Source organism: Salvia miltiorrhiza, unplaced genomic scaffold, assembly GCF_028751815.1.
Source record: "Salvia miltiorrhiza cultivar Shanhuang (shh) unplaced genomic scaffold, IMPLAD_Smil_shh original_scaffold_419_1, whole genome shotgun sequence".
NCBI lineage: Eukaryota > Viridiplantae > Streptophyta > Magnoliopsida > Lamiales > Lamiaceae > Salvia > Salvia miltiorrhiza.
Window position 1 is genome coordinate 29,427 of NW_026651545.1, and position 60,948 is coordinate 90,374.

The 60,948-nt window shown below is 34.9% G+C and overlaps 7 protein-coding genes, 2 long non-coding RNA genes and 2 pseudogenes across 11 annotated transcripts; 7 read left to right on the forward strand and 4 right to left on the reverse strand.

Moving 5' to 3' along the window:
- Nucleotides 1-4,827: 4,827 nt before the first annotated feature.
- LOC131004548 (uncharacterized) lies at nt 4,828-8,626 on the forward strand. Its single transcript, XM_057931257.1, has 3 exons — nt 4,828-4,889; nt 5,641-8,493; nt 8,588-8,626. Exons 2-3 carry the CDS (start codon nt 5,848-5,850, stop codon nt 8,624-8,626), a joined length of 2,685 nt encoding a protein of 894 aa, XP_057787240.1. The 5' UTR covers nt 4,828-4,889; nt 5,641-5,847.
- Nucleotides 8,627-9,307: 681 nt separating this feature from the next.
- Nucleotides 9,308-11,367, forward strand: LOC131004565 (uncharacterized). Its single transcript, XR_009095059.1, has 3 exons — nt 9,308-9,598; nt 10,863-10,936; nt 11,152-11,367. It is a non-coding gene; the product is annotated as an uncharacterized LOC131004565 (long non-coding RNA).
- Nucleotides 11,368-16,910: 5,543 nt separating this feature from the next.
- Nucleotides 16,911-17,844, forward strand: LOC131004563 (uncharacterized). The gene is made up of 2 exons (XR_009095058.1): nt 16,911-16,976; nt 17,728-17,844. It is a non-coding gene; the product is annotated as an uncharacterized LOC131004563 (long non-coding RNA).
- A 2,214-nt stretch (nt 17,845-20,058) lies between these two features.
- On the forward strand, nt 20,059-22,343 carry LOC131004519 (pentatricopeptide repeat-containing protein At1g62680, mitochondrial-like; annotated as a pseudogene).
- A 213-nt stretch (nt 22,344-22,556) lies between these two features.
- Nucleotides 22,557-24,138, forward strand: LOC131004550 (pentatricopeptide repeat-containing protein At1g62680, mitochondrial-like; annotated as a pseudogene).
- A 6,137-nt stretch (nt 24,139-30,275) lies between these two features.
- On the reverse strand, nt 30,276-31,546 carry LOC131004520 (STOREKEEPER protein-like). Its single transcript, XM_057931224.1, has one exon. The coding sequence runs from the start codon at nt 31,483-31,485 to the stop codon at nt 30,433-30,435; it is 1,053 nt and encodes a 350-aa protein (XP_057787207.1). The 5' UTR covers nt 31,486-31,546; the 3' UTR covers nt 30,276-30,432.
- A 3,958-nt stretch (nt 31,547-35,504) lies between these two features.
- LOC131004517 (formin-like protein 3) lies at nt 35,505-41,151 on the reverse strand. 3 transcript variants are annotated; one of them, XM_057931219.1, is made up of 8 exons: nt 40,873-41,150; nt 40,418-40,708; nt 38,936-39,629; nt 38,175-38,859; nt 37,893-38,098; nt 37,532-37,767; nt 36,327-37,211; nt 35,505-35,815 (listed from the first exon to the last, which is right to left on the reverse strand). In XM_057931219.1, the coding sequence occupies exons 2-7, from the start codon at nt 40,544-40,546 to the stop codon at nt 36,339-36,341; spliced, it is 2,823 nt and encodes a 940-aa protein (XP_057787202.1). In that variant the 5' UTR covers nt 40,547-40,708; nt 40,873-41,150; the 3' UTR covers nt 35,505-35,815; nt 36,327-36,338. The 3 variants fall into 3 exon arrangements, with proteins under 3 accessions (XP_057787202.1, XP_057787204.1, XP_057787205.1); XM_057931221.1 differs by having other exon boundaries at nt 38,175-38,850; nt 40,418-41,151; XM_057931222.1 differs by having other exon boundaries at nt 40,436-41,149.
- A 4,283-nt stretch (nt 41,152-45,434) lies between these two features.
- Nucleotides 45,435-49,077, reverse strand: LOC131004524 (uncharacterized). Its single transcript, XM_057931227.1, has 5 exons — nt 49,020-49,077; nt 48,828-48,927; nt 47,316-47,366; nt 46,216-46,292; nt 45,435-45,667 (listed from the first exon to the last, which is right to left on the reverse strand). The coding sequence occupies exons 1-5, from the start codon at nt 49,022-49,024 to the stop codon at nt 45,550-45,552; spliced, it is 351 nt and encodes a 116-aa protein (XP_057787210.1). The 5' UTR covers nt 49,025-49,077; the 3' UTR covers nt 45,435-45,549.
- Nucleotides 49,078-50,290: 1,213 nt separating this feature from the next.
- Nucleotides 50,291-51,359, reverse strand: LOC131004525 (agamous-like MADS-box protein AGL104). The gene is made up of 4 exons (XM_057931228.1): nt 51,117-51,359; nt 50,687-50,740; nt 50,562-50,580; nt 50,291-50,416 (listed from the first exon to the last, which is right to left on the reverse strand). Exons 1-4 carry the CDS (start codon nt 51,299-51,301, stop codon nt 50,351-50,353), a joined length of 324 nt encoding a protein of 107 aa, XP_057787211.1. The 5' UTR covers nt 51,302-51,359; the 3' UTR covers nt 50,291-50,350.
- Nucleotides 51,360-52,986: 1,627 nt separating this feature from the next.
- On the forward strand, nt 52,987-53,676 carry LOC131004551 (uncharacterized). Its single transcript, XM_057931259.1, has one exon. It carries the CDS (start codon nt 52,987-52,989, stop codon nt 53,674-53,676), a length of 690 nt encoding a protein of 229 aa, XP_057787242.1.
- Nucleotides 53,677-57,356: 3,680 nt separating this feature from the next.
- On the forward strand, nt 57,357-58,410 carry LOC131004522 (leucine-rich repeat extensin-like protein 3). Its single transcript, XM_057931226.1, has one exon. It carries the CDS (start codon nt 57,745-57,747, stop codon nt 58,210-58,212), a length of 468 nt encoding a protein of 155 aa, XP_057787209.1. The 5' UTR covers nt 57,357-57,744; the 3' UTR covers nt 58,213-58,410.
- The last annotated feature ends 2,538 nt before the right edge of the window (nt 58,411-60,948 follow it).

Here is a 60,948-nt window from a genome sequence, read left to right on the forward strand (position 1 = left end):
CCCATTGGTTTGGGGGTTAGGCTAGTAGATTATGTAAGAGATTGATTATTATGCTTAATATATGTCTTGATTATTTCCTTGTTATTATCTTTTCAAGCCCTAGCTTTAATTCTTGTATGGATTGTTGGCCACTTTCTCTGCATTTCTAATTTGTGATTTGAATCGGGAGAGGATAATCACAATAGATTAGGAGCTTGAAACATATTGACTCAATAAACCGGGAGGTTGAGAGTTGGGTGAGAGTATACCGATCATTTGTGCTCTTGGGAGTTATAGGTTAGAAGTTGACCGGGGACGGCAACTATGACCCGTAATCTACCGTTTTAGTCGTCCGGGAGGGGGCTAGAACTAGTGGGGAGATCACTCTAGATAAATAGGAATATCAAGACTAATATTGAGCTAATTTGAAGTCCATTGCTAATCCATCGATGCCTAATCCCTAAACCACCTTCATCACTTAATTAATCCACTTTGTTTGATTGTTCTTATTTTGTCTTTGAATTTGTTAGTTAATCAAATCATTCACCTCCTTGTTTAGTTTAAATAGCTCTAGCATAATGACTTAAGGTAATCACTAGAATTTGACTACTAATCCTTGTGGAATACGACCTTGCTTCCCTATATTGCAACTACACCGTGCACTTGCGGCGTAGCGAAAATAATAGCGAACACGCCTAAACGAGGTCGCCCCCCTAGGAGAAACGTTAACAATGATGGAAATCGCGATGAAATACCTGAAGGGCGGCGAAACGACAGGGAACCTACCCCACCCCCTCCACCCCCTGCTAGAAGGACTGAAGAACTGTTTCTTCGACAGAATCCGCCCACATTTACTGGGACAGGCGACCCAGCCGAGGCCGAAGCTTGGATACGTACCTTGGAGCGTATCTTCACCTTCCTACACTGCACAGAAGAGGAGCGACTCTCGTGTATGTCTTTCCAACTAGCCGGATCGGCTGACTTTTGGTGGGAAGCCCGCCGAAAGACTCTGACTCCCGAACAATGGGCAGCATACACTTGGGAAGACTTTAAGACGGGATTATATGATAAGTATATTCCCAAGAGCTACAGAAAGAAGAAGGAGGCTGAGTTCTATAGCCTGAAACAAGGGAAGAAGACGGTGACAGAGTATGACAGAGAGTTCTGCGATCTATCGCGTTATGCTCCGCAACAGGTGGATACTGATGAGAAAATGGCGGAGAAATTTTGTGCCGGTCTGAGGCACGAGATTCGGATGACTCTAGCTAGTCATGGTGGACTCTCATACACTGAGTCTTTGAACAGGGCACTGGACATCGAAGCTGCGATGCCAGTAGAAAGGTTGGCTCCGCCACAGACCTCAGCGCCAGCCAACCCACCTGCACGCCCTCAGAACTTTAAAGGGAAGCGCAACTGGAACGACCATAGAGGAAATGAAAACCAGACTAACAAGAGGCCATGGCAAGGAAATGCGCCGTTGGGACAATATCAGCAACAAGGACAAGGGAAGCAACAGGGTCCTGCCCCGGCTGGAGGCAGCCAAAGACAAAATGAAGTTCCCCTTTGTCCAAAATGCCACAAACCACATCGTGGTGTCTGTAAGGCTGGAACTGACAGTTGCTACACGTGTGGCCAGAAGGGCCACTACGTCGCCGCCGGAACTCGACAGAGCTGAAGCTCAGTCACCAGAGTGGACTTTACTCGCAAGAGCTGACTACTTATCCAGAGCTGACTTCCAGCTCTGCCATGACTGCCAGAGTCAGCACGGTTCCAGAGTTAGCAAATATTCGCCAGAGATGCCGTTACTTGCAGAGCACGTTGCCAGTTGGACTTTCCTTTGATTTCACAAAGCTTATCTTTAAAAGTCCAGTTTTGCAAGGCCTTTTTTATCAGCATTAGGGTTGAAAGAAAGTCTATATATAGGGCTCAATGTTCTTCATGAAAAATTAATCCTTTAGCCTTCGTTCCAAGATTAGCTTAGACCTTAGGCAATCAAATCATTCTTAGTTTAATTCTCGTTTTAGATAGTTCTTTAGTTTCGAGCTTTAGTTAGTTCTTAGTTAGCATTTAATTCAAGTTTTAGTTAGTTCTTCGTACGAGTTGTAATCAAGTGACAGATTTGCTTCTCGGCGATTTCGGTATTTATTTTATTTACATTTATTTACTTGTTTCTACTTTAATTATGTTTTGCTTTCAATTATGCAATTTCGAAGATTTTAATTAAAATTATTTAAATTCAACTCGCCTAGTTAATTCCTTTACTTTATGCGTTTAATTCTGCCCAGGGTTAATAATTTATTTATGCTTAAGTATTTATGTTAGTTTATTTCGCCTAGTTAAGTTTTAAGATTAAGTTTTAAGTTTAAGTTTAAATTACAAGAACTAGTTAATAATTCTTTTTCGCCTAGATAATTCTTAAGTTTAAGTTTCTAGTTAAGTTGAAATTCCAAAGCTTTAGTTAATTTTACTGTTTTCAATCCGATCTTTACTACTTTCTCGTGATACAATTTAGTGCCCTTTAAGATCTTCCTTGAGAGACGACATTGGGTTAACTTACCATCGCTAGGATGTCCTTGTCCTATTCCAAGTCAATCTAGCGGTGTTTAGGTTGAGTCATTAGGGACGCAGCCCTGTCCTTGTCCTATTGCAAGCTAATTGGTTGCGTTAATTAGGGGATCATTTCTCCTAGAATTAAAACGTCTCCTGCATTTTCTTTTCGGTGCTCTCGCTGCTCGATGACAAAATTTTACAGAAGCGGCGGTCCGGATAAATCATATACTTTTTCAAAATTTGGTTTTTTCCCATGACAAAAAAAACCTGAACAGAAATCCATAAATTGAACAACTTATTGCATATTTCCCCCGCGTCCGTTTTCCGGCGATCTCCGATGGAGGTCCGATCCAACGTGGCTGCCACCTAACCATAATTTTCCACCTCACCCTAACACCTAATGTTCCACCTCACCTCAACCCAAAACCCTCACAGCAGCCCTAAGCATCGAAAATTCTCCATCTTCTTGCCACGGCCTCGGCGAATTTGAGGATGTGCTTGGTGATCCTGCAGGTGAGGCCGCGGAAGAGAGTCTCCGGAATGGTGGGGTGGGCCGGGAAGACGAAATCCAAGAGATTCCGCTCGGCCGGAAACTGGTCCTTGGCGAAGGTGGTGAATTCGGATGAGATCGTGTAGGCGTACTTGTAATCGGATGCCAAATTGGCCAGCGAATTCGACAACGACGTCACGCGATCCACGACGTCCAGGAACCACGCCGCGTCTTCCTCTCTCAGGCGTCTCCATTTCACGTGGCTCTCCATCGAATCGTAGCCGTCCATTTTCTCCTCCACGAGCATCAGGAATTTCTCCATGACGATGGGCGCGGCGTCGCCGCCCGACTCCAGCGACGAGATGTAGCGGTCAAAAAATCATGAAACGACGTCGTTTAATTGCCGGCGATGACACGCTGGAATTCCGATTGCCACCTCGGATTCAATTTCGCCGGAAAACGGACGCGGGGAAAATATGCAATAAGTTGTTCAATTTATGGATTTCTGTACAGGTTTTTTTTGTCATGGGAAAAAACCAAATTTTGAAAAAGTATATGGTTTTTCCGGCAATTAACCCTTTATTTTATCTAAGATATACATTTACATGCTTAAATGTATACTTATGTGAACATAAGTATTAACCATCATTCAGTATTGTTTAAACTTAAACACTGAATACTAAACCCTAAATAGAGAATACTAAACCCTAAACCTTGAATACTAAACCCTAGTCATATTCAATAATAAACTAGTCATATTCAATAATAAACCCTAGTCATTCAATAATAAATCCAAATGGCAATATTTACTTTAATTTTATCTAAGATATACATTTTCATGCTTAAATGTATACTTATGTGAATATAAGTATTAATCATCATTCAATATTTTGTAAACACTGAATACTAAACCCTAAATAGGGAATACTAAACCCTAAACACTGAATACTAAACCATAACCATTCAATAATAAACCCAAATGGAAATATTTACTTTTATTTTATCTAAGATATACATTTTAATGCATAAATTTATACTTATGTGAATATTAGTATTAACTATCATTCAATATTTTTTAAACCTAAACACGGAATACTAAACCCTAAATAGGGAATACTAAACTCTAAACCTTGAATACTAAACCCTAGTCATATTCAATAATAAACCCTAGCCATTCAATAATAAATTCAAATGGCGATATTTACTTTAATTTTATCTAAGATATACATTTTCATGCTTAAATGTATACTTATGTGAATATAAGTATTAACCATCATTCAATATTTTGTAAACTCTAAACACTGAATACTACACCCTAAATAGGGTGTAGTAAACCCTAAAAGTACTACTGATTGGGCGTATTTATACGCATTTATTTGGGGGATTTTTCTATGTTTTCTGTGTTTAATTCGTGTTAAATATCATCTTTTGGATATGAATTATGGTCTTATATGAATTTTGATGGTATTTGATAGGTTTTGGAAAAAAGGATTGCTTTTGAGAAGAGATTTGAAATGCATGGATTGAAGGCTAAATGGACGAGATTTAGAGAGCTGCTACTTTGATTTTGCATGCATGGGCTATACTTTAGCTTATTGCTAATGGGCTTATACGCCACTTTTAGTTTAGATTAGTTTAGGTGTTTAGTTTTGTTTAATTAAGTAGGCCCATGCACCAAATTTTAGTGGCCTTGATTAGATTAGGTTTGCTTTTGAGTTATGGCAATATGCGCCACTTTTTAAATAGTAGAATTAGGTTTATTTCCTTATCATATATATATGATAAGTTAGCTGCAACTTTGGCAGAATATCACAAATCAAACGACACCTTGGAGAGCAGAATTCTGGACGCAAGTTTTGGAGCAATTCAAGTTTTATTTCTTTCATCTTTTTCTTGCAATTTATTTATTTATTTCTTGTGTTATTTAATTATGTTTTCTAGCTAAATTCGTTTATTCCGGCAACGATTAGGGAAGCACTAGCGAAATTATTCTGTGAGATCTAATTGTTCTTATACTTTATTTTATGCTTGCATCTGCGATTCTCCATGTTTAATGATATTAATTGTTTTAATCCATTAGATAGTTGCAAATATTTATTGGGTTAAAATTAATTATATAGCCAATTGAACCGGCCATCCGTAATTGTGGTTTAGGTTTGATTAGTGGTAAATTGACACATCAGGGTCAAGGGAAAAGCAGTCTTAATTCAATAATCCTGCGTCAGAGTTTATTGGTTTTGAATCGGGTTTCTCTAGATATTAATGCTGTCGGCTCATTAAACATATAGAGCGTCTCTTACGGTTGTCAGTCGATTAGGGTAGTAATTAGTGAAGCGTCTTCCTGGTTACCGAATAATTAAAGAGAAATAAGATCACGTCAGAAGCGTCTTCGGTGGTTATAACTGATTTGTTTGCATGATTTAAAGTTATTTTTGCATCGATGATCGGAATAATTAAGCTAGGGTGGACTTAATTGATTGCTGGAATTCTTTTATTAATTGTTGGAATTTTTATTCATCTTTTAGCTATTGGAAAAATTGGTTTATTTGGATTTTATTTATTTAATTTTAAGTTTAGTATTTTCTATATTTTATTCTCAAAATTTCTTGGGTTACTTGCAGACTTTAATTAGAGAAATTCTCGCCAGTCCTTTGGGAGACGATTTTGCTTACTGCTGTCTGCGCAGTGTGGGCATACCGGCTGACTGCCGGATATATTTGGTGTAAAACGACGCACCAAATTTTGGCGCCGTTGCCGGGGATTGGTTTTAAGCAGGATTTTACTGATTTCAGTCTGTCTTTTATTTTTAGTTATTTTATTTTTAGTTTATGCCCCGTTCTTCTCGTACAGGCGTATTAGTTTTTGATCCAGAAATCGAGAAGACCGCACGAAAGTTGAAGAAGCAAGCTAAGGAGTGGAAAGAGAGATCCAATTCTGCTCCACCGAGTCTTGAGGATCAAGAAGAAATTGAAGATCCAATGGGTGACCGTAACAATAAGGATGAGGAGAACGATAGAGAGATCGTTGATCCTCGACAGGAACCACCTCAACTGATCAGAGAGTTAGGCCGTCATAGAAACAATCGCCCTTTGTGCATTGTCCTTCCTGCCATTAATGGCAACGCTGAAATACGGCCTGGTTTCATTCAAGTGCTACCCAAATTCGGTGATTTACCTGGAGAGAGTGCACACAAGCATCTGGCTGAATTTGATCTAGTTTGCTCAACTCTACGCCCTCATGGTTTTACTGAAAATAATTTGAGGCTATTGACTTTTTCTCATACTTTGCAGGGTAGAGCGAGAGATTGGCTTTTTGATCTTCCTCCTGGTTCGATTAGAACTTGGGGAGATTTAGAAGAACAATTCTTGCGAAAATTCTTTCCTGAGTCCAGAGCTGCAAATTTGAGAATGGCCATTAGCAGCATTAAACAGAAGAAGGCGGAGAGTCTAGCCGATTATTGGGAGAGATTCCAACAGCTGTGTCGCAAGTGTCCTGATCATGGATTTTCTGACTACCAATTGCTTACTAACTATTTTTATCGTGGTATGTCTTCTTTTGATAGGAAAATTGTTGACGCTGCTTGTGGTGGAAGCTTGACCAATAAAACTTTGGACGAAGCAAAGCAACTCATCGTTGACATGGTTTCAAATGGCCAACAATATGAGGATGAGGATGATGATCGTTATAGGCCAGTGCAGAAAGTAGAAGATTCCAACATGAACGAGAAAATTGATGCTCTCACCTCTTTAGTTAGAGGACTTGCTGTCTCTAAAACTCAACACGTTCAATGTGGAATTTGCTTTGAAAATAATCATCATACTGATGCATGTCCATCTCTGCAGGATAATAATACTGAGCAAGCGTGCATGGGATCCGCTGATGAGCAAGAGATGAACGCACAAAGGCAAAGGCGAAATGACCCTTTTTCCAACACCTATAATCCAGGGTGGAGAAATCACCCAAATTTTAGGTGGAGACAGCAGGAACCAGGGATGTACGCGCCGAATCCGCCGCAGGCTGGACAGTATGCCCATACCGCACGTCCTGCACCGAGTTCTGCACCCAATATGAACGATATCATGAAGAGCCTCGCCCAGAGCAGTGAAATTGTGAAGAATTTGGTGCAAAGTCAGCAGGCGTTCCAGCATGAAACTCAGGCAGCGTTGAGTAATATGGGCACACAAATCACGCAGTTACCCACTCAGGTGAACAAGCTGCAGGCGAATCAAGGCCGACTTCCCTCTGTCACGGAGATGAATCCCAAGGAAAATGCAAGTGCAGTAACTACAAGAAGTGGGAGAATTCTAGCTGAGCTACAACCTAAGCAGCAGAACAAAGATAAGCCCGATGAAGCCAAGGACGATGCAATTAGTGAAAAGTCACCAGAATCCACCGAGCCTAGCTCTTCTAAGGTAAGTGGAAAACCTAAGGTTTCAATTCCTCAATCACTGACTGCACCACCTTTTCCTTCTAGGTTGGCTCAGAACAAGAGAATTGAAGAAGAGAAGGATATTCTGGAAATCTTCAAGAAGGTAGAAATAAACTTGCCCTTGCTTGATGCAATTAAGCAAGTTCCCAGGTACGCAAAGTTTTTAAAAGAGTTATGCTCTAAGAAAATGAAGTTTGGGAATGATGCGAGAATTCGAGTGAGTGAGAATGTTTCTGCTGTTCTGCAAAGAAAATTGCCCCAAAAGTGTCGAGATCCTGGTATGTTCACTATTCCATGCATTATAGGTAATAAGACTGTTGAGAGAGCCATGCTAGATTTAGGAGCATCCATAAATGTCATGCCTTATTCTGTGTATAAGGATTTGCAATTAGGACCTTTGAAAGACACTCGTGTTATCATTCAGTTAGCTGATAGGTCTACTGCATATCCCGAAGGTGTTGTTGAGGATGTCCTTGTTAAGGTCAATGATTTGATTTTTCCTGTGGATTTTTATATTGTTGATATGGATGATTCTGCTAAGCAATCCTTGATTCTTTTAGGGAGACCATTCATGAAAACTGCTAAAGCAAAAATTGATGTGGATAGTGGAATGCTTAGCCTTGAATTTGATGGAGATGTTGTCACATTTAATATTTTTGAGGCTATGAAGCATGTTGAGGATCCTGAATCTGTGTTCATGATTGATGTTATTGACCATTTGGTTGAGGAATTTGTTGAGAATTTCAGGGAGGATGAGCTTGAGCATGTTATTTTCAGTTCCCTAACTGAAGAGAACTCCAAAACTGAGGAGAATGAAGCCATTAGAGAGATTATCATGCAGCTGTACTCAACGGAGGAAATTCCAGTTCGGCACCTGTCGAGCAGGATGCCCATACCGACCAGCACAGAACCGATTTTGCCCTCTGTTGTGAAGCCACCGAAGCTGGACTTGAAGGTACTGCCCCAGCATCTGAAATATGTGTTTTTAGGAGAGGATGACACGCTGCCAGTGATCATCAACAATGAACTCAGTGCAGAACAAGAGGTAAGGTTGGTAAGTCTTCTTAAGATGCATACACTACTACAAATTTGGTCTTTCTCTACATGGCATAGACTACGATTTTTTGGGAAATCCGTAGTTTATACTAATAGACTACGATTTTCTGCCACCACCGTAGTGTATGTGCGTTTTTTTTTCGTGATTATAGACTACATATACATAAAAATCGTAGTCTATCAAAGGTATAGTCTACGGTTTTATAAACGGTAGTGTATGAGCGGATTTTTTTCTACTTTTCTCTACAATTTGCTTCAAAACGTAGTGTATGTTCATGTGTAGTTTTACTTTTCTCTACGTTGATTTTAAAACATACAATAAACTGTAGTGTATGAGCGGATTTTTTTTCTACTTCTCTCTACAGTTTGTTTCAAAATGTAGTGTATGTTCGTGTGTATTTATACTTTTCTCTACGATTATCTTGAAAATGTAGTATATTAATTTTTTTTTCTTTATAAAAAATGAATGGTCTATATTTTAAATAATAATTTTTATTTATAGTTTTTTTTAGGGTCTATATTATAAAAAATGAATGGTACTACGATTATCTTGAAAATGTAGTATATTAATTTTTATTTATAGTTATTCAAAAAATAATTATAAGATATAATTTATAAATATAAAATAATTAAATATTTTAAATAATTAATTTGTCTGGTATATCAATTTTTTAGATCATTTAAATATTAAATAAGATAAATTTACAATGTATGTAAAAGTTTAATGAATGAATTTATTTTGTAATTTATTTTATTTATCATTTAAATATGTAATAAAAAGGAATTTATATGTTAATATTAATAAAATAAGAAGAATTTATATTATATAATAATTTGTGTTTGAACTTAATTAAAATACACTTTTTTTTTGAAATAGAACTCAATTAAAATATTAATGACACTTAATCAAATAATCAAATTTCAGTTAACATAAATCCCTCCCACGATTAACCCTAACCCCCTCTATCCCTCAAACCCGCAGTCCCTCTCTCTCAAACGTTGTCCCTCTCCCTCAGTCCCGCCGTGCCTCCATTCTTGCCGTTGTGCCTCCGTTCTTGCTGCCGTGCCTCCGTTCTCGTCGCCAAGGTTTAGAGGTGGGTTTTTCTTCTATTGTGGATGAAATTTGGTGAATATATACTAGGATCATATTGTTAGATTCTGTAAAACTTTCATTATAGTTCGATGACAGGAGGCCCATGAAATCGTCCCTCAAACTGATTATGTCGGACGTTTTCACTTATCTGAGCAGTAAATTTGTAAAAATCTGTAGTCATGGTAAATGGTGTCCAATTGAATTGAAATTTGGTGGTTATATACCAGGAACATACATATAGGTACTGCAAAATTTTCACTATGTTTTGATTATGGGAGGCCTATGAAATCGTCCATCAAACTGTTTCTTCTGGATAGTTAGTGAATCTGAGCAGTAAATTTGTAAAAATCTGTAGACATAGTAAATGGAGTCCGATTGAGTTGAAATTTGGTGGATACATTCTAGGAACATACAGATAGGTACTGTAAAATTTTCATTCTGTTTTGATTATGGGAGGCCTATTAAATCGTCCACCAAACTGTTTCTTGTGGATAGTTAGTGAATCTGAGCAGTAAATTTGTAAAAATCTGTAGACATAGTAAATGGAGTCCGATTGAGTTGAAATTTGGTGGATATATTCTAGGAACATACAGATAGGTACTGTAAAATTTTCATTCTGTTTTGATTATGGGAGGCCTATTAAATCGTCCACCAAACTGTTTCTTCTGGATAGTTAGTGAATCTGAGCAGTAAATTTGTAAAAATCTGTAGACATAGTAAATGGAGTCCGATTGAGTTGAAATTTGGTGGATATATTCTAGGAACATACAGATAGGTACTGTAAAATTTTCATTCTGTTTTGATTATGGGAGGCCTATTAAATCGTCCACCAAACTGTTTCTTCTGGATAGTTAGTGAATCTGAGCAGTAAATTTGTAAAAATCTGTAGTTAATATTTTGCATTGAACATGTAGATCACCATATTAACATAGATTAGTTCTCCAAATAATATTTATTAGGACTGGTGGTCTAGATATGTTCATAACAGAGAGAGAGCATAGAGTCTATATTGTTTTAGACATGGATATTTTAAGGCTATCTATCTTGAAAATCATATAACTTTAGAATATCTAATTTTGTATATATATATTCATGAGTGGTGGAAGTTGAGTTTGTTAGTCTTGACTTCTTTATCTTTGGCTTTTCTCACAAGTTGAGTAATTTATATGTAGATTATATGCAATGGGTAACTGAAGGTGCAATTTTCAATTGACTTATTGTATGCATGCTGTCAGTGTTGTCATGCAATTGTATTTTTTGGGCAGTTGCACGAATGTCTGTATGGAAGTTCGTGTTAGAGTGGGTGAATCTCATTCTTAGTCACATATAAAAAGTAGAGGTAATATTCTACAACTTTGGTTTACTAATATGGATTTGTGTTATAGATATACTAGTATATGTTTATTTGGTCTATTGATTTTAATGAAAGAAATATACTTTTGAAATAATATATGTTGCAATTAGCTGGAATTTTGTTTGAAATGTAAGAAATGTTTTGTTGACATGATTGTTTTATATGTTTTCATGGCAAATCTTGTTTTAATTTTGTGCCAGGATATGCTGGAAATGAAGCAAAAACATGAGACTTTTGCTGAATTTTCCATGAAGATTCTTCAACAATAGACTACTAGATATTGTTTTGAAAAAAAATATTGTACTCTTTGTTTTGTATATTTAATCTCTTGTCGTTGTTAGCTTCATTTCAGTGTACATTAACAGAATATGAAATATTGTGAAATTATATATGACAATTATAATTTTTTAGTGTCTCAATATTTGTATTTCATTTTTTGTTAATTTTAAATAAAATAACAATAATTTTTAGTTGACGATAATTAACCACTACGACAATAGGCGTAGAGTAAGATCACTAAAAGTGTAGTCTTTAAATACTATAGACTACCATTTCTAGTTGACAAACCGTAGTCTATTCTTCCAATACACTACAATGTCGAACAGAATTAACTACGGTTTCCACTTGTAGTATATGATTACACATAGACTACGGTTTCCACACGTAGTATATGTGCGTCTAAAAATGTAGTCTTAAGTAACTATAGACTACGATTATAAAACCGTAGTCTATATTGATGGGAATAGACTACACCATCTACCACTACGGTTATTAAATCACATAGACTACGGTGTTAAACTGTAGTCTATGAGCTTTTTTGTAGTAGTGATAAATCTGCCATTGGATGGACTATAGCCGATATCAAAGGTATTAGTCCCTCTACTTGCATGCATAGAATCTTACTTGAGACTAATAGTAAGCCGTCTAGGGAGCCTCAAAGAAAATTGAACCCTGTCATGAAAGAAGTTTAAAGAAATTCTTAAATTGCTTGATCTAGGGATTATTTATCCGATTTCTGATAGTACATGGGTCAGTCCTGTTCATGTGGTTCCTAAGAAGTCTGGTTTTCAATTGGTTAAGAATGAGAAGAATGAGTTGATTCCCATGAGGCTGCAAACTGGTTGGCGTATGTGCATTGATTTTAGGAAGTTGAATGATGCTACTAGGAAAGATCATTTTCCATTACCTTTCATTGATGAGATGCTTGAGCGATTGGCTGGTAAGGAATTCTTTTGTTTTCTTGATGGCTACTCTGGATATTTTCAAATTTTTGTAGCTCAGGAAGATCAAGAGAAAACCACTTTTACTTGTCCTTTTGGCACTTTTGCATGGCGTCGTATGCCGTTTGGATTATGTAATGCTCCTGGTACTTTTCAGCGTTGTATGATGAGTCTATTTTCTGACATGATTGAGAGTTGCATAGAAATTTTCATGGATGATTTTACTGTGCATGGAGACTCTTTTGACCATTGTTTGACTAATCTTGAACAAGTTTTGCAAAGATGTGTCGACACTAATTTGGTGTTGAACTTTGAGAAATGTCATTTCATGGTGAGAGAGGGGATTGTTCTTGGGCATGTGATTTCTGCAAGAGGAGTAGAAGTTGATAAGGCGAAAATTGATTTGATTGTTAAGTTACCTTATCCTTCTAATGTGAAAGAGATTCGTGCTTTCTTAGGCCATGCAGGTTTTTATAGGCGCTTCATAAAAGACTTTGCAAAGACTGCTCAACCTCTCACTAGGTTGCTTCATCAAGATGTGTCTTTTGTGTTCGATGACAAGTGCAAGGAGGCCTTTGATTTATTGAAGAATAGACTCACTTCTGCCCCCATCATTCAACCACCAATTTGGGGAGAGCCTTTTGAAATCATGTGCGATGCAAGTGACTTTGCCGTTGGAGCAGTGCTAGGGCAGAAAGTTGGGAAAGAGAGCCATGTGATTTACTATGCTTCCAAAACTCTCAACCCGGCTCAATGCAATTACACAACCACGGAGAAGGAGCTTTTAGCCATCGTTTTTGCTTGTGAAAAATTTAGATCTTATTTGATTGGCTCTAAAGTTGTTGTTTATTCTGACCATGCAGCTCTTAAGTATTTGCTCTCTAAAAAAGAATCTAAGCCTCGCTTGATCCGTTGGATTCTGCTTTTGCAGGAATTTGACTTGGAGATTAAAGATAAAAAGGGAGCCGAGAACTTGGTAGCTGACCATTTAAGCAGACTGCAGACTGTGTCGGATGGTATGCCCATACCAGACGACTTTCCAGACGAACAGCTGCTGCACATCGATGGTAACACTCCTTGGTATGCTGATTTGGTTAATTTTCTTACTGCTGGAGTTTTTCCTAAGGGAATGGAGACAGCCCGTAAGAATAAGTTGAGGAGCCAAGCAAAATACTTCATATGGGATGATCCTTATTTGTGGAAGACCTGTGCGGATCAAGTGATACGACGTTGCATCCCTGATGAGGAGATTCATTCCATTTTGAATTTTTGCCATGCTCATGCTTGTGGAGGTCACTTTGGTCCCAAACGAACGGCACGTAAAATTCTTGATTGTGGTTTTTATTGGGAAAGTATTTTTAAGGATTCTTACAATTTCTGCAAAAATTGTGACAAGTGCCAAAGAACAGGTAATATCTCTTCTCGCAATGAAATGCCTCAAGTCCCTATTTTGGTTTGTGAAATCTTTGACGTTTGGGGAATGGATTTTATGGGGCCGTTTCCTAGTTCTTTTGGGAATTCTTACATTCTTTTGGCTGTTGATTATGTTTCGAAGTGGGTGGAAGTGAAGGCCACCCGCACTAATGACTCTAAAGTTGTTGCAGGATTCCTTAAGGCTAATATTTTTAACAGATTTGGAGTGCCCCGTGCCATCATCAGCGATCAAGGAACCCATTTTTGCAACCGCACTTTGGAAGCACTTTTCAAGAAATATGGAGTCCACCATCGAGTTGCCACGGCATATCATCCCCAATCCAACGGTCAAGCTGAAGTTTCTAACCGAGAAATCAAGAGCATCCTTGAGAAAACAGTCAACCCGAGACGAAAGGATTGGAGTTTGAGACTGGACGATGCAGTGTGGGCATACCGCACTGCTTTCAAGTCACCGATTGGTATGTCTCCATACCGGCTGATTTTTGGGAAGCAATGTCATCTACCTGTTGAGATGGAGCATAAAGCTTTTTGGGCCGTGAAGGAATTCTGTTTAGATGAGAAAATCGTTGGCAAAGAGAGGCAATTCCAACTGCAAGAATTAGAGGAGATTCGATTGGAGGCGTATGATCATGCAAGTCGTTACAAGGAACGAACCAAATTTCTACATGACAAATACATTCGAAGGAAATCCTTTGAAGTTGGGCAAAAGGTTCTCTTGTTTAACGCACGCTTAAGGATTATGCCAGGAAAATTGAAATCTCGTTGGTTGGGCCCGTTTGAAGTTGTTAGTGTGAGTCCTCATGGAGCTGTGGAAATCCAAAGCCTCGAAACACGAAAGTGTTTTAAGGTTAATGGACAATTACTCAAGCCATACTATGCTGGAGTCGAGATGGAGTCGTTCAATGCGCTCAGCCTGACGTCTCCAACCATTGTCTAAGGATTTTTGAACTTCTTTTCTGTCCAGCCAGGGACGTTAAATAAAGGCGCTCATCGGGAGGCAACCCGATTTTTCTTGCCCTTGTTTTGTTTATTTTCGTTTTTTTTTCTCTTTTTAAAAAAAAAAATAAAAAATAAAAAATAAAAATAAAAAAATAAAAAAAATAAAAAAAAATAAATAAAAAAAAAAGAAGAAAAATGTTGTTTTGTTTATTTTCGCAGGTTTGGGGGTTGCCCTCCAGTTTCTGAAAAGTTGGGGGCCAAGGTGCAAATTCTAGAACTAGGGTTTTTGACTAAAGTCAAAATTCCCTCAATTTGGTTTCCCCCAACGCCACCCCCTCCATTCCGCCGCTGCTCCGTCCGTCCACCCCTGCCCCAACCACCAGCGAACCGCCCTACCACCATTCCTCATCGCCGGAAGCTTCAGCCCCTCATCCACCTACATGATTCCATTTCAGGGAAGTTTCTTTCTTTTTGCTTTTCGTTTTTGAAGCTTTTGATTTCTTTTAGTTGTCTGCTGTTGTTTCTGTTTTGGTCTGTCATACTCTCACACAATGAGGACATTGTGTTGTCCAAGTGTGGGGGGGTGTCTTTGTTTTGTGTGTCTTTGCTTTGTTGCTATGTTGGTTTTCTTGTCAGTTTCGAGTCCTTTGGCAATTTTTATGATGGATGATGTGAAGAGTTAAGATTAGGATATTGGATTTGGTATGATAGGCTGTTGCTCTTGTGATGGAATTATGCATATGTTTGTAGGTGTTCTTGTATGAGAAAAACGTGCAAAATTTGATCAAAATTACTTGAAACCTACTAAATTGTGAGGATTGAGCCCTAATGAGCACACATGACTAGCTCTAATTGTTTCTTTGATGAGTGATTGATTCGAACTTCAAATGCCGAATTTCTGGTTTTTCCTGTTGCCATAGTCAAGACTGAGTTTGAGAATTTAATGCATGAAAATGATTAAGGCATTTAGGAATAACCATTATTTTGGCCTGAACATATTATCCGAACCTTCACGATTCCCTTAGTGAGCCCATTTGTGCCTCAATTGCTCCTCTTTTGTTTGATTAAAACCTCACATATATTGAGCCTAAGCCTATTTCAGCCTGCTTTTGTCCCTTGAAAACATGTGAATGCACTAGGTTATGACGAGATGAGAAGATGAGTGCTCCTATCATTTTAGTATGTTGAGTGAGGGATATATATATGCTGTTGAAAAAAAAAAAGAAAAAAAAAAGAAAAAGAAAAAGAAAAAAAGAACAGAAAACAGAAAAAAGAGAAAGAAAGAAAAAAGTGCAAAGAGAATAAAGGGCCTATTGTGTATACATTCATTCATGTTTATGCCCTATATGTATATGTTAGAGTTGAGCACACCTTTTTGAGGATTGTGGATATTTTGAGGAGCTACTCTAGAGTTTTATTGATGGAAGATCTGGTGAGTTGCATGTTTTCAGTCATATATTGAGCCTCTTTGATTCCCTTTTCTTGTTTATCCCACCTATACGTACCCAAGCCCCATTACAACCAAATTGCAAGACCTTTTGATTTGTGCATTGGTTCCATATTTTGGTGGAGATAGTGACATAAGGGCAAGCTGTGTTTGAAGCCATAAAGTTGTGAATTGTGTGAATCTATTCTGTCCATATTTGTCTTTGAGAGAAATTGAGTGAACTTGGCGAGGCAGGATTGAATTTGCACAATTTTGACTTGAATGAAGAACATAGCATAATTTTCTGAGCAAGAGCATGGTTAGTGGTTTGTGGATGATTATATCTTGATCAAGATTTTGAGTATTATCTATCATATTGTTGCCAAAGCTTTGTTTTTGCTGTTTTGAGTCTTCTTTTGTTCATTTCCTGTCGTTTTGTTCTTTTTGGTGCTCGAGGGCGAGCTTTGTTTAAGTATGGGGGGATTTGATTGGGCGTATTTATACGCATTTATTTGGGGGATTTTTCTATGTTTTCTGTGTTTAATTCGTGTTAAATATCATCTTTTGGATATGAATTATGGTCTTATATGAATTTTGATGGTATTTGATAGGTTTTGGAAAAAAGGATTGCTTTTGAGAAGAGATTTGAAATGCATGGATTGAAGGCTAAATGGACGAGATTTAGAGAGCTGCTACTTTGATTTTGCATGCATGGACTATACTTTAGCTTATTGCTAATGGGCTTATACGCCACTTTTAGTTTAGATTAGTTTAGGTGTTTAGTTTTGTTTAATTAAGTAGGCCCATGCACCAAATTTTAGTGGCCTTGATTAGATTAGGTTTGCTTTTGAGTTATGGCAATATGCGCCACTTTTTAAATAGTAGAATTAGGTTTATTTCCTTATCATATATATATGATAAGTTAGCTGCAACTTTGGCAGAATATCACAAATCAAACGGCACCTTGGAGAGCAGAATTCTGGACGCAAGTTTTGGAGCAATTCAAGTTTTATTTCTTTCATCTTTTTCTTGCAATTTATTTATTTATTTCTTGTGTTATTTAATTATGTTTTCTAGCTAAATTCGTTTATTCCGGCAACGATTAGGGAAGCACTAGCGAAATTATTCTGTGAGATCTAATTGTTCTTATACTTTATTTTATGCTTGCATCTGCGATTCTCCATGTTTAATGATATTAATTGTTTTAATCCATTAGATAGTTGCAAATATTTATTGGGTTAGAATTAATTATATAGCCAATTGAACCGGCCATCCGTAATTGTGGTTTAGGTTTGATTAGTGGTAAATTGACACATCAGGGTCAAGGGAAAAGCAGTCTTAATTCAATAATCCTGCGTCAGAGTTTATTGGTTTTGAATCGGGTTTCTCTAGATATTAATGCTGTCGGCTCATTAAACATATAGAGCGTCTCTTACGGTTGTCAGTCGATTAGGGTAGTAATTAGTGAAGCGTCTTCCTGGTTACCGAATAATTAAAGAGAAATAAGATCACGTCAGAAGCGTCTTCGGTGGTTATAACTGATTTGTTTGCATGATTTAAAGTTATTTTTGCATCGATGATCGGAATAATTAAGCTAGGGTGGACTTAATTGATTGCTGGAATTCTTTTATTAATTGTTGGAATTTTTATTCATCTTTTAGCTATTGGAAAAATTGGTTTATTTGGATTTTATTTATTTAATTTTAAGTTTAGTATTTTCTATATTTTATTCTCAAAATTTCTTGGGTTACTTGCAGACTTTAATTAGAGAAATTCTCGCCAGTCCTTTGGGAGACGATTTTGCTTACTGCTGTCTGCGCAGTGTGGGCATACCGGCTGACTGCCGGATATATTTGGTGTAAAACGACGCACCAACTACTCCCTCTGTCCGCCAAGATTATGTCACAATTACTATATTGGGCGTCCGCCAAGATTATGTCACTTTCCTTTTATGGCAATGGTCCCACCATCCTCTTTAATATTTTATCCTTACTAACACTCTTTATTTACAAAAAAACCACTCAAAATTCAATATCAACCACTCATCTCATAAAGTGGTGGGATCCTTTCTCCACTACATCAAAATCATCACCAATTTTATTAAATCCAGTGCCCAAGCAAATTGCCATAATCTTGGCGGACGGAGGGAGTATTACTTTTGCTTACACTAATAATTATTTGATCAAATAACTAAAAGTACAAAATCTCATAAATAAAAGTAACAATTATCATGAACAAATGTAATTATTTAGAAACATTACATTTAGTTATTTTATCAAATAATTATTATTATAATAAAAAATAATTATTGACATGAAGAAATGTAACATTTTTGAAGAAATGTAATATTTTAAAATATTACATTTTTCACAAAAATATATAAAAAAATACAAAAGAAAAACAAAAAATAAAAAACAAACGAAAAATAAAGAAAATACTGAAAGGATAAAAAAACCAAAATATATTAAAAATGCAAAAGAAAAACAGTAAAATTAAAAAATAATGCAATAGAAAAAAAATTGTAAAGAAAAAGAATATATATATAAAGATAAAAAAATAAAGAAAACAGAAAAAGGAAAAAAATGTTAAAAAAAAAAGAAAGAAATAAAACTAGAAAAAAAACAAACAAAAAACGCAAAAAAACCAAAATATAAAAAAAACAGTAAAATTTAAAAATAATGCAAAAGAAAAAAAATATTGTAAAGAAAAAGAATATATATATATATATAAAGATAAAAAAATAAAGAAAACAGAAAAAGGAAAAAAATGTAAAAAAAAAAAAGAGAGAACAAAATTGCAAAAATTGTAAGTAATGGGTTTTGAACCCCCCCCCCCCCCCCCCATGGCATTCGGATAGTGGCAAGCTGTTGCCATTACACCAAGTGATGGTTTTGTCTTTATTTATTATAAGCAGTTTAATTTATGATGAAAGCGGACCGCATAGGTTTTTGCATATATTTATAATTATTTTGAGCCCCACAATAAAAAAATCTAGATCTGTCCATGAGTGGCATCAATTTAGTTCGAATAGCATCATCTTTTGGCCTAATCAACTAATAACATACGAATTACAAGTCTTGATTTGGTGTAAATCAATTAACTTTTTACATAATTTAAAGTCTTGGGAAGCTCTCGTGCATTTTGATCCAATACAAAAAGGCCTAACTTGCAACAGAAATAATCACAAAAACTATAGAAAAAAAAATGTCAAAGTAGGCATACAAACAAAATCAAATCACCCCTCCAATTACACAGATGAGATCATCTGTCCCACAATTTAGTGTGTACCACCGTGTACCATTCTTAATTTGTTAAAATTTTTAATTATATATTCTTTAATTTTAATTTATTATGATTTAATATAATAAAAAGATAATTAACAAGGGTTCACTCATCCAATTAGGGTTTATAATTATTTTTTTATATTTATTTGAATTAATAATTGATTATTTAGGTTCATTAATTCAAATTCAGGGTATATAATTTTTTAAAATTTCAATTTTTAAGATAAATATTAATTAGAGTTCATAATATAATAATATTTTTTTATATATAAAAAACAATTATAAAATAAATAAATTAAGAGTGATGCACAATGGTAAACACTAAATAGTGGGACATAGGATCCCATCCGCCAATCACATCACTTTAATTAAATTCATTTGTTTTCCCTAAAAAATCTCATTTAATTGGATCATAGGTCTCATTTGAATTTACGATAAGTTTTATTTACTTAATATATTTCTCGCTTTATGTGCAAAACTTTATTTTATTTTTAAAAAATCTTATTTACTTTTGCAAATTTATATAATTAACTATTGCAAATTTATATAATTAACTAATCATTGAGTTTTATTATTAACTAATTAGTTACAAAATTATAGCTTTTCCAAAACTAATAACCGGGACTAAAAAAAAACTAATATTCGAAAAAAATGAAAACCTGAACTTACTGTTTGACGGAGTACTTTTGTCTTTTTCTTTGGCAGGCTTTAGTAACTAATTAGTTACAAAATTATAGCTTTTCAAAAACTAATATCCGAAGAAATAGAAAATTTTGACCGACTACTTTTTTCTTTTTCTTTTATCTTTTATCTTTTAATATATTTTATCTTTTACTATATATTCTATAAGTGAAACTCTTCTTTCTCACTTTTGTACCTTACTTCAGATCTAATCTCTCTTTCTTCACATTAAATCTCACCGCCGATTAAGGATGATGGCCAGAAGAGCTGTTGTTTCTGCAATTGATCTCATTCATCGAAGAGGATTTCTCAATCGATGGTCGCAGCATCAATCGGGTATTCTCTCTCCTCTGTTCTCTCTCTTCTCTTCCGAGGCTTTTCAACCTAAGCAGTCTAGAATCGATTTCAGTTGTGTTAAAGAAGTAGACGATGTTATTCAATTGTTTCAAAAAATAAAGAGTATGCGGCAAGAGCCTTCTGTTCGCCTGTATAACAAACTCATGAGTGTTAGTGTAACGATTGAGCAGTACTCTTTTACCCTTGATGTGTTCGATGAAATGCTTAGGATGGGTGTCCCAGTTAATAATTACACAATGAGTATTGCTGTCAACTGTTGTTGTCTCTTGAAAGATATATATTCTGCTTTTTCTATAATGGGATTCTTTCTCAAGAGAGGTCACGAACCAAATGTCGTGACTTTCAGCACTCTTATAAAAGGGTTATTCTTAGTTAATAAGGAGGCTGAAGCCGTGAAACTGTTCGAAAAGATTTTGGATTTAAAACTTTGCGAGCCAGATGGTATTATGATTCTGCACGTGATAGATGGGCTGTGCAAAAATGGACAGGTCATTGAAGCCCATGATTGGCTTCATAGATTAGAAAGTAGTGGGTGGAGTCCCAACCATTACACTTATAGTGCACTAATTGATGGATTTTGCAAGGGCGGAATGGTGGACAATGCCTTCAAGGTTCTAACCAAAATGGTTGGGAAGGGTATTTTACCTAATGTGGTCACTTATAGTTCCATGATTAATGCATACTGTAAGGAAGAAAAGATGGAAGCGGCTGAAAATATGTTGGAAATAATGATGCAACAAAATATTTGTCCGGATGTCTTCACTTATTCTTCGCTTATTGAAGGGCTCTGCTTGAAGGGTGAAATTGGAAGAGCGAAACAGTTACTTGAGTCCATGGTAGAGAGAGGCCTTAAACCCGATATTGTTAACTATAGCACCTTGCTAAATGGATATTGTAAGAAGGGAAGCGTGGATGAAGCTTGGCTTATTTTTCTTGAAATTCGCGATAAAGGTCTCGAGCATAATGTGCAAACTTATAGTACATTATTGGATGGGTTGTTGAAGCGTGGGATGGTTGATGAAGCTCTGCTTCTGCTGTCCGAGATGGTGGAGAAGGGTATCTCGCCTAATGTTGTCACATGCAGCATATTGATAGATGGATATTGCTCGCTTGGCGAGATGGTTAGAGCTAGACAGCTCTTCGATTCAATGCCAAAGAGGGGAATCAAGCACAATATATTCACCTATTGTATCTTGATTAAGGGATACTGCAAGGCGGGAAACCTTGATGAGGGGTGGCGTTTCTTCGATGAAATCTCGCGTGTAGGTCTCAAACACTCGATCGTGTCATACACCACGATGATGCATGGGCTAATATGCCTAAGTAGTTTTTGAGATGGGTGGAAGCTTTTCCAAGATATGGAAGCTCAGAATCTACATCCGAATCTCTACACCTACACCATCTTATTGGACGGCTTGTGTAGGATCCGTCGGATTAATGAGGCGTTGACATTTTTTAGGTTGATGGAGGCGAAAGGCATGAATCCTGATATAGTTTTGTACAGTGTTCTGATCAACGGCTTGTGCAGGGACCAAAGACTTGATGAAGCTATAAGGCTCTTCAACCATCTCCCTTCCAAGGGCTTAAATCCGGACGTACAAATCTACAACGTTATGCTCAACTCCCTCTACAAAGAAGGGCGCGAAGGGGAGGCTAGGAGGTTGATGGAGGAGATGGATAGGAGCGGCTGCGCGCCTAATCGCGTGACGTTCAATATTATTGTGTGGAATCTGGTAAAGAGCAAAAAGGTGCATGCGGCGATTCCTTTCTTGGAGGAAATGTGCAGGAGAGGATTCGTGGTTAATTCCGTGATCATTTATGCTTTGCGTGATGAACTAAGAATTAGAGAAGGTAAAGATGAGAAATTGCAAGAGATTGTTGAGAAAGTTTGTGCTCAAAATTGAGAGAGGTCTCAATCTACTCTCAGCTTTTCTCTTGTCTCTTAACGCTTGGATTATTCAAGAGTTGTGTACGTTACCAAGGTAATTTTTCTTTTGGCATTGTAAATGCAAATGCTTTTGTACGTTTACAAAAAAATGTTGTGGATGTTTACATTCGCTGCTAGTAATTTTGCTTTTGGCATTGGAATTTTTCTTGGAGATGGTTAACGACTTGAATTGACGTTTAAATCTTGACAAATTGTGCAAATCATGATATCCTCTCGTTGCACACACATTTCAAGTGAATTGTCTAAGGGCTACATTGGTGTCCCACGGAAACTCAGCCGGGAGCACAGGGACGTCAAGCTGGCTCAGATATGCGGCACCATCGCCTCAGGCTCAGATGAGAAGCGCCACGAAACTTGTAAACAAATCATGATATCCTCTCGTTGCACTCAGGACGATGTCTCATTTAAATCTTTTATTTTTTTCATCTTATTTAATAGATACAACCTTTTTTTATTTTCAAGTAATTATGTGTTAGATAAAATTTGTAGTGTACATCTTGAATTAAAAGCTCATAAAATGACATTTAATTTGATATATAAGATGTAAACAATAGATTTTAAAATAAGCAAGTTATATTAATTTAAAGTTATAGTAATACATAAAATATTTTATTATTATTATTATTATTTTCCTTGAAAATGTAATGCTATTTTACTTGAAATTGGAACCGTATTTCAGTTTTTTGAAATTATCAAATTATGTATTTTTGAAATAGGATTTTTGAGATTGTTGATGATGAGATGGATTTGGATTCTTGGTGCTCCAATGACTTGATTTGTAAACTGCTTTAAGGCTTCTGCCTTGGTACCTCTGGTACCGATTTATTTAAGTTTTTCCTTGTTTTTTTTTATTAAAAAAAAAATCAAATTATGTATTTTATTTACTTTAACGAACATTAATTCAATAATTTCATTTAATTAATTGAATATTAATTGGTTTTAAATTATAAATTACAATAATATGTACGCAAGCTTTCTCAAATTCTCATGCAATCAATTGATTATTAATTAATTCTTCAAATTGTATATTAAAAAATGTACGTACATGTACTTTCTCGGTTTTGGGGCTCTGATGAGAAATGAAAATATGGTGTGAAGTCTGGTTATATCTGTGTGCTATTAATTACTAGTTTCAAAAAATAAAGAGTATGCGGCCAGAGCGTTCTGTTCGCCTCTACAGCAAACTCATGAGTGTTAGTGTAAAGATTGAGCAGTATTATTTTGCCCTTTGTGTGTTCGATGAAATGCTTAGGATGGGTGTCCATGTTGATAATTACATAATGAATATTGCTGTCAACTGTTGTTGTCTCTTGAAAGATATATACTCTGCTTTTGTTGTAATGGGATTCTTTCTCAAGAGAGGTTACGAACCAGATGTCGTGACTTTTAGCACTCTCATAAAAGGGATATTCTTAGTTAATTAGGAGGCTGAAGCCGTGAAACTGTTCGAAAAGATTTTGGATTTAAAACTTTGTGAGCCCAGTGATGTTATGATTCTGCGTGTGATTAATGGTATGTGCAAAGCTGGACAAGTCATTGAAGCTAATGATTGGCTTCATAGATTAGAAAGTAGTGGGTGGAGCCCCAACGTTTACGCTTATAGTGCACTAATTGATGGATTTTGCAAGGATGGAATGGTGGACAATGCCTTCAAGGTTCTAACCAAAATGGTTGGGAAGGGTATTGTACCTAACGTTGTCACTTATAATTCCATGATCAATGCATACTGTAAGAAAGAAAAGATGGAAGAGGCTGAAAATATGTGGTCGTATATTATCATAAAATTATTGCACAAAAACCACTACAAAAAATATTTCGTAGTAAACATTTATGACAATATTCTGTTGATAAAATATTTCCGTAGCAGATTTAATGCAAATTCCATCGCTAATTACTAAATATGTAAGTCGTCGTTAATGTGTCGTTAATTCGTTGTAATTTTATGACAAAATTTTGTTCCATCGTTAATTTCGTCGCAGTTCGATTTTTCTTTTTCTTTTTTTGTAGTAGTGAACTTCCGTGCGCTCCATATAAATTTGGAGCGCATCATGCGCTCCACTTAATTTTTTTGTTTCTTTTGCACCCCTCGTCCGTTCTAAACCTTGTATCTTGATTTATGAGTTGCACCTTTCACGTATCTTTGAATAAATCTTAAATAAGAAAAATATTTGAAATAAATTGGATTATTTATGTTCAAATCAGTAAAGAACTCAGTTGGCCTTCTCTATCTCTCTAGGATCTATGTGGTTGGTGTGACAATGTTTGTGATTGGGATAAGAGAAAAGAATATCATGTAGTTTCACATACCCAAAGGAGGCATTAATTCTCTGCATGGTTCGTGCCATCTTATCGACGAATCTAAAATCTTTTTATTGTTGGGCACAAAATATAAGCATCCTATAAATATAAAATATATTAAAAAAATCTATGAATTTTTTCATTGACTGAAACATTTGCATGATTCACTATCAAAAATCTATTTATTAATAGATACAATCAAACTAGCATTAATCGATTGATCTCCCACACGCCACATAAGCGATTCTTTATGATATTCATTGCAGAAAATACCCTTTCAAACTATATAGTACTCTCTCTGTCCCGACTTTTGGTATCCAGTTGAGAACGGCACGGGTTTTAATAAAGTGATTGATGTGTTGTGAGTGGAATAAGGGTCCCACATTTTATGTGAGAGTTAAAATAATTAAAGTGGAGTAAGACCCCCACCTACTTTTACTAAAAATATAAATGAATATCAAAATGTGGGACGGTCAAAAAAGGAAAGTTGGATACTAAAAGCTGGGACGGAGGAAGTATATATTTATTGGGGATCGAAGGTTTAAAGATTTACTTATTTATTATATACTTTAATCAAATATATAAATTATATATATATATATATATATATATATATATATATATATATATATACATATATAGGGGGCGGTTATTCAATAAACCACGCTTATTTTAAGAATGGGCAAATTGCATGAAAATACCCCACTTTTTTCCAAATTTGATTTTTTGACAATCTTTTTTTTTGTTGCAAAAATTTGAACGAGCTTTCAATTTGTTGCAATGTCCGTCCGGCGATACCTTCCATTAAGGCTTTCATTTCATTGCATCAATGTAGTGATATGATAGACATTGCAACAAAAAATTGCATGGAAGGTATCTCCGGACGGACATTGCAACAAATTGAAAGCTCGTTCAAATTTTTGCAACAAAAAAAAAAGATTGTCAAAAAATCAAATTTGGGAAAAAGTGGAGTATTTTCATGCAATTTGCCCTTTAAGAATTACGAACCAGCAAAAATGCATGAATTTTATGTATAACACGCATGAATAAACTGTATAAATGCATGAATTGCGAAAAGTAATTTTTTGCTACCTTTGAGATTCGAACTCAGGACCATGAATTTATCCAACAAGGTGATGAATCAACCGAAGATCTTTATGATCTAAGGGCTGAAAATGGTTCCTAATTTATATTTTAAGAAGCGTTCTTATTTTAGCCTTCCCATATATATATATATATATATATAGTAAACAAAAATATGTAAATAAATTGTAGGGGCACGTGCCCCCATAGTGGCTGATGTGTGTCTGTCTCTAACCCTCTACACTTCTACAGTTCTACTTAAACTGGTCTTGACTATCGTGAGTACACAAATTCTTTTGTGCAATCGTCTGCACGGTGTCGATATCCGTATGAGATACATTCTCATCATTAATTTGGGGTTTTCCTTGTCGTTAGGAAAGAATTAATTGTATAGTACTAAATTTCGTCTAACTAGTAATTTTTTTTGAGATGATCTCCTGTGAAATCGGTTTTTTAAAAAAACTACATTCACAATGACACTACTTCAACATACAAATGATACTTTAAAATAAAAAACCGATTTTAGGGTTTTTTTTTTAAAAAAAAAACCGGTTTTGCGTTTATGTTGAAGTCCAATTCAACCAAATATTGACATCAGTTTAGTTTGAATAGCGTCATCTTTTTGCATGTACTCAATTATCTTCAGTATTTGAGCTTGATCAAACTTTAGCCTAATCAACTATAATATACTACGAATTACACGTCCTAATTTGGTGTAAATCAATTAACTTTTTACATAATTCAAAGTCTTGGGAAGCTATCGTGCATTTTGACCCAATACTAAAATGCCTAACTTACAACAAAAATAATCACAAAAACTATAGCAAAGTAGGCATACAAACAAAATCAAATCACCCCTCCAATTACCTCATTTTTCAATTCAATTTCGATCTTGGGCCATATCATAATTTCTATGATATATTTGGCTTATTTGATAAGGATGATTATGGTGTATAATATATATATGATACTTTAATACCATGTTTAATTCAGAACACGAAGCCTTTTATAAAGCAAGAGTCGCAAGAATACATAATACAAATCCTATTTGTAATTTATTATTTTGATAATAAATTTAACTACCATAATTTCATCTTCCTATTATAAATTAATATATTAAATTACAAAATTTCAATCTCCTACTATAATTTACATATAAAACAGACAATTTAATATACCTAATCAAACATAATATTCATACTTTATACTATCTCTATCCCATAAAATGACATTTACTTTGCATGATTGATAAGATGTTTGATTGAATATTTTAACCTCAAGAGTAGGATTTCTCCGATTCCACCCTTTCAATGGAAGAGGAGACAAGCAAAACTAGCTTAAATGATAGAAGTAATCAAGGGCTTTTAAATTTATAAAATTTCAATCCATCAAAATAAACAAGTGATTTAACTTTATTATTTTAATCTATCAAGAGTCAAGACTAGGGGTGAGCATTCGGGCGGGTTGGGTTGAAACCGAACCGAAATACCCAACCCGAAACCCAAACCGCCTAAAAAATTTCGAACCAAACCAAACCGTTTGACTGGTCAAAATCGAACCAAACCGAACCGTAAATTTTCGGTTCGGTTCGGTTTGGCCAAAACCGTTTTTTTTTTTTTTTTTTTTTTAAGCTATAAGCAAAAATTAAAGTACTATGAATAAGTAAAAATTACCACATCTAGATAAATCCATTTACTTCTACAATCAAGAGTTTGTAAAAATTAAAGAACAAGCACAGAATAAAAATCTTATGTACTTTTGAATTTAATGTAAAGTGTAAAATTCTAAATTTAATTTTTAAATATTTATTAATTAATTATTTAAAAATAAATATTTATTAATTATATTTAAATCGGGCGGGTTCGGTTTATAAACCAAACTGTTTTTCTCAAACCGAACCCGAACCGTTTTCTGGCGGTTTGAAAATTTTCAAACCAAACCGAACCGTTTTTTCTACATAAACCGAACCAAACCGCCCGATTTGATTCGATTCGGTTCGGTTTAGCGGTTCCGGTTTGGTTTTGCTCAGCCCTAGTCAAGACTAAGGGGGTGTATTCGTTGTGGATTTCCACAGACTTTAAAAAGTCCATAGAATTTAAATTTCATGGAATTCACATAGATTCCAGATGACTTTCAAAGAATTCGTGGTTGGATTTCACCCCGATTTTCACTAATTTTCGAAGACTTTACGGGACAATTCTAGAATTGAATTCCATGAAAACCAACGCCAACGCCCGCTGAGTCCCAGCGACCGCTGGGAATCCAGCGAGCGCTGGGAATAAGTCACGCCCTATATCACAGCAAGTCTTCCATTTTTGCAAAAGTTCCCTCTCCAATAGTTCTTCCAAGTTCATATTTTCCGACTTTTCTCTTCACCGCCTTCATTTTCTGTCTGGCAATGCTCATTTCACACAAAAGTTCTTAAAAACAGCCTATCCTAACAAACACGAACCAGTTTTATTGCATAGAGAAGTCAACTTTATGTGGCAGCGGTGAAAAGATAAAATTACATAAAATTAATGATCACAAGTCATTAATTCTCACAAAGTTGAGCTAATTTACAGCTCATCAACTGATGAAAAAATAAAATCGGATAGGCTTCTTCTTTTAACCAATCTCAGAAGTCACAAGAATTCAATTGATCGCAACGCAGGGAAAAGAAATTAAATTAAGAGATCAAAATGACACCAAACGAGCGTAAAATCATGTGTATATATACATACGTATAAAATGCAGTGGGCGCAAACTTCCTAATCCTCCCCACTAAGATCAGCAAAAAAGCAACAGAATTTGGAGAGACGAGACTGAATAACAACGGTACAATAGCATTTACGCCATGTCCATCACAAGAGATGAACTTATACCGTGTATCGACGAGTAGAGCCGCCGGATACACATCCGGTCGCCGGAGCTGAAGCTGGATTATCGAATAGTTCTCAGGGTTTTAACTAAAGTTAACCAGCGTTCGACACGCACCGAGGAGAGAGAAAGAGAGAGGAGAGAGAGAGATTAATTTGACCGCTGAAATGCAAGGTGAATTAGACATTCAGTAATCCGCTGTACATAGAAACTCACCGCCGCTGTACATAGAAACTCACCAGCGTCCGCTCAAACCCAGCGAGCGCTGGACTTTCTCAACGGGTGCTGAGTTCCGGCGCTTGCTGGCTTCTTGGCCGCGGGCGCTGGAACTCAGCGCTCGCTTAAAATTTCATGGATTTCAATTCTCGTGGTTCTTGGCCGGATTTCGTCGTGTGTATTTTTTGGATGAAATCCATGAAAGTCATTCCGGATTTTAAGTCAATGGAATAACGAATACACCTAGATTTGTATGGATTTTAAAAAGTCTGGAACGAATACACCCAGATTTATATGGACTTTTAAAAGTCTTGAACGAATACACCCAGATTTCTGCAGACTTTTAAAAGTCTTGAACGAATACATCCAGACTTTTAAAATCCACAGAAATCCATTAAATTCCACAACGAATACACCCCCCTAAGTAATTGCCGAAAGTATGCTTACTTTCTTTTTTCGTCTGGCCCACAAGAATATACACAATCCATTTTTGAACATGATCTCACCACTATGGCCCACCATTATTTCTACACTCCACCCACAAAAGTGGACCTCTTTCTCCACTCCCAACAAACTCAACTACATATTTATTAAAACCGAGCTAAACAAACTAAGCAGTTTTACGACACGAAGGTAGTACAATATAAGACATCACATCACAGTGAAACAAAGCTAGCCTTATCCCATACTGTCAAGCAAACGAGTCCTATAATATATATAAAACAAAATAACAATTAATATAAATTCAAAGAAACACATCCTCATGAAATGTACATATAGTAGTACAAGCCTTCACAAATGTATATCTCTCAGATTTTGGATATAGAAGCATTATGCAAAAGAGACATCACCGGAAACGACCCAACAAATTAGCCTATGAACTTAATGAAAACTGACCAACATCCACATATAATGTAAAGCTGTCTGAGTTCTGAAATTGACCATCATCCAAAGACTTGAAACGAATCGAATACGAACGAGCAGGGAACTTAGCTAAGCAAAAGGTTCCCCAAAATGTTAAATCAGTAAACTCCCTCAAATGTAAACTAAGGCAATTGTGGCATAGTAATTTACAAATATAAATTCATAAAATGCGATCAAAGCAGAGATTCATGGACCAAAAGCAATACTAAAAATGCTACTGCAAACAAAAGGCTTCAAGAACTCCCTCAGTCTAGATCAAGATACAATTGGAATAAATGTGTTCCCAAGCAGAGGAGAGTTGAATATGATGGGAAATTTATCAGCTTTCGAAGTAGGAACATTAACAATAACATGTATTTTAGCAAATCCAGTTAGTGCATTTTAGGATCTTACCATCAAGATCTAGTCATGATTCATCATCTATCTATCAATTTTCACTTTCGCAGTCATACTATAAAAAACAAGCAGTAATGTTCAGAAACAAGTAGCTTCATCAATAAGCATATCAAGAACTAACTTCATCACAGAAACAATTATAAATTAACTAACTAAAGCAAGAATTTGAACATATACTCAAAAACTCCATTATCCCAATCAAGACAAAGAATCACAATTAACTTAACAAGTATATCAAAAATTAAATTCATCATAGAAATTAGAAACAATGACAGATTAACTATTAACTTAAGCAAGAATTTGAACATATACTCAAAAACTTCATTATCCTAATGAAAACAAAGAATCACAATTAACTTTAAAAGGGGAGTATAAAATAAAGCACAAAAATACCAACTTAGCAATTGTCAACCCTATCATTGATCCAAAGCCATTTCAACCTGTTCCTTCATCAACATCAAAATCTTGTAACTCAGCTCACTCTCCTCCACAAGCAACTGCTTCCACTTATTATCCAATGCCTTGGCCTTCACATTCCCGATCAAACTCAACCTCTCCCTCAACAAACTCATCCCAGCCACGGGAGCAACGAGGGAGGGGAAGTTCGCCTTCATAGTATCAAAGGACGCATTAATGTTCGGGTACTTGGACCAAAAGTCCTCTCCTTCGCCATCCCTTTCTCTCTCCACAGCCTCTCTCTCATCCACCACATCCTTCTCCACCTTCTTCTTCGCATTCTCACTTTTCCCCCAAATCCTCTTCGAGAGCACGAATGCCGTATCCTCGTGAGGCTTCGAGAAGACAGGGTCCGCGCCCTTCTTCAAAGCATTCAAGAACCTCTTCTTCATCCTTGTAATCTTAGTCCTCAGCTGATCCCTCGAGAAATCCACCTTCAATTTCCCCTTGATGAAGCTGTGAAACGCCCCCATATCCGCGTTCGGGTCGAAACCCTTGGCGGTTTTGAATTCAATCATCCCATTTAGCACGGCGATCTCATCCTCGTTACTCCACAGCCTATTGATACACCCCAGCCCACCCCCACCCCCACCCCCACCCCCACCACCTCCCGCCGGAGTGGAAGGAGATTTCTTCTCCTCAATTCTCGAGCTCTTATAGCTCCTCAACAAATCCTCCTGAATCTCATCACGGCTGCGCTTCGATGAGGAGACGGAGCCCTTGCGGATCGGCTGTAGCATGTAATTGGAAGGGGAGCCGTCGGAATCGGCGTCGGAATCCAATCTATTACCTCGCGAGGCCGATTTGGGAGCTGATATTGGGGAATTGAGACTTTCTAGGGTTCGTCGATTTGGGGCTTCCTCGGAGGAGGAGCCCGCCTCCGTTTCGTCGTCGGAGGAAGATTGCGGCTCTGATTCGTCTTCTTTTTCTTCTTCTTCGCCGGAGGATGATTCCTCTCTCTCGTCTTCGTCTTTGGAGGGCTGATGAGAGAGAAAGGAGGATTTGGGAGCCATAGTCTCTCTGTGTGTGATGAGGTGAGAAGATGGAGAGTAGGGTTTGAAATATTTATATTGATGAGATCAAAAGTGGTGCCTTTTAATTTTAGTTAAGGATTCTGATTCCCAATTAGATTGATTTGATTTAATTATCGAGCACATTATTTTAAGTAATTTGTTAGGGTGGTGGCATTGGTAGCTCCTTTGCTTCACTAAGGAGTTGGGAGCTAGCTCCCTTCCATTGCAAATTGCCATGTTGGCTCAACTCCCTAAACCCAACTCCTACACATAGAACCCAACTCCATGCACATAAAGCAAGAAAATTGTGGGCCATGGCTACAAATTATACTTTTGTTTCAATTTTTTGTTTTGTTTTTTGTTTTTTTTTGCATGTTTTAAACTTTGAATTTATTTAATGAAATTATTGGCAAATTTGTGCTCCAATTGCATTTAATTTCTTTTTTTTGTTTCAAAATTTTCGTTTCATTTAATTTTTTTTAAATGAGCATGCATTTCAATTTTTTGTTTTTTTTTTTGTTTTTTGCATGTTTTAAACTTTCAATTTATTGTTGCGAAATTATTGGCAAATTTGTGCTCCAATTGCATTTAATTTCTTTTTTTTTTTGTTTCAAAATTTTCGTTTCATTTAATTTTTTTTAATGAGCATGCATTTCTATTTTTTTCTTTATAATGATATAATTTTTTATTTTATTTTATTTTAATGTGTAATTCTTTTATTTATTATGTGTAATTTTTTTGCAAGCAACCGACACAAGCTTGTTTGCTAAATTATTTGTAGTTTTATTAATTATTTTATTTCAGTTTTCTTATCTATATATACTTCAAGTTCTCAGTATTGCATACCATAACTTATCTTCTCTTCTTTGTGTTTATTTCTTGATTCTATTATTCATTCCATGATTGTGGCAAGTATTAAAGCAAAACGTAATTGGTGATTTTTTTTATTTCTACTTTTATTTATGTAATTTTCGTTTGAATTATGTATTTTCAATTATTAAAATTCTCCTTTAATTTTTAATTTTAAGTTCTGTTGATGAATAATATGCGCAAATATATGCTACTCATTAAATCAAATTAAATTATAATAAAATAAAATTAAATTAAATTTTAATAGAATTAAATTAAATTAAATTAAATATATAATTATCTTGCATAATTTAAATGAAATACACATTTAAATTGATGATAATACATTTAAATGTGTATATATATAATATTAAAAGATATGGTGGGACCCATAAAGGAGTTGCTTTTGTAGGTTTATTGTTGCAGATGTAAGTTTATAAAAGTTGGTAGATTTAAACTTTTGATGTGGCGCTGATGTGGCACATAAGGAGCTGCCTTTTTCTTCAAACCAATGCCACCACCCTTAGTACGAGGTGCATAGATTAATAATGTCTTGTTTAGGAAAATTATATTCGACTACTTACTGTTTTTCAAAGGGTTAATAGTGTTTTATGTCCCGAACTTTCAGCATTTTCTATAAAATATCTCGAACTTTCATTTTCTCCTAATAAACCCCAAACTTTCAATTTTTTTCATAAAATATCCCGTTATACAAAATTCGAAGACGAAAAGATGAAACTCCGAACTTTCAACGTTTTCCAATAATGCTGGCTCCTAATATGATTTTCCAACAATAACAGTCCTCAAAGTATTTCATTCGGCGAGATAAATCATCTTTTCGTTATCGAATTTTATATATCGGGACATTTTATGGAAAAAATTGAAAGTTCGGGGTTTATTAAGAGAAAGTGAAAATTCGGGACATTTTATGAAAAACGCTGAAAGTTTGGGACATAAAATAATATTAACCCTATATATAAAGAATTGTTGTTTTAGTGTTTATAAAAATTTATCTTCAAAAAAAATCATAAATTCACACGACAAAAGAGTATAAATTTTAGTGTGTTTAAAACAATCATCAAACTTCTTCTCATCTTTATTATCCTGATACGTGTTAATTTAATTCTTTGATTCACTTTAGCATTAATGTATTGTCAAATAATAAATTCATCTTTATTATCCTGATACGTGTTAATTTAATTCTTTGATTCACTTTAGCATTAATGTATTGTCAAATAATAAATCTGGACATATTAGGAATATACTTGTATAATTTTCTTTTACAATGATTTTCTTAATCATTGTGTAGAATTCAATCAGCCTATATAACTTGTTATATTATGCATCAAATAATAAAAATTCTAGAAAATCTTTTTTACTAATATGCATAAATAAAGTTTTAGAAAATTTTTATTTCTTAATAGAAACCTAAAATAAAAACAGATGAATATTTTGATGGACATTTTAACTAGTTAATAATGATAGTTGATAAAAATATGTTGTTAATTGATATTGGTCATTGATTTAACTTAGATACAACTATGAAAAGTCACCTTTATTTGAACAATTATAGTACTATCTTTCTTATATAAGTTAAAAAAATTATCAATATTATCTTTTAAGTTATAAAAATATTAGTATAATATAAAAAGACATTTAACATTAAAAAGTATAGATTACTTATACTTTTAAATAATTTAGTTAAATAACTATTGTCGTGCATCACACGGGAGCAAAACTAGTTATAGTGTTTAAGTCGTAATTTAATCAATTCCAACTCCAACCAAAATAAATTTATATGCATATACGGGTAAGGTCTTGAAAATGAACAAACATTAAACATTATTCGATTATTTGAGTGAGTTCACACTTTATCTATCTTCTTTCATTTGTTTTATTCAAAACAATTATAATTAAGCATAATGTAATAATCTGGAGGTCAGACTCGAGTCCAAGATATTATGCGTTCCGATTTTATTTAATATATTGGCCGTTTTCCCTTTCAAAATAATATAATTAAGCAATTATGTTTATGTTTTATATTCTATCATTTGTAATATTCAAATCAATTATAATTAAGCAATTATCTCTAGGGCGGTAAATGAACAGAGCTACTTGCAAGCTATTCGAGATTCGATTCAAAAAAAGCTCGTTTGAAGCTCGATTCGATAGTAAACGAGTCGAGTTAGAGCCTGATTTCGAGCTTGAGATTTTTATTGAACCGAGCTCGAGCTGACAGTACTCGGCTCGTTGAGCTCTCGAACATGTTCGGATTCGATTGTTCACGAACATGTTTGCGAGTCTGTTCACGAATCTTCAGTCGAGTTAGTGCACGAGCCTTAAACGAGTCGAACTCTAGCTCGAGTAACTTATTAATTAACAAGTTTTTCCTAAATTTATAATGAATTCGAGCTCGAATATTATATATATGAACATCTAATAAGCCGAGCTCGAGCTCAAGCTCGAATTCAACATTATCGAGTATCGCCCGAGCCGAGCTCGAGCTTGGTAAATGGGTGACGAGCCGAGCTCAATCAACAAGATAGAAGCTCGAATCGAGCTCGAGCCGAGCTCGAACACCCGAATATTTAAACGAGCCGAGCTCGAGCCTGCTAGTATTCGGCTCGGCTCAGTTCTGCTCGTTTACGGCCTAATTATCTCTATGTTTTATTGTACAACCTCGTATTGAATTACTCAAATATATATATAAAAGAATTAAAAATAGGATACTCGCGCATGCACGGGCGATATACTACTACTCCCTCCGTCCATGAAAGAACTTCCTAGGAGGGAGTGGCACGGGTTTTAATAAAATGTTGTATAGTGTATTGAGAGTGGAGAAAATGTTGTAAAGTGTATTAGGAATTGTGAAAAATATTAATAATTTATTGTGTTGTTTTAATTAATGTTATTTGAGTGGTGGGAATTGTCTTTGGTGGGGTATTGTCCCAAAATAGGAAAAAGTAGGAAGTTCTTTCGTGGACGTCCCGAAATAGAAAAATAGGAAGTTCTTTCGTGGACGGAGGGAGTATTAGTTAAATTATTATATTTTTGAATATGTAAATATTTTACGAATACAATTATAATATTCGCTCCAATTAGTAAACATTCTTAATATAACATGAACAAATCTTAAAAGAAACCAAGGAGACAGCCAAATTAGGATTGGATACAGATAATGAAATAGTATAAATTTGAGACTGTGCTATACAACCTATAACAACAAATTCGGATTTGAGAGACAAAAAATTTAAGGTTTTGAACTGAACCTCTTAACAACCATGAAGAACAGGTGTTTTTTATAAGTAGCAACTTTGTAGATCAATTCTTCTGCATATGTTCACAAAAGCCATCAATCCCACAACTCTTCACACTGTGTATGTCTTCTGTCATTGTGGCTGCCCGTCGTCCTTGGCCTCCGATGCATTGAGCCCGTCCCACGACAACCGAGTTTAGAAAGTCCAACATCTTCAAACATGACCTAAAATAAAAGAGCATAGAAACTTGTGTTATCGGTGAACTTCTATCGGACATGTACACGTACTACATCTATTCATTAATTCTGTGACGCGTGACGGTTGGACCTCACCATTTTCCTTGACTTTTCCCATTTCCCATAAAACAATATGGTGGGCCCATTAATTTCCCATAAGAAATGGTGGGCCCACTAATTTTGTAACGCGTGACGGTTGGACATTGCCATTTTCCACTCCCATTTCCCATAAAAAATGATGGGTCCATTAATTTTGCGACGCATGACGGTTGGACCTCACCATTTTCCACAACTTCTCCCATTTTCCATAAAAAGTGGTGGGCTCATTAATCTTGCTACACGTGACGGTTGGACCTTACCATTTTCTACAACTTCCCAGTTCCCATAAAAAATGGTGGGTCCAACTGTCACGTGTCGCAAAATTTATAGGACAATATACATGTATTGAATAATTTCTCATGTGTTAAGTAAGCATATTGTCCCCTTCATTTTTGCGTACCTTGGAAAAAGATTAGGTATCATCTTCAGAGCTGAATTCATCGTCAAGTTGGCGCGCCCTCATTGCTGGAAACAGTCGCGACTGCATCTCATGCGTGGTCTCGGAGGCCGGGGGTGATCCTTGAGATGGTGAAGGTGATAATGATGGTGAGAAGATGTCTTTCCTGTGCGTCTTTGGCAGTTTTATGGAGCTCTTCACGTCTTGGCACGCCTTGTCCACCATTAATAAGAAGTCACGGACGATCACAAAGAGATGCCCCCCGTCGTCCCTGCCTGCCCTACCGTGGAAGTAGTCTCCAGTGCTCTTCACTAGGTCCATCACTCTCTTCTCCTCCTCCATGAGCCATGCAGCGTCGGCCTCACACTGGTCGATGAATCTAGTGAGGGTTTCAAGAAACTTGCTTTCTTCATCCAAGCTCTTCATCTCATTCTCAAGAAAATCTTTAGTCTTGAAACGGGACTGGCCGAGTTTGGTCACGTACTCACTTATGATCTCGCGGTCAATCACTGCTGCCTTTTTCACGTTCAAGAGGCCGCTGCAGAGGCCGGACACTTCTTGAAGGCCGAGGCTCCGGTAGTACTCTTCCGTGTCATGGGAAGGATCCTCGTGAAGATCTTCTGTCATCACACTGGACAAACTCCCGCCCTCCCTCATTCTACGAGCAGCTCTTACTCCTTCTCCACGAATAATTTCGTGGACAACAAAATGCAGCAGTGTGGTCTTCCCATCCGTTCCTTTCACATCCGAAAGTTTCAAGAGCGTGTCGAGCTTGAATGCCTGAGCACCACCACGGTAGGTGCCATCATTCATTCGGTTGCCAGTTTTCAGAACAGCTTCCAAGAGTTTCAGGAAGAGTCTGCTGTTTTTGAGCTCGTCACACGCAGCCTGAAAAGGGTGATCTAATGTTTATTCATCAAAACCAACACTTGACATTTAAAAGTACACGAAACTAAACAAGCACCGCAATGCATGAGTCGAGCAACATGTTTCAAGAGCTTTAACAAGTACCAAAACCAATGGTAATGAAATGCATCCCTAGTCAATGTTCATAAGATTATTTCTCTTTACATAATAAATCATCAGATTGGTGCAACGTACCAACAAAATGAATTTCTCCTCATAGAATTCAATATGCTTTCATATATGTGAGGAAACCTTTTATAAGAATTCAACATAAAATATATCCATGGGGACTGCATACAAACCTCTAAAGTTTGTAAAGATTGTTTGACTGAAGTGAAGTCCTCCTGAAACGTGCTTACGAACAACAATGACTCCAAACGTTTAAAGGCAAATGGGATTTCAATCAAGGCCTTAAGAAATCTCTCAGCTGGGCCAATTAGATTAAGATCTCCAGTATATAACCTAAGCTTTAGTTCTTCGTCCGCCGTTGGTGCCATTTTCAACAGATTTTGGATGAATTCTGATGGGAGCTCATTACCTGGTCAACAAAATATACAGACTCCATCAAGAAGTTTGAAAAGAAAAAACTAATTAACAAACATGTAGAATTTATTCACATCAATTTATTTCTTGAAAATAATTGAAAAATCTTGTAAACACCACCTTCTATGAGGGCATCACAGACTTCTTCTGATGTCACATTCAATGCTTTTAGAAGAATTGCCAAGTTCTGCGATTTTTTAGCATCGATAATCTGAATAAACTGCGGGGTAGAAGAAGATTCAGATGAAGTTGATTCTTTTCTTTTATGTTTCTTCTGATCAGCTGCTGCATATCCAAACAGAGCTTCCATCATCTCCTCATCAAATCTGAAAGTTTCGAAAACAGTTACATGATTCACATGACAAATGCGGAAACAAGAGACAATCCAGTGCAAGTACTTACTGAAAAGAGCCAGCTTTGATCTCATGCCAGACCATTGAATGATCTGGGCTTGCCATAACCTTGTCCCAGAAGAATGGCTTTAACTTGGCTTTGGGGGCTACGGAGTCTTCCGAAGATACGGACTCATTTGTTGAATTACGTCGATGCTGGGGTCCCAACGCAGGGGGTTTACCAGGAGGTGCATTAGGAGGTGGACGACCGCCTCTAGGAGGCGGTGGAGGAGCTGGAGCTCCGAATACCGGTGGAGGAGGAGGTGGCGCCACTGCTGGTGGAGGTGGTGCTGGTGGTGCAGGTGGTGGTGGTGCTGGTGCCTTTGCTGCTGATTCTGTAGCTCCTTCCACAACCCCTGCTGCTGCTCCTGCCTCGACTCCCGCTGCAGCTGCTGTTCCTGCTCCCATTATCCCCATGGAAGAACCACCACCACCACCAGCTGCTGCTGTTGTTCCAGCTCCAGTTCCAGCAGCAGCCGCAGCAGCAGCAGCAGCGGCTGCAGCAGCTGCCGCTGCTGCTCTCCCCGGAGGAAGTGGTAATGGGATTTTCACATATGCCTCCCCATTATCATCTAGCAGTGGAGATACAGCTTGAGATGCAGCACTGTAAGCATCGACTGAACTGCCAACAGTCGAAGTCGCCTTGAAATTGAAACTACTCGGTGTACCCATCGGGTGATTGTTTTCTGTAGAACCTGGAAAGTTATACCATGGCTATGAAGAATGAAACACATTCGTATGATAAAAAGCACGACCATGATTCTACAATACCTGGAGAGTCAGTACCATTGAAGTTGAGAAGAGGCTTGTCGTCTCTCTGCACATCTTTCGGCTCATCTTCCCTCCTATCTTTATTTACACATAGAAACAAGACTAGTGCTGCAAGAGCAATTCCTGCCATTGAACTTGCAATCACAGCACCTACAAGATACATTCTGTTATCATTAGCACTGTCTTGTGAAGCCATAGGTGTAAATTTTTTCATTTCCACTGGAGGGTAGTCGATATCTAATGGTGAAGGGTAGTCGAGATCAAATGGTGAAGGATAGTCGATATCTGATGATTCTGATTCTTCTGAAGTAGGTGAAGAGGGTGATGCAGAATCTGAGTCTGAAGCAGTTTGTAAAACTTGGCGCATGCCAATTTTACGCCTCAGGTACCTTCTTGGAATACCAGCCCAACCAGAAAACAGATTTTGGCATTCATCAAGTAAAATCCTTTGCTCGTCATTTAAGACCTGCAACGGGAATTTTCTGTCTCTCAAGCATTTCAGAATTGTTATCCTCTCCTTTGGAGGCAGATCAGCTATAGCCTTCTGTATAGTCCTTTTCACTGACAAACTCGAACCAAATTCGACGCTACTGTATGTTGTAACAGCTGAATGAGATAGACCTGAACCTAAGTTCTTAGCAGCCTCGGTGCTATATTTCAACTTCTTACTACAATAATCCCAAACTTGCTCGGCCTGTCAGAAAATACCAACAAAACAACCCTGTTACGCTCTATACACATAATTTCATTGATATCTAAGTTCAGAAAAATGTAGTCCTTCATATAATCATATTCAAACAAATTCAAAAAGTAACTCTTGTTAAGATTACATTTCACAATGACACACACTTTAGCTTGAATTCACATTCTTGAAACCTAACCGAGCGGGATAGGAACAGAAAACTCCTTTTTATTAATGGCACAAATTAAAATTACTAAATTCTGTTTCATTTATACTTCTCATTTGGAGTTTTGAGGTAAACAAACATGCAGATAACCTTTAGCATCACAGATAAGTCCAAAATTATAAAAATTTAACTCAATCTACTCGAGCAAACTGAGATACATATTCAAACATGAATAAACTACACGAGACAGGTTGTAGTTTGTGTTTCGTTAACCAACAAAGCATATATTATTGCAGAAAAACTCATACATTGCTGAAACAAATAAGCATCATAGATAACCCCTTTTCTACAAAAGCACCAAAACAAGTTCATGTTCTGCAAAGTAAATTCCATCGACTTGGGCAAGTAAAACTTCACCCAAACTCACACAAATGCATGTATTTATTGCACGAGACGCGTTATAGTTTTGTGTTCCTTGACAGTGATAGAGAAGCATTTTTTTCTCCAATCAACAGAGCATATATTATTGCAGAACAACAGATACAATGGCAGAAGCAAACAAACATCATGCATTCTATATAAGTACCCAAAAAAAAAAACAGAAAAATCATAAAATAGCGATGGATTTTCAAACCGTATGATGATCGAAAACCTGAACTTCGCTGTCGAAAGAGTTTTCCCCTAATTCCCTCTTTCCATCCGAATCAATCGCTGCAAAAACACAGATAAAAACAATAAAAATGGCCACAAATCTGGCGCCCATCGCTTTCTCAAACAATCAATAATCCATTTCCCTCAGAGCTGCCTTCCTCATTTTGATTGAACTCAAACAACAACGACACGCATAGCCCCATCATCTACAGCTAGCTATGCATGCGCATAAACAACAAGAATTTTTTTTTTCTTCCTGCTTTAATTTTGAGCCCTAAAACAATGGGAACGAGAAAACATGTAACGGAAGTCTTTCAGCTAATTCATCCGAGAAAACTCCGAAAAAAATAAACAATATTTTGTTTTGTTTATTGGGGGGGTTCAATTCAACGTCACAAAATTCCCAACAATGCTTCAACGCCCAAAATATGGCTGTACCTCTTCGTAACGGAACCCAGAAAAATGTCCTTTTTCCTCAGGTCCCCAAACTGAAGAAAGGGAAAAAATTGAGCCGTTAATCTGAAAATGGAGTCGGATTCACGGTGGTGTGAATCGGATAGGGTTCTTTGATGTGATTCGTGAAGAGGATTTTGGGGGAAAAAGAAGCGATTTGGGTTAGAAATCGAATTTCTGTTGGGAGTTTTGTTCGTTGAAATGCTGCATGTAATTCGGAGGTGAGATGGAGAAATGAACAAGACAATGACGAAACAAAGAAACTTACTACAACAAAGAGAGAGAAGAGAGAGAGAGGAAATTATAAAAATAGTATATTTTATATATGTTGTTATCTAAATTATTTTTTTTTTCTATTTTTTAAGATGAAAATTTCCACGTATTGGTTGAGTATATCGTAAACGTCTATGTAATACTCAATAAAATAGAAAATTATTTAAATTAATAGTCTTTTTTTTTAGGGTTAATAGCCAGAAAATACACGAACTTTCATCGGAATTGCATATTGCACACGACCTTCAAAAATAGCCAGAAAATACATCACCTTTTAATTTAGTCGCAACTAAATTAAAAGGTGATGTATTTTCTGGCTATTTTTGAAGGTCGTGTGCAATATGCAATTCCGATGAAAGTTCGTGTATTTTCTAGCTATTAACCCTTTTTTTATCCCAACTTGGACCAATTAAAAAATTCAATAATTTTTAATAAAATGATAGTAAATTTTTAAGAGAATATTATAAATGAATATTATGATAATTTGTTAAAATATTTAATTTATAACGAATTGAATGATAGATGAATTTATTTAATTTCAAAATACATTAAAACATTATTTTCCATTATTTTTGCATATGATCTAAAATTATAATTGTTGAAATGAAGAAAATACTCTATATATTAATAAATTCCTAATTTATCGATATATTAATATTTCTATATTAATGAATTTATAGGTCCCAAAGGAAATTAATTTATACTATGTTTTAAAACCTATATTTTGATCAAGCGGCAGCGAAGAAGGATTTTTTGATTAGGGCGTATACGCACGAGGATGAAAATGGGGTGTATTTTGTATGCAATTTAACGATGGAATAATTTCGTAATTAAAATTAAATTATTTAAATAATTAATAATTTTAATTTCGAAATAGTTCTATTGTTAATTTTTAATTATTTAAATAATTTACATTCTTTAGTTTTAGCCACGGCATAATTCTGTCGTTAAATTTAAATTATTTAAATGATTTATATTCTTTATTTTTAGTTAAGGAATAATTTTATTGTTAATTTTTATTATTAAATAATTTATTTTTTATTTATTAACTACGGAATAATTATGTCGCTAAATTTTAATTAATTAAATAATATAAATTCTTTATTCTTAACTATGAAATAATTCTATTGCTGAATTTTAATTATTTAAATAATATATATTCTCTATTTTTAACTACAGAATAATTCTGACGTTAATTTTTAATTATTTAAATAATATGTATTCTTTATTTTAATTATGCAATAATTTCATCATTAATTTTTAAATTATTTAAATAATTAATATTCCTTAGTTTTAACTACGGAATTATTTTGTAGTAAAATCTTATGACATATATTATGTAGCTAATTCCGTCGTTAAAATATTTTCGTAGTAGATTCGATGAAAATTTTATCGTTAATTATCGAAAATATAAATCGTTGTTAATCTGTCGTTAGTCCATTGTAATTTTATGACGAAATTTATTTTTGTTGTTAATTCCGTCGCAGTTTACCTTTTTTTTGTAGTGTTTACGGTACATAATTCTTTCATGTTGGATCTATATTGTATTCATAAATAACTATATAATTAAATATAAAATATTTGTGTCAGAGTTTCTAACGTTTAATTTCATTGGATAATGCTCATGTTCGACTTCAATATCACAGTTAATGGCATATTTATAATTGAGTTAAGTATTAAATAAGCCCCTAACATAGATGCCCTTATCACATTTAGATCCCTATAGTCGAAGTTGGGCCAACTAAACCCCTTTAACTGCCTAATTTCGAACAATCGAGCCATCGCCTCTAATGTCTACTTAACGCTATCAGTTTTTTTTTTTTTTTTAATTTTTTAAAATTTGAATAGGTGGGCCCCACTCTTCCACCATTTCTTTTCATTTCCTAAATTTCCATTCAGCTCGGTGACCCCTCCTCCCCGATCTACGGGCTACATGACCGGCTACATCTCCCTCACCATCAGCAAGCTCACCCGCCTCTCCAGCCTCACCATCGCCGACTGGAAGGGCATCTCCGGCCCCATCCCCCTGCATCGCCTCCCTCCCCTTCCTCCGAATCCTCGACCTCATCGCAAACAAGATCTCCGGTGAGATCCCCGCCAATATCGGCCACCTCAGCCCCCTCAACGTGTTCAACGTCGCCGGCGCCTCAGCGTGCTCAACGTCGCCGACAACTATCTCTTCGACACCATCCCCGCTCGCTCACCAACCTCTCCTCGCTCATGCATCACGACATCTGCGACAACCAAATTTTCGGCACCATCCCCAGAATTTCGGGAAACTGAGGATGCTGAGCCGGGCCTTGCTCAGCAAGAACAAGCTCAACGGCTCCATCCCGGTCTCGATCTCTTACATCTACCACCTCTCCGATTTGGATCTATCTCTGAACCAACTGGGGACGCAGGCCTCGCCGACCAAAATAACTACCTCAGCGACGGCAATGTGGACAGCTTCAGCGGCGTGGGCGACAACGGCATACCTTTTGGCGGCGGCGGCGGCAGAATGGGCGCCAACGGCATACCCGACATACCTGGTGGTGTTGGCGTAGGCGGCATTATCGGCACCACGCCTCAAGGTGGCCTTGCTGGAGTAGGCGGTGTTATCCCTAGCGACGTCAGTAGCTTCGACGGCGCTGGTGGCGGCTTCTCCGCTGTTGGCGGCGGATTCCCCTGGCGTAGGCGGCGGTACCGGCGGCTTGCCTTCCCCTTGAAGCTTTAATTGTGGGGTCCACTGAATAAAAAAAGAAAAAGAAAAAACGAAAACAAACAGCGTCAACTGACCATTAGAGGCGAGGGCTCGATTGTTTGAAATTAGGCAGTTTGAAGGTTTAGTTGGCCCAACTTCGACTATAGGGATCTAAATGTGATAATGACCTCTACATTAGGGGCTTATTTGATACTTAACCCTTTATAATTTTGGAAATGGTTTCTTGTGATATTGTTTGTATTCAAATTAGAGACTAATAAATCTTGATTGAGATTAATAGATCTTAATTAAACTGGTCTTCACGTGCATTCTCACATGTGAACATATTTTCACGAAACTTTATCATAATCTTGTCGATGTGTTTTTTATATTGTTCGCATCCGGTTTTACGTGATGATAAATTAATATGTGAATAGATGAGTGATATTTTTATGTCAAAATTTGTAATCATTATCAAATTATACATGACAATGTTATGTAGATTCCATTGTCATAAAATAAGATTAATATATGTGGGCAAAAGTTTAGTAAATGCCAAATTATCAAGAAAGTTAAATATATTTTTTACATTATCAAACAAATAGATCTTGAAATTGGAAATCCAAAGTAGCATTTGTTTTAGAATTAGGAACTATATATTTGATTTATATATTCCAACCAGTCCGTATAGTATAATGTATAGTTTGATTCGAATGGAGCAAATTTTATTAGTAAAAAAGGAATTCACATATTTTTCAAATCTAAATTTATTTATTTTCAGGCAGGAAATGAAAATATAGAGTTAAATTTTGAATAAATAAATCAAAATAGAAGGGGGGAATGAGATATAGTATCCTTTTTAAAATATAAAACCTAAAACATACCCACCATTTACAAAATAATAAATTATACCCATTTAGGACATTTTTATCTGTATGTACCATTTCGTGCATTGTTCGACACTGAAGCATTGTCGAGCATAGACTGTCGAGCATCGAGCGCCGAGCAATAGTTCAATTTGAACTATTGCTCGACACTTGATCATCGAGCATTGAACTGTTGAGCACTGAATCAATTCAAATATGAGGCGAACAGAGGCAAAGGCGCGGCACGGCGAGACGAGACAGAGGAGCGGCTCGGTGCGGCGCGACACATCGAGGCATGCAGAGGCACGCCATGCAGATCTGGAGAGAAAGAGAGAGAGAGAGAGAGAGAGAGATATGGAGACGGAGGCGCAGCGCAACGCGTCCAGTCCAGGTGGGGGTGCACGTGGCGAGAGGCGGAGGGAGGAGGGGGGAAGGCGGCAGAGAGAGAAGATGAGAGGGATGGGGGAGAGATGACTGATGAGGGGACTCACGTACTAGGGAATTTCTTTTCTTTTTTAAGGGTATAAATATTAAATTTAATAAAAAATATGTAGTATTTATGTATTTTAGCTTGTGTGGATATATTTTTATTTTTGTCCAGAATAGGTAAAACCTACTATTAACCCAAAAAAAAAAGATAAAAAGTATATAAAATGCCTAATCTATTCTTTGAATGTTTACATAGTATTTTCGAGTGATATCATTCCACTGTAAGTCTGTAAGACTACATAATTCAAATTGATGACATATATACCCATTTGGTTGTTTCACAAAAGCCAATAATAATATAATCATTGTCTTGCATAATTTATCTTATTTTATCAAACAAATTATAAAATTTCAAAGAATCCCATGCTTATTCCACAGCATTTGTGCTTCAATGAAGCCTAGGCTAAGATGAGGCCCTGCAGCTAAGCTTGTACCACTTTGATTTTCATCCAATATGGTTGAATTCATCCTGAAAAAGTAAATTAATAAAATCAAGTTTAGATAGTGGAGAATATTGATATTTTAAGATAATATTTAAATTATGATGTATAAATTATTAGCATCTAGAAAAAGAAAGCAAATTTATATACTATAATTTAAGGAGTAATTTCACCTAAATATACGATTTTCACTTGAATTTGATTTTTGCACGGGAATTAAATAATTTTTCTTCGAAAGGAGAGCAAACTCTCAATTATTTTAATTCTTTATACGAGTGTCAAATGTCCTCAAATTAATGTTGAAGTTGACGCCTTAAATATTTATATAGCTTAAACAATGTAATTGGATATTTAACTTTAGTTAGCCACAATAACATTAATTTGGAAAGAATTAATAACCGCGCGTGAAAAATCAAAATAATTGAAATATTATGTATATTTGGAGACACAATTTTTAGTTCATATACAAAATAAAAAGTGGATGAAAATTTGTGTATTTGATTGCAATTTTCTTATAATTTACAATATTATCTTAATTTAAATAAATAATTATATGTTAAAAGAACTAAATAGTTACCCGGTTTGGTTTCTTTCAACAGTCTGATCAGTTAATGAAGTTGCATCATCCATTTGCATCGATGATGCTGCCTGCACCTAAAATGCAACCCCCTTTTCAGGCTTAACAATAATAATTATATATATATATATATAGGGAGATATATAGGTATATAGGGAGAGGTTCGAGAAAGAACCACTGAATAAAAGAAGAACGAAGAATCATTTTCAGTTATTCGATTATCAAGATCTACGATGAATGCATCATCTTATTGGATAAATGCAGATTATGGGTTTGAATCCTGAAGGGAGCAATTTTTTTTATTTTTTTGAGTGCATTAATTTTAACAGTGAATGCATGCATTAATTTTTACATTTGATGCATTAGATTTGATGGTTCTCACATTCTCACAAATAATGTAGTGTTCTCTAGAATCACACTATATATATATATATATATATTGTAATTACTTTACACTTCATTAAATAAAGAGTCACACACCTTTATACTATCTTACTCTTATACGTAACGGTGCCGAAGAAAGGCCATGTCGATTGAGATGGAAAGAGTAATAAAATGTTTATTGCATAATAATAATAATATCCGTAATAGGAAAAATTGCACCTAAATACACAAACTTTGCCAAAAATCCATATTTGACGCAAAGTTAGGATTTTACATTTTAATACACCAACTTTCGTTGTTGTCTAAATTTGACACGACTTAATTCTTAAAAATTCAAAAAACAACCCATTTTTATAAATAATTATACAAAGACTCACTTATGTTATAATTTGGGACATTTAAACCAAAACAAGATATTTCCTTATGATGTTTTCTTTTAAACCATTTTAGGCGCGGATCAAAGATTAAAAGAAAACATCATAAGGAAATATCTTGTTTTGGTTTAAATGTCCCAAATAATAACATAAGTGGGTCTTTGTATAATTATTTACAAAAACGGGTTATTTTTGAATTTTTAAGAATTAAGTCGTGTCAAATTTGGACAACAACGAAAGTTGGTGTATTAAAATGTAAAATCCTAACTTCGCGTCAAATATGAATTTTTGATAAAGTTTGTGTATTTTCACGCAATTATACCGTAATAATAACTATATTACCTCAACATTTTCAGTCCTTTCATGAACAAGTTGATTTCCTAGCAGTTTGGCCTACAAACAGGATGAATACAAAGTTGATTATATAAATATAATTAATAATGAAGTTGCTTGAAAAATGAAAATCACATCAAATTATTTATTAATATTGTTTGCTAAAAATTCGTTGTCAATGACCGTATTTTATTAGGGATGTCAATGCAGCTCGAAATCCGTGGGCCGACCCGAATAACCCGATAAAATTAGAGGGTTAGGGTTGAAAAATCGCAACCCGAAAAAACCTCCAGCCCGATTAGCCCGCACCCGACTAACCCGGAACCCGATAGGGCTAGCCCGCAAATCGGATGGGCTGGCCCGGTGGACTGACAGAATTGTGACTGATGCATCCAGTTACAACTTCTGCAATGTTTAGATCTATGGTATTTGCTTAAATATATATATGTAGCCTCATTAAAAAAAGTGAAATTAATTAGTTAGAATATATATGTGTGTGTGTGTGCAATCTCATTAAAAAAAGTGAAATTAATTACGAATTTTTTTGTAGAAATTGATTATTAGTATCTCATTAGTTAGAAATTAATTATTAGTATCTCATTTTAAAGTTATACGAATTTTTTTTTTCTGTCAATGAGACGTGCATGGCAAATCCACTAATTATTCAATAATAATTTAGATTGATTCTAGTGCATTGATACATGTTAAATTTTACTATCTCATTTTAATATAATTTTGTTTATGCAATCTTTAATATCTTATATTTTTGCATTTCATGATTTGCTATATAATTTATATATTTAATATCTATGTATATTTTATATATTATACATTAGATCATTAGAAATAATAGAATACAAATGATAATTTTATTTTTACGCCTTTAACATGATTAGCCCGATGGGCTAGCCCGAAACCCGAAAATTTAGGGTTAGGGTTGAAGATTTACAACTCGAAAAAATCTCCAACCCGATTAGCCCGCACCCGACTAACTCGGAACCCGATAGGGCTAGCCCGAAAACCCGGTGGGCTGACCCGATTGACATTCCTATATTTTATACTATACGTTAGAGTGTAAAATAAAGCTTGCATTTTGCTCATTTGAGTTTATTCAGCTCTATTTAATTGGAAATCAATAATCAGTTAAAAATTACCCAAGTTCAACTCTTAAATTACATCCCGAATTTGAATCCGACAGTGACTTTTTATTTATTACTTATAAATATTACAAATATAACATATATTATCTTCGTTGTTTACTTAATATCCAAAGTAAATTTTTCCGACCAATTTAAACTGACGTCTCAAAATCAATTATATGTCTACAAACAACCTGAAAAAGCTCTTTCAAATGCTGAAAATCCAATGAAATCTTCTGTAAGTTTTTTGAAAATTGTGATTCGAGCTATAAAGTGAATAGTAGAGATAAATGCCGACTATATTTATAATATATTGTTAAATTCAAACTAAAAAATGGACATAAAATCAAATTTTGATGTATATTTTTTAAGAATAACTCACCTTTGACAATTGTATACGCTGAATAGCGCTAGCAAGAAACTGCTGGTAAACTCCTGCTTCTAGAGCTGAATTGATTTTCTCAACATTAGGTTCATAATACCTGCCAAAAAACACAAAAAAAAAGAAAAACAATTTATTAATTTCCTGATATTGTAATAATATAAAGAAAATATATACTAGTAAATGTATAACCTCATTTTTTCCTGCGACTCACGTTGTTTCCTGTTGAGTTTGTCTAGTTTCTCTTCAAGTTCCTGTTGGAAAAAATGTTTATTCCATCTAAATTCATTAGTAATAAATTTTAGATTAGGTATTAATTATGTTTAAAATAGATGAATTTAATATATTTATGTATTCTAATTCGATTTTAGATGAATGAACAGTTAATTAATATTCGAAAATTACTAGAACTATTAAATGTAGTAGATTTTATAATGTGTAGGATTTATGGATGCATGTGACCTATGCATGACGACGCGTGGAAGCAGGGACGGATCTAGAAATTTAATAATGACCGGGCGAGATTTCACCGGATGATTCTAATAAAGTTTTAATAAAGAAAACGAGTTGAATCTTGAATAATTATTTGAAATGACACAATTATGACCGGGCGAGATTAACATATATAGATAAAAAAAAATTAAAATCATACATTTATAGGTAACAAAAAAAAATTTGACCGGGCGACGGCCTGGGGTGCCTGGCCTTTAGATCCGTCCCTGCGTGGAAGCTACAAAATGGTGGTTATACCTTGCACTCTTTTATGAAAGGGCACACACCATATTCCTCCGTAGTGTTTGAATTTCTTTATTTACTTATATCATTTATTTCAAAACAAAAAAAAAAACACACATCTTTTCGCAAAAAGACACATACTTTTGTAGTATAAATTATCGCTTTGATTGACAATTAAATCACAAAAGCTCTTGTGAAATCGGTTTTATGTTGAAACTAGCTTCACAATGACACTACTTCAACATACAAATGACAGTTTAAAATATTAAAGTCCATTTTAATAGGTCACTTCTTAAATTTGAAAAATAGTCCATTTTAATTTGACAAATTATTTATAAGAATATAACAAAAATAGTTGAATTAGGTTATTAATTAAGAATATAAAATCATAACATAAAATATTATACGGAAAATTTTTAGTATAAACAATACATTGGTTTGGCACTTTGTGCCTCGACTAATCCCCAAATTATATCTTAAAATTAAGTTTGTAATTATTTATAAAAGAAGACTATAAACACCCATGCAAAAACCAATTTAAACCATTAAATTTCTATTTAAATCGAATTGAAAGTAGTGATGGAATTAGCTAGTGTAAATTACCTCAATACTGAACTTGTTGGCCAGCAAAATCGGCGAGGTGATTGAACATTCATGTCAAGTAAAAAAAATAAAATCGTTAAAAATAATACTAATATTTTGTTTTGCAATATTAATGTTTATTTTTAAATATATATATTATATAAAAACAATAAAGTGAAGGTAAAGCTTAAAAGCATAAGGGCTTCTTACATGGCTATCTTTTCCAGCATTTCACCTTCATACTTCAACTGCTTCAACTTTTGAGACAAGAACTACATAATGAAATTTATTTGTCAATCGTAATAATAATAATAAAAAAAAACAACAATAATTAATAATAATGCTTAGATATGTAAAGATTCTTCAATTCAAAATTTCAAATACAATTTTCAAAAAGCTCGGCAAATGAATATGCACCTCTTCGTGATTAATAGGCCTGCAATACAAACAAAAATATTTTTTTAATATATTTTTTTTAAAAAATAAAGAAAATAAATGTATTTATGAAATCAGATTAATAAATGAATGATTTCACAACTTACCCTCCTCTTAGCTCATCAGGCCTGTCAACAAAACGAAGGAAGATATCCTCAATTCTGCAAGAAAATAAAAATTAAAAAATAGTTCAATTGGCAAACCATGTACAATATTTATAACGTATAGATCTATTAAAATTAAATCTTCTGTCACTTTAATTTAAAACAATTAATTTTGTGTTCCTATTGAGATTTGAAAGTGTAAATATTTCTAGTGTTATCATTCTCATTGAGCTACTAAAATTTTGTTTCAAATTATCAAACATTTAATTTTAACCTTGTTTGCTATAGTAATTTTTTTTTATGTAATCTAAAGGATCGATGATCACGAATTTTGATATCTCCAACAACTAATCAAATTACTCAGAATATACTTAGAGGGAGTTTAATTTTGAGTACAAGCAAATGTAGAGACATATAAAGACAAAAAGGAAACCTTCCGTTGCTAGCGAAGCTCGTAAGGCGGCCGGAGGGCGAAAACATGATGAGGGCGACGTCCGTGTCGCATAGAACCGAGAGCTCGCCGGCCTTTTTGACGATGCCATCCTTGCGCTTCGTGTAAGTGAGTTGTCGGGAAGTAGGGTTGTCGATTCGCCTCATTGCGAGCTTCTTGCGCCCCATGGTGGGTGTCGTCGTCGTAAGAAGAAGAAGAGGAGGAGGAAGATCTCGAGGAAGAGCATAAATTAGAGGAACGATGTGAATTTTGTAGCCATTTATGGGGCCATAAATAAAAGATTATGTACGGCCAAATGAATTAAATGTTGAGCTAAGCTATAATTTAAATGCTCTCTATGTGTGATGATTTGTTTTTTTGCTTCATAGTGATGAGAGAATCTGGTTTGGCTGTGTATTTGAGATTTGGTTTCTTAACAAGTGTTGCCTAGTGTCTAAATGGCCTTTTTTTAAGGAAAGTATTCGTTTGTAATTAATTTAAATTTGAATTTACATTATCAAGAAGCCGAAAGGGGATTTGAATAGCTTTTAATTACACAATCTAAATGCAAAAGGAGTGGATGCTCCAACGGCTTTTGTTTTTCATGTGAACGTCGTAAATACTCCCTTGCTCCGTCTCGATTCAATAGGTCACAAGCCTTAAATACGAATATTAAAAAATAAATAATTTACAATAAAATAGGAGAGTGAAATTAACTTTTGTTGATGATAGATATGTCCAAAAAGTAGGTGAGAGAAATAATGAAAAGATAATTATGTGTGAAATACAATATCATTTGATGTAAATAATGAGTTACATGAAGATATTTGCTATATATGTATTTACTTTCTATTTTAGAAAGTGACCTATTGAATTGAGACGTCTGAATAAGGAAACATGACATATTGAATTGAGATGGAGAGAGTATTTTTTTTTTCTTTTATGGGATATTTTTTTATTTTGATTAATGAATTAAAAAGATTAACTTACTTTTTATTAATTATTATTAAATGATAAAAAACTACATGTTATGCAATAATTGTAAAAACATTTTTTTGTTTTTTTAATTATGGGAAGAGGGAGCGACGTGGTTTGCTTGCTATTTACAGACATGAGTTTGCACCGTTTGGATGTTTATTGAGACAATTGTAAATACCATTATTCAAACACACACACATATATATTAATATATATTTTTATCCAATTACATGTTTCTCTTTCCGTACATTTTTTGTACTTTGCTTGAACGGATGATTTTTGTGTTTTACTTTGTCCGTACATTCAAATTTTATACTCGGACGGATGATTTTTGTGTTTTACTTTGTCCGTACATTCAAATTTTATGCTATGTCGAGCGCATTGTACATTAACCTTAAAATTTTGACACGTAGTTACCTATAATTGTATACTATATTGGTTTAGTATTATTGGATTTTACTTCGATTTTAATGACGTAGACACGATTTTGAAAAAAATTAATATGTTTTATTTCTCCTTCTTTATCGTAATTTAACACGTGTTTAACAATGCCAGATACGAAATTGAAATACCATAAAAACATACCAAATTCAAAGGGTCCTTCATTTCATTGGTCTTGTAATCTTATGTTTTATTTTTTGGGCCAACTTTTTGGTAGTGAAGATAAAATTGATTCTCTTTTTCAATCGGGAGAAGATAAGTTGATAAATGCAAAGGTCAACGGACTATATAAAAAAAATGTTACTATGCACAAAATTAATAAATCTATTAAATCTACAGCGAAAAGTGAAAACATTCCAAAACGACGACGCATAGCCCAAATCTGCGTAACGACGTCGTATAGCAAATTGAATCCATTGATGAAGCTCCATCTCCGATTTCAGCTAATCCATCAATGGAGAAGCACGTTCAGAGGCTCCTCAATCGAATCTCCGTCGCCGCCATAACCGCGGCCACGCTAATCCTCCTCCTCCTCTCCATCCAAACGCCGCAAACCTGCTTCGACCCGTCCGACCCGAACCCGAAGCCCCACACCCGTTTCCCCAAATCCACCTGCGACTTCCACCCCCGCGCCTACACCACCGTCGAGAAGCGCAACCGCCGCGTCTGGTCCACCAAGGCCTGGAACGTCGCCGTTGCCTCCTACGCCTCCTTCTTCGAAACCCTCCGGGCCCGAAACCACATCGCGAACCACTCGCACGTGCTGGTCGTCTCCGCCGGGCCGGGCCACGCGGTCCGGGCCCTCAGGGATTCCGGCGTCGAGGACGTGACGGGGGTGGAGGTGGTGGAGTGGCCGCCGCTGGTGAGCCGCGCGGATCCGCACAATCTGCCGTTTTTCGACGGGATTTTCGATCTAGGGTTTGGCGCGTATCTGGATCTGGCTCTGTTCCCGGGTAGGTACGTGGGGCAGATTGAGCGCACGGTGAGGCGCGGCGGCGTCTGCGTGGTGGCCGTGGAGGAGTGTGGGGCGGAGGAGGTGGCGCAGATTGTGAAATTGTTCCAGAAATCGCGGTTCGTCGACGCGAAGAGCGTGGTTTTGGCCGGGGAGAGGAGGACTAGAATCGTCATGAAAGTTGAGAGTTAGCTACTGAAACTCTCTCTCTCTAATTCTTAATTATTTCTCTGTAAATTGTTGTTGTCTTATCTTTCACACTTGACATAACCTAATTCTTTGAAAACAGATGAATCATTCTTTGTGAAATCAAATTGATTTGGCACATTTGAATGCTTTGTGTGGATTGAGATTCCGTTGAAAAATATGTGTTTAATTATTTCGAGCTTCTTTGTGTGTACATGATTTTGGGGAAAATTCTGCATATTGCTCAGAGGATTTGTTAGGTTATGTTCATGAATTTGAAGGAAGATTCATAGCTATAGTTTAGTGAATTCAATTTCATCAACTTTAGTTTCTCTATTATAGAAGCATACTTGAGTTCTTGATCGTAGTCTTGTTTATGTTCAGTCGAGTAATCAACTTTAGTTTCTCTATTATAGAAGCATACTCGAGTTCTTGATCGCTGTCTTGTTTATGTTCAGTCGAGAGACATCAAGAATTGTAATGAATACGAATAGATGATCCGCGAAGCTGATAGACATAATGTTTAGCTTGTTGCTAGAAAATCGAGTTGAACACTTTAAGGCTATCCCGGTTTCTGCATTATGTCGTGTGAGATCTCTTCATTAGGGTTCCTGGTTTACCTCAAGAATTAAATACGAATAGATGATCTCTGTGAAGCTGATAGACATAGTGTTTAGCTCTCCATGAGATCTCTGTGAAGTTGATAGACATAGAGTTTAGCTCATTGCTAGAATCCGGGTTGAAAGCTTTAAGCCTATCCTAGTTTCTGCATATGCTGTGTTAGATCTCTCCATGAGATCTCTGTGAAGCTGATAGACATGGTGTTTAGCTCATTGCTAGAATTTGGGTTGAACGCTTTAAAAGCCTATCCTAGTTTCTGCATTATGCTGTGTTAGATCTCTCCATTAGGGTTCTTGCTTTACCTCAAGAATTGTAATAAATACGGATTGATGATCTGTGAAGCTACAGACATAGTGTTCAGCTCGTTGCTAGAAAATCGGGTTGAACGATTTAAGCCTATCTCTGTTATTTCATTATGCACTGTGAGATCTCTCCACTGGGGTTCCTGTTTTAGTTGCCAAATCATTTGCAGTAGAAAATTGGTGGTTTATGTTATGATCTCTTTAACATAAAGTGCATGTTGTACCTTTTCTTTTGCTGTCCCCTTCTTTTAGAGATAGTTCTTGGAAATTTTGCTTTAAATCTGTTTCAATCTGGTCATTTAAAGCTGGATTGGGTTCTCATCTTTATTTGTGAATGTTATTTGATCCGCTGCAGATTACTTCTTTTTGTTGGGATGAATTTGAAATTATGTTTTAACTTTTCATGTGCACAATGAGATAGATGCATTGATTTCTTTGAGGACTTCGAAACATCAAGAATTTGTCTAATGTTGTACTCCCTCCGGCCCACTGTAAGTGAGACATTTTTTTGGGGCACGAGAATTAAGAAAGATTATTTTGTGTATAGGTGAAAAAGTGAAAATGTGTTTAAAGGGAAAAACTTTTACCCAAAAAGGAAAAAGTCTCACGCCCAAAATAGAAAGAGTCTCAGATACAGTGGGACGGAGGGAGTATAAATTTGCTTTCATTTTTTTATTCTTAATGTTCTTATAAATAAGGGATTTGTTGTGTTGAGATGAAAGGGGTTCTTTGTTGATTTGGTGCACTGCACATTTGTATGATTTTATTATTTTTCCTCATATTGTGACTTCAATGGCAAGGTGGATAAATGCCTAAGATTTTATCATCACCGGAAAGGTTTATTTATTTTATTATTATTTTTAATAATTGTAGTACATATAGCCATAGGGAATGGATTTGGCTTATTTCCCCAAGTTGCATCATGGGTAATACTTTTCATCAAAAATTGTAGTCCATGGAATGAATCATGGGAAAAATAGTCAACTCATTTCTCATTATCTTTCCTTTCCTTTATTTTTAATATTTTTTCAAGTTATATGAATATACTATAAGAATTCAATCTTAAATTACTGCAAACAAACACTAGATCTCCACTTAATAATGTCGGAAGTTTTTTGGCACCATTCCAAAAGTTCCAAGTTCAAGCATTGAAAAAAAAATCATTTTACATATGTAGTGTAATGTCAAATTCGTGATATTCTATTTAGTTTTCAAGTGCAAAAAATATTGCATAGTTTCTTCTAATTTGACTATAAATTAGTCAAAATTAATGATGGTTCGTAATAACACTGAAAAAAAGAATGGTAGTCGAAATATATTTGAATATTTATCTCATAAATATTTGCAAACAAACATCCTCTCCAGTATTTAGACCAACTACACTATACTCAAACACACATACTATATGTTATTCTTATTTAAGTTCAACACACACGAGCCATCTTTATACGTTGTGTTCGATTTAGAGGGTGTTTGGCTGAGCTTATAAGCTAACTCAAAACAGCTTATAAGTTGTTTAGGAGCGTATAAGCTCCTCCAAAGTGTTTGGTAAAATAAGTTTCCAAACAAGTTATAAGCTCTAAAAATAAGTTCCAAGAGTTTATAAGCTCCCCAAAAAATAAGCTCCTCTACCCCAACTTATTTTTTTATAATCTCATATGCAACAATCATCTTACAAATATTTTTCAACTATAATTTATTATTTTCATTATATATCATTCAAGTTCATTTTTCTTCGATTTTCTCTCTCTAACAAAAAATTCTCTCTCTAGTTTATAAGCTCAATTATCTAAACACTTTGACAACTTATAAACTCTTAAAAATTACATCTTATAAGCTCTTGAAACATCTTATAAGCTCTTGGAGCTTATAAGCCTTTTAAAATAAGATTAGCCAAACACCCTCTTAGTAGATCAAATAAGATCTAGTTTCATGATATAATATATTGCATCCCTTCACAAAAACTCTTTTTAATGAAGTGTATATGGATTTTAAAAAAAATATCGTGTATTTGATGAGTGAAGTAATTATTTCTCAGTAAAATACACATGAATTTAAAGAAAATTAATTGTGTATTTGGTGAGCGGTGAAGGGGTTCCACATTTAAAAAAAAATGGTACTTCCTCCATCCCACAAAACTTGAGCAGAATTTTTTTTCGGATTATCCCGCGAAGTTTGAGCAATTTCCTTATATGGCAATTTTTTAATCTTCTCTTTATTCACTTTTTCACCTACCACATTTAACACATAAAATACTAATTCCTTAAAATCCGTGCCGAAAAGAAATTGCTCAAGTTTCGCGAGACAAATGAAGTAATAGTAAGTGAATTTATGTAAGTCTATTAATGAGAATATGTATAAATATGTAGAAATTTTAATGATAATAGTTAGCCTGATTATTTTCAAAGAAGAATTAGGAAGAAGTTTTGTGGAAGAACCCAAAAATAAAAATTAGGAATAATTTTTGTGTACAAAAAAAGTAATGGAGTACTAGTATATTATTTGGTTGGCCGAAGTTTAATTTTGAGACTATATATGTAGGATTAATCTTGAACTTTAACAAATTTATCTCCAATAATTTTGGGTTGGTTCAATCTTAAACAATCTCGACTAATATATAGTCTATAAAAATTGTTCACCCTACAAAATATAATTTATCTTGGACTTCAATATTTTAACAATATCCTCTCATGACATAATACCAATTTAAATCAAACATTTCAGCATTACCAAAAAAATGAATAATAATTAATCAAGAAACATCCAAAAATCACAGCTAAACTAACAGCAGTTTCTCCTCTCAGTCTCAGATTCCCCTTCCATGGCCTTCACGTGATAGTGCTCACCCCCCCCCCCCCCCCCCACCCACCCCCCTCAATCGTCTCCTTCACTCCACCAATGACCAAAGGCAAGAAGAAGAAGAAAAAAAAGGTGAAAAAGAAAAGCAGGAAAAATACATACATACAATTCCCAAACAGGAATGCAAAACCACCATTTCCTCCACGCATAAATACAAAAAGACACACACACACACACACACTCACCAGCTCATCATTGCCCCCACAAATTCACAAATGCCTTTCCCCAACTGCAAATTTTGAGCAGAATTCCGCCGCACCAATCGAAACTCGAAAATTTTGGGGACGGAAGAATGTGTTACGTCGGCAAAGCGACGAAGATCTTCGTCTTCATCGTCGCGATTCTCGTCATCACCGGGCTCGTCCTGGGGTTCACGCTGCTCAGGCATCACGGAATTCGCAAAAAATCGCACGATTGCTACTCCGATTCGTGCGCGGAGACAGCTCCAATCGTTTTCCCCGCTCCGGATTCCAATCCGAGCTCGGCCACTCCTAATCCTTCCGGCAACTCGAATCCGCCGCCCCCGCCGCAGAGTGAGAGTTCAGGCTCCACTGTTCCGGATTCGCCACCGCCGCCGAGTGATAATTCGAGTCCTAGTGTTCCGGATTTGTCTCCGCCTCCTCCGGCATTGACTTCTCCGCCGCCGCCGATGCCCACGGTCTACCCGCCGCCTCCTGCAGTGGTCTCGGCGGCTCCGCCGCCGGCGTTTAGTCCGCCTAATCCAGTGCCGGCGGCGCCAGGTCCAGTGAATAATTCATAATTCTGCTCTTTTTTATTCGATTATTGCTTATCAATTTGACATCTGCTTACTTCTTTTTAAGAGTTTTGTTATTCTGCCATAGATCTTCGATGAATTGATATTGTATAGTAGGATTGATTTTTTTTTTTTTCTTTTTTTCAAATTTTTGATAGGATTGGATGATTTTTTCTACTTTACAATCATAAAATCTTTGGAGCAGAGTATTATCTTTTAGAATTTTGATAGGATTGGATGTTTTGATTTTACACTACTATTCAATTCGTTTATTATTTTCGGAGTGTCGATGTAATAAATTATTGGGGTATTTATTTTCAAAATTTTCATGTATATTTAAATATCTTAAAATATTTCAGAATTTAGGCATTTTATTGGTGAGAAAAGAACTTGATGTGGAAGAAAAAAGAAAGAAAAAGAACTTGGTATTTTCTTGGTAACTGTCACTGACTAGATTTGGTAGTGTGATGCTATAATAGTTTAATTTAACAGTAAAGTTTTACTTTTTTCAACCTATTCTAAATACTAGTGCGTAATCCGTCGAAATTCGATTTCGACGGGAAATTATTTTAAATTATTATTTAAATTATATGTTACTTCTTTCATCCTTCAAAATTATGCATATTTTTTCTTTTTGGTACTGGCCCCCAAAATTATGCATACCTTATTTTTAGACACTACTACCACACATATAATTCTTACAATTTTATCATTTTAACTTACACTATTTACTCATAATCTATTTAACAATACTCTCACCGTAGGACCATTTATCCACTATCATTACTACAAACTTCCATGCATAATTTTGGGGGACGGGGGAGTATTATTTTTGTATAAATAATTATTTATATATAAATTATTTTTAAATTTATTTAATTTAATGTAATATAGTTGAAATTATATTAATCTGAATGATATTCCACAATTAAATGTTAACATTTTGTTAGAATAATAAATATTCTTTTTATATAAAATTTTATTTAATAATATTTTGAAAAAAAAGTCAATATTGAAGATTTTATTTCATCTGGGCATCATCTCGTCTGAACCACCCTATAGAATCATATGCATTACTAATTTCATAATTTATTATTATTATTATTATTATTATTATTATTATTATTATTATTATTATTATTATTATTATTATTATTATTATTATTATTGACGAAACTGAAACAAATAAAGTTTTTAGATATGAAAAATATATTTTTCTTCCCTATACAAATAAAATGTACGGATATATTTTATAAAAAATAAAAATAAATTTTAATTATTTTGATAGACATAAAATAAGATTTTGTTTTAGAGTAATCAAGTTATAGAATTTGTGCCTTATTATTTAAACATGTAAATCAATGACCGAACCCGTTTATAATTTACATACACGTGCATGTCTCAATTCAAACTCAATTTAAAATTGATTTTATTGAAAATTAAGAAGATAAATATTATATATATATATATATATATATATATATATATATATATATATAAATTCATACAGTATAATATATTGCAACATATACATATAATATATACGCTTTTGAGAAATATAAAATTAATAACAGATATACATCTAATCACTAACATTCAATTAAAATCATTTATTGTAAATAAATTATATAATTTTTTTTCTTGTCAGACATGTAAATCTAATTTTTATCGAGATAAAATAAATAATAAAATTTATTAATTTAGATTATATGTAAGTTAATATTATTATTATTATTATTATTATTATTATACATTTATTATTAATTATATTTATTATGATTAATGAATCTTTAAATAGAATGTAATAGTTATTAATTAATAAATGATGAAGATTATATATGGTAAATTTTGAAATGGTGAGATTCTAGATATGCCACATAGGTTAAGGGTTAATCCTATTATAAAGAAGATTCTGTTACTTTTAGACACGGATATTATTTTTTCATGTAGAAAATATATAAAATTGGTTGATAACTTGATATAATTATTTAAATATTAAACATAAAGAGAGAATATATTTTGAAATAAAGAATGAGACATCCGATTATGAAAAGTGGAACATTCGTGATGGAACTCACGGAGTAGTAAACAACGGCTCTCATAAAAAATAGTTTTAGTAAACAATGGTGTGATATTTTAAATTTTAATTTTTAGGACATTTGTAAATGTTAAAAAATTGTATGAGCAGTCAATTTCTAACATGGTGAAAATAAATAATTATCCTCTATTTCTAAACTAATCATAGGGTTTGAATTATAATAATATCTATGCTTTACGTAAAAAACAGAAATTTATAAATTGTATTTTGATCTCTTCACTATGAAATGAGGTGCTATTCTCTATTTATGGACCATAGCCAAACCATTTTAATAAAGTCTTTTCAACTTTTCATAGTAATTATTAGCAAGCAACATATTCATTCTACTTTTTGACGAGAAATAGACATTTTACCCTACATTTCAATTAGCTGGTCCCCTTTGTTTTAGCAATTTCTTCAAATTTTCATGCTTATAAGTAATTGTGTCTGTGCGAGTCACATTGCATGATGCTGTGATAAAAGTTAATAAGTTGTCATAATTTATTCTTTCTCCATTTACCAAAATTATAATTTTTGTTTTTATTTTTTAACGTCCATAAAAACTATACTCCATTCATCTATGAATCATCTTCCTTTATTTTTATTTTCTTTCATCCTCGAAACATTTTTCTAATTGATTTTTTGAAATAATTTCACTAATTATT

Excerpts from the sequence above, each read along its gene's own strand:
- LOC131004520 (XM_057931224.1), bottom strand. The coding sequence starts at position 31,485 with ATGGCTCCCAAATCCTCCTTTCTCTCTCATCAGCCCTCCAAAGACGAA.
- LOC131004551 (XM_057931259.1), top strand. The coding sequence starts at position 52,987 with ATGGAGAAGCACGTTCAGAGGCTCCTCAATCGAATCTCCGTCGCCGCC.
- LOC131004517 (XM_057931219.1), bottom strand. The coding sequence starts at position 40,546 with ATGGGCGCCAGATTTGTGGCCATTTTTATTGTTTTTATCTGTGTTTTT. Across the intron at positions 38,860-38,935 it reads CAATGGTACTGACTCTCCAG|GTTCTACAGAAAACAATCAC; the intron begins GTATTGTAGAAT and ends ATAACTTTCCAG. Across the intron at positions 38,099-38,174 it reads ATCAAAGCTGGCTCTTTTCA|ATTTGATGAGGAGATGATGG; the intron begins GTAAGTACTTGC and ends CGAAACTTTCAG.
- LOC131004525 (XM_057931228.1), bottom strand. The coding sequence starts at position 51,301 with ATGGGGCGCAAGAAGCTCGCAATGAGGCGAATCGACAACCCTACTTCC. Across the intron at positions 50,741-51,116 it reads AGCTTCGCTAGCAACGGAAG|AATTGAGGATATCTTCCTTC; the intron begins GTTTCCTTTTTG and ends ATTTTCTTGCAG.
- LOC131004548 (XM_057931257.1), top strand. The coding sequence starts at position 5,848 with ATGCCCCGTTCTTCTCGTACAGGCGTATTAGTTTTTGATCCAGAAATC. Across the intron at positions 8,494-8,587 it reads AACTCAGTGCAGAACAAGAG|TTTATACTAATAGACTACGA; the intron begins GTAAGGTTGGTA and ends GGAAATCCGTAG.
- LOC131004524 (XM_057931227.1), bottom strand. Across the intron at positions 47,367-48,827 it reads AGCGTATACAATTGTCAAAG|GCCAAACTGCTAGGAAATCA; the intron begins GTGAGTTATTCT and ends TCCTGTTTGTAG. Across the intron at positions 46,293-47,315 it reads AAAGGACTGAAAATGTTGAG|GTGCAGGCAGCATCATCGAT; the intron begins GTAATATAGTTA and ends GTTGCATTTTAG.
- LOC131004522 (XM_057931226.1), top strand. The coding sequence starts at position 57,745 with ATGTGTTACGTCGGCAAAGCGACGAAGATCTTCGTCTTCATCGTCGCG.